The sequence below is a fragment of the Aulonocara stuartgranti genome (assembly GCF_965226115.1).
Source record: "Aulonocara stuartgranti genome assembly, chromosome: 6".
NCBI lineage: Eukaryota > Metazoa > Chordata > Actinopteri > Cichliformes > Cichlidae > Aulonocara > Aulonocara stuartgranti.
The window spans coordinates 8,540,446-8,594,713 of record NC_138944.1 but is presented as its reverse complement, the minus strand read 5'-3'; the positions used below and the strand labels follow the sequence as shown (position 1 = coordinate 8,594,713).

Sequence of the window (54,268 nt, the reverse complement as noted above, 5' to 3'; positions counted from 1 at the left end):
ATGTAGTTTTAGTTTGCATTATTCTCCTGAATTAGAAGAAGCTGATAACTATTGCATTAGTTAAACTGATTTGCATTACATTAGACTGCTGATTTATTGTGGATGAATGATATTGTTTTATGATGTTATAAGAAATACTGTTTGCAGAGAGTCATCGCCTTATTTGTCTGATTAGAAGAGAACAGAGCATGCTGGAGTTTTCTGCCCCATCTCAGCAGGAGCAGATAAAACGGGGAGCCAAGGTCGTAACTTAGGCGCCGTGTGAGAGAAAAGCATGTGAATGTTTAGGCTTTTATGATAAGGTGGGGGCACCAGAGGCTATAAGAGTTTGAGTAATCCTCCACCATTTTGAGATCAGAGGCTGTCTGCATTCAGTTTCCATCTCCCACGTGTGTGATCATTAAAATCATCGTTTGACCTGACCCGGCCGGACCAGTGTTGTTATTGTGGTTTTTTCTCTTGTCTCCATCCCCAATATTTTGAACCATAACACTATATTGTGTGAGGTGGGGCACCCTGAACAGGTTGCCAGTCTGTCGCCAATTTAGAATCACCAGTTAAACCCTATGCATGTCTTTGGACTGTAGGAGGAAGGAGGAGTACCCAAAGTGAATCCACACAAACTCAGGGAGAACATGCAAACACACAGCGTTGAAGTAAAGGTGCGCTGCACTGTTGTGCCACTCTCCAAATTTAGCTTTCCCTTTAATATCACAATATCATATTAATAACTAAGCTCCCTTCAGCTGAGAAGTTCCATCGTCAACTATGGTCAAGTTCAGCTAAAAAAGAAAAAAAGGCCTTTTTTGAATCTACAGAAGGACATAGCTACCATCTATCTGCATATGGACTATTGTTTTTGGTTGCTTGTTTATTTTCTTTAAAAAAGTTTGCTAGAATTTTCTTTGTGGCCTCTTAATACAAGTTTTATATTAATATGGCAACAAGACGTTACTATCTCTTGCCTGCTGGTCAATGCAAGTCAGATATTTAACTCATTTTTGCTCTATTTTTTGGTATCTTACAAATTCTGAAGCTATATTTATCTTATAGGCTCCTAAATGCACAGCACTAAAACAGCTGCCTGCTATAGTCGAAACCAACACACTACACATAGCAATCAGAGTAATCTAAAACAGCATAGCTGTGGGCCAGAGAGGTAAACAGAAGAAGTTCTTTTCATATTGCCACGTTGTTCTCACATCATGAAAATGATTTGATCCTTTATTATGAACACTGTTTCTTATAATTTATTATACTTATTATTACATCTTGTTAAAAAGCTCTTTGGTGGAGAGTAGTACTGAAGTGCTGCAGACACTGAATACCATAATTATTTTAGTCTAACTTTTCTGACATCTTGCACACACCTAAGAAAACTGGTTTCAATCAAAGTTATACATAAAACTATATACATCAGCTAAACTGTATTTCATTGTTATTAAAGCATGTAAGTAATATTTGTATTCTGGTTTTCTGGGCTAGAAAACCCAAATGTTTGCCTGGGTCAATGTAACAGAGGTGTGAGGCATCACACGATAAATCAAGTGTTATGATCTTTTAGATCATCTTTAAGCAAATGTCTGACAGATGTACATTAATTATGAAGGCATAAACATTTTGTTTCACATAACAGTGCATATATGAACTAATTAACTTTCAGTTCAAAACTTCAGCAGCACAAAAGAAAATATAGACCAACAGAAAGTGTTCTAGTCCTCAGGTGTGACCAATGAGGGGACTGAAAAACAAACCACAGAGCAGCAGAAGAGTAAAACTGTCTTTTATGTGCACCTGTATGTATGTGTGTCTCTTTGCGTAGTGTTTACATGCATTCAAGGATGTGTGTGAGTCTGCACACCCTTGCTTCAAGGCTCTGGTCAGACGGTGCATAACTGTGGTTGGACGCAGGCTAAGCGCCTCTAGACTACAGTGAGTCAACAATGTCTGCTCTCAGCGAGAGGAGACATGATAGGTCTTGTCTCATTTGGTCCCTCACTCTTGCGGTGGGACTCCCAAAATGTGAGTGTGTGTGTGTGCGCATGACTTTAAAGTAAAATTAGCTATTTACTCAGATGTAGAATAAAAGCAGAATGCGTCAGTGTCTGTGTTTACATAAGTTATGTTGTACATGATGCCCCCTTAAAAAAAATATGAATTTGGACAAAGGTTTTTAGAGAAGGGCCAAGTTAAGGAAAATTCTGAAGCCTAAGCATTAACTGTTCCCTTTCCTTTATGAACCTTCTCCTCTGTAGGTAGTATAATACCTTAAACCTTCTTTCTTATGCTTTTTCCTGGTTGGTAGCCCATTTTAAGCACAGCTTCTGCCCAATTCTCAATGTCTCAATCTCAGTGTGACACCCTATGACCCATAACTGGGCAACTATAAGAAAATGGACAAATGGATGGATAGATGGAATTCATTAATTAACTTCACCTAACCCTAACCTTAATTGTCGCCTAAATTAAAGAGCAAGTTTATCTGAAAGTTGGGGCATATATTGTGTATTGTAAAAGATGCTGCTTAATTTGATATGATATGTGTCAAGGGGCTCCATCGTATACCAATTTAAAATAAGGCAGACACAGATTAAAAACTGTGACTGTGACCAATAAAAGGTTGCTGGTTTGATTCCAGCTGGAGACATAAACTCCTTTGGGGGTTGCATCAGGAAGGGCATCTGATGTACCTGTTGTGGTGATCTCTTGTGACAAGGGAGCAGCCAAGCGTAGCTTTTTTAGATTTGTGTGATATACCTCCAAAAACATATTGAATTATTTTATCAAATATATGAAAAGTAAAAGAAAAACATTTGTACATCTGTAAAGTTCATGTTCCTACACTGCAAAATCTCCAGTGTTAAATTGACACTAGAAAGTGGAAAATAACTAAAAATGCTAGTAATATTTCAGTGTTAGAAAAACAACACTGCTAATGTTAGTCATTGTTAATCTTTAACACTGACTAGGCTACTGTTAGAAATATAACGCTGTCAAAAGTGTTAATTTAACACTCAAAGGAGTGGACACATATAGACACTTTCTAGTGTCAGCACTGGAGATTTTGCAGTATAAGTATCTGATCTGTGAGGATTAGTTTACTAAAATCAATTAATTCTTTTAATTCAGTTTTACTCATTGGATTTTTTGTTCAAAACAACATGTAACTTATGGTGGTTTATAGTGTAAGGTAATGTGCTTAATGTATTAGAGCAAGAACCCCAAAGATTGGACAATTATTTCTTACTTATGTCTAAGTACTTGGGGACAGTGGGGAAGAAGAACTGCCTTTCAACAGCAAGAGATCACCTGCAGATTCAAGGTCAGGGAGATACAGCAATCTGCTATGAACAGCTGAGGGATGAGATGCCTTGTCTGGTTGCCCAGCCTGCATTACACAGATACACACACAAGTGAATTTCCAAGAAATCCAGGGTGACATAACATAGCTGATGTAATGCAGGGGTTATACATTGTTATTTACGGCCATAACTCTTATGTCACAAAAAAAAATCACTGGAAAGTTTGACTATCTGCTGACTACACAAAGGACTACATATCATTCAAAATAAACACACTGCTTTCATGCAGCTTTTAATTTAGAAATCATCGGAGGCCTATCTTCCACACACTACAGTCTGTATTTGTCTTGCGGTATTGGCGTTAAAACCGTAAAATGTGAATAACGCTCTAATCTCACTGTCTTCCGTACTTTCTGAGCAATGGATGTTTAAAATATGATAGATGAAAATGCAAAATAGAAAGTCCAAATATAGTTTCTAGACAGTGATGCAGGATTCATTATGTGGTGTAGAAGCATACACACAATGCTCCACTTCTCCACATGGGTTACGCGTATTGCATAACATTGTTTGTAAAGCATCATTTCTTCTCCTACTCAAACAGAACAGATTCATCAAAATAGCTGAAAATGCAATAAACACAGTCCCAGTGACGTGAAATTGAAAGAAAGCACATACAGTTTCAGGTAAGTTGTTCATTTCTATGCATGAACTAATACTTGTACAAGAAGATCATGCTGTAGGCTTTTTAAAACTGGACATTTAAAAAGAAAATCCTGACACTAGAAGCCCTGTAGTGGGTTTTCTCAACATACTGGGCAAATTTCCTCAATATTATAAATTCTGAATTTTCATAATCTAATATAAAATCACAATTTGCGATGGGCTTTTTTTGCATATATATTCGATTTATTTATTACAAATTTATTACATACTTTCCATTTTCTTCTTTCCTTTTAATGTAGTAATTCCACTCATAGATAGATTGATAGAGTAACTCAAAATTGTTGTTAGTAGTCATATGTTGGTCTTGTTGTTTTATTTATTTATTGTTGATGTCAAAGCAGCCTGCAAGGTAAGGTGTAGTCTTCTACAACACTTAACCTTAAACCTTAAAAACCAAGGCTACGTCCACACTGATGCGTTTTCGTTTAAAAGCACATCGTTTTCTCTCAGTTTTGGCCTCCCATCCACACTGAGACGGCATTTTCTCTCAAGGAAAATGCAGCGTTTTGAAAATGCTCTCGAAAACACGTACATTTGAAAACGGTGCTTTCGCGTCGCAGTGTGGACAGCGAAAACAGAGACTTTTTGAAAACGATAACACATTTTAGTCATGTGATGCAGTCAAGTGACCAATTAAACTAAGATAGCAGATGGCATGATACAGCAGTTGTTTTGTTTGCTCTCAATTTTGACAGCCCTATTAAAGGTTGATATCAGTTTTTACACGCTTCAGATAGCTTTTCTTCAAATTCTTTAATTCTCCCCTGCTTTTGCAACTTCGTACTTTTGTGTTTTACTCGCAGCAACAACTCCACCTCATTGTCGGACTCTGTAGTTTTCTCTGGTCCCCTCCCCAGTCAGAACAGGAGTGACATGTTTAGCCGCATGTTCTCCTTAAATTGCTGGCTGTCGGAGTGGTGTCCCAGAAACGATGTGGGCTTCATAGATAATTGGCAAACCTTCTGGAGGAAACCTGGTCTTGTTAGGAGAGACGGCATCCATCCCACTTTAGATGAAGCAGCTCTCATTTCTAGAAATATGGACAAATTTATTAACTATCCAGAGTTGGGACCAGGAAGCAGAGTTGCAGTCTTACACGCCTCTCTGCAGCTTCTCTCCTCCTGCTACCCCCCCAAAAACCCATCTCTATAGAGACTGTGTCAGCTCCCAAAAAGACAAAAAACAAACTAAAAACCAGCAATAAACAACTTAAACTTAAAAAATCACAAAGAAAGAGTAAAATCTGAACCAAAGAGTAAAACAGTGAAATGTGGATTATTAAATATTAGGTCTCTCTCCTCCAAGTCTCTGTTAGTACATGACTTAATAATTGATCAACAAATCGATTTACTCTGCCTTACAGAAACCTGGTTGCAGCAGGATGATTATGTTAGTTTAAATGAATCAACACCCCCGAGTCATTTTTCAGCAATTTTTCACACCAGTCTGTCAATCAAACAAAGACCAAGACAGACTTTTAATTCATTTGAAAGCCTGATGCTTAGCCTTGTCCACCCCAGCTGTAAAACTCAGAAACCAGTCTTACTTGTTATCATCTATCGTCCACCTGGGCCTTACACAGAGTTTCTGTCTGATTTCTCAGACTTTTTTCTGATTTAGTTCTGAGCTCAGATAAAATAATTATTGTGGGTGATTTTAACATCCATGTAGATGCTAAAATTGACAGCCTCAACATGGCATTTAGTCTGTTATTAGACTCAATTGGCTTCTCTCAAAATGAAAAAGAACCCACCCACCACTTTAATCACACTCTAGATCTTGTTTTAACATATGGCATAAAAACTGAACATTTAACAGTGTTTCCTGAAAACCCTCTCCTGTCTGATCATTTCCTGATAACATTTACATTTACAATAATTGATTACACAGCAGTGGGGAGTAGACTTTATCACAGTAGATGTCTCTCTGAAAGCGCTGTAACTAAGTTTAAGAATATAATCCACCCACTGTTATCATCTTCAATGCCCTGTGCCAACATAGAGCAGAGCAGCTATCTGAACGCTACCCCAACAGAGGTCGATTATCTTGTTAATAATTTTACCTCCTCACTACGTACGACTCTGGATACTGTAGCTCCTGTGAAAACTACTGAAATCTTCTTGCGTTTCACGCATGCACAGTACTGGAATGTAAGCGTTTTCGGCCATTTCAATGTGGACGCACAACTCTGAAAACAACTGAAAACGATAGTGTGGACGTGGAGCGTTTTCAGACGAAAACGCTGTTTTCAAATCTATCCGGGCTAGTGTGGACGTAGCCTAAGGTGAAAGGTCAAAGTGCAAAATCAACAACTGTAAACTCCCCTTAGATGGCCTTTAGAGTTGTGGTTTTAACGCCTACTGTTGTGCATGTCACATTGGTTTTATTTATGATCTTTGAGAAGAGTTGTTAATGGTCACAAATATAGTCTGGTCTGTCCTTAACATTGTAAATTCTTTAAAAGTACGGTATTCTCCCTGAAAACAACACTTAGTCATCCCAGATTGTTGCAAAAGTAGGTTGAGAAATAAATTAAAGTTATGCAACTTTGTTTTAAAAAGCCAACCCTTTTAGGGTTTGGTGGTATTCCTCTGGAAAAGGCAAGATGTCTCATAAAAACAAAAAGAGATTTATTTTCTGATTCAAATTCACCAAGTCTCCTAAAATCCCTTCTAATCCTTTTTATAGATGTACAAAATTAAAACCAGAGGAAAGGGATTTCTCTTCTATTATTGAATTGTTTACACTTGAAAAACTATCTTGTGCACCATGCAGACCTAAATCACACTCTAAACCGCCTGTTTTCATGGACACTAGAGTGTATTTAGCGTCGTCTGGTACAAGTTAAATGGCCCTTGTCTGTCTGGCAGTATTCCTTCTGCAATTTTTTTTATACGCTGAAGGGATAAGAGAAAATATTTAAATGTGTTTTTCACCGTCGGAAAATCGAAAATATATGCATGTTCAGGCAGTCCTCATCAAACCAGAGATCTCTGAATGAATCAGTCACATAATAACCACTGTTTATGATAAGAAGCCAATGGAGACACATTCATCTGCTACCCGACACAAGACTATTTCAAGAAGGCACATAAACAAACCCAGGAGTCAAAAATACACCCTTTAACAAATTAGATTTTAGATTTACCTCAAGAGCAAGCTCAGACACAGAGGCTAGTTTATATAAAGAAGGTGTGTTCAGTTTGAGAATTACCCGGGAAAGGTGATGCATTTGAGAAAGAAGATCCACCAGAGACTTCAGATAGAGCCATAACAGTTTTCCAGTTTTCACACATTGTGGACGAAAGGCTAAAGAATTCAGGGAAACAATCCCATTAATAAAGGGTGTGGCGAGAAGCCTCTGTTTATGAAACCTGTCATTTTACTAGAATTTCTAGTTAACCACAGGATGTGGCTCACATTGCTTTGCCATCCCAAGAGTTGCCGTCCTATATGGCTTTCCGGAAGCCTGTTATGTTTGTACTTACTGATTTACAGAGTGCAAACTGCAGGTTACCAGTGCATGAGTTTATAATAGAACAAATAGTCCTGCAACAGGAAGCTGTATAATGAGAACCGCTGTTGAAATTTGGATATATCGTGTGAGCGGATATATGATTGACTGCTCTTTTTCCCAGAACTGAAGACAAACTTGAAAAAGTGCTAGCGGAAAGTATTAATACGTGGATTTAATACTATTGCTCATAAATACTTTGGCATGTTTTGATGTGGCTGATTGTTACAGCAGAAAAACATAAAGATAAACTTTCAGTGTTTTGGGGTCATTTTTACCACTTACGTGCTCACGCTGGGATGATGAGCAGCAAACACATGTTAACAATCTTTTTTTACTGTTATTATGAAGTACCTATGACTCAAACGAGTGTTAAACAGTTGGCGGGAATCCAAAAGACATAAAGGTAGCAGAAAATCAGATCAGAGAAGTGGCTGCGGCTGTGGTATTTTCTGTGTTCTGTTAACAGATATGATATTACAGTATGACAATAAGTGGTAAAAAAATTCTGCCGGTCATCACTTCATCATTTTACCACACTGCATTCATCCCATTTGTTTTCCACCCTGAAAAAGAAGTGTGTTTTTACAGCCTGCAGGGAGTGTATGGTTCCCTAATAAATGTCACAACGTTCCAGGCCACCCCCTCAGTTTTTCTTGGTGATATTTTTAGACAGGCTCTGTCCACAATCCTGAAGTGAAAAGCGAGGGAATTGTTTTTGTTGATGATCGTCTTACCACTTCAGTGTGATGACTCGTGATGAGCTGGTGCCTCCATACGTCACAAGAGGCCAGAGTGAGTGGGAGTCGGGCTCTGGGTTCCATTAAGTGGGGAGCCAGTCACTGAGATAATTAAAGAACTAGTGACGCGGGACTGTCCGTGGATCTCCACTCGCTACTATTTTTGGATAGCTGCAGGTCTGTTTTGAGTTTAGAGAGAAGCCACAATATCCTATTAAGCATTGTTAAAGCAATGTTTACTCAGTGACTCTGCTTAGTTAAACTGCGGCCTCTTTGTCTCTGAATGAAACGCATCACAAATGGTTAGATGGTGGATGGATGGAGGAGTAGTGTGAGGTCAAAAAGTCACCAGATTTGACGCTGTATCAAAGTTAAGCTCTTATTTTTTGCCTGTCGCTGAAGGAATTCAGCCATGTTGTGACCTCTTAGCTCACAGCCAGGGTCTCCGGTTTGTTTAGACTATCTAAACCATATTGGACCGTGGTCCAAACTGTGAGGCAGAGACAAGTCGCATAGCTGGGTAGCTGACGCATAAAGCTCAGCTACCTAACAACATGTGTGTGGCTTATATTTAGTCGTAAAAAAAAATTGGCTTTGCAAATTACCCTAAAGAAGTGTGCGCAGTTGGTGCGTCATCAAATTTAATTTCAAATAAATGTTGATGGCTGAGATTACAAAACAATGCATATGAATTGTTGCTATTTTAGATCCTCCAAGAACAAAACAGGAACATCAAGATTACATTCCCACAGAAAGGAACATGTTGATTCCGTGAGAGATGTGTCTGACGTTTTAATAAACTGCAATTTGGTTCTCCGCTGGAAACTATGTAAGCACAAACTAACACACACATTCAAAAACTGACTTTTTGGTATAAGAGAGCAAATAAATAGAACCTTTAGAAAAGCAACTACTAAATAACTATACTCTACCAAATTCAAATTCAGAGAAAATTGTCATCATTGTATTCTAAGTGGCTCATGCACTGCCAAACACCATTGCCAATTTAAAAATCAAGTCATGAAGAAGTGAAAAAACACACTTCTGTTTTTGAATAAACATTAATAATTTGAGTGATGACTGCTTTGTCACATTTCTTCTTTCCAGATTTTTTTATAATGAGACGTATATATATTAGGGGTGCAACGATATTCGTATCGATATTGAACCGTTCGATACAGTGCTTTCGGTTCAGTACGCATATGTATCGAACAATACAATTTTTTTCAATTTTTTTTTTTCAATTTTTTTTTTTTTTTTTTTGTGTCCCGTTTGGATCTATAGCCATCAGAATTGTTGTCTTGAGGCCAAGAAAGATGCCAAGAGGATTTATTTTAAGTGGATCATCATATTGGTCCATTTGATTGACCTTTATTATAATTATGAATTTATTTTATTTTCAGTTGCAAACGGGACAGACATGACTGTGGGATAGGACAGGGGGAAAGAATGAAAGAAAGAGGGGGAGAGAAAGAAAGAAAACCAAAGGGGAGAAAAAAAAAGAACAATACAAAATTTGTAATTTATTTTATCAACTTTCCTTCTGACGATGCTGTCTGTGTTGAGCGCTCAGTGAATCTGCATTTGACTACTCCGCCTAGGCTCGAGAGTGCAGCCTAGGCGGAGTAGTCAAATGCAGATTCACTGAGCGCTCAACACAGACAGCATGGTCAGAAGGAAGAGCGCAGGGCAAGCTAGCGAGACAGAAGTGGACCTCCCCCACCCTCATTCAGATCTGGCGTTTGGAATTATTTTGGTTTTCATGTGACATATGACCCTGAAGGTAAGCGAGTCATGGACTAAAGTAAAACAGTATGTTGGATGTGCCATGCAATGCTTAATTACATTGGTGTGAACTAGTGTGTTAGCGCAGTTAGCTCGTTAACGTGTTGGCCGTCTAGCCCCTCTGTGTAGGGTAGCTCGTTAACGGAGATTTGCCTGTTGTGGCGTTAAGGTTATTTCAACGAGATTAACCTGAAAGCACTAGTGGGAACACAACGAATATGACTGCACATTTACACTGACATCATCCTAGTGCAAAGACAAAAACAACAAGCATGCATGCTACAAACTTTAGCCGAGTCATTTAGACAGCTGTTAGCACAGGATTCTCCTTATGGAGACCTGATATGTTTAATATGCTGCTGAGAATATAGCCCAGAAGAAGCGGATAGTATAGCTTTTATTTTGGAAAGAGACATTTCTCTGTAATAAACTCTCTTTTCCAAAGATGAGTGATTCCTCAATCAGATACAGGGCTCGCAATATCGCTAGCCCGACGTCCCGGGGCTATCTCTGCCCTGCCTGTCGGGCTATTGTAGGAAGGAAAAATACATGTCAATGCTTTTGCATTCTTTCAGAAATGTAGCTGGGTAATTATGTCATTGGGTGAGCCACTGTCAATATGTGACATATTGAAATCGTGTTTGAATTTGCGCTTGTTTTTTTGCTTTCACTTTGCAATCGTGCGAACTGTGTATAGAGAGCGACAGCACTGATCTGTGAGTGATGATAATTTGTGCACCAATTCCTCTGACATAGTCTTATTAATCATTAGCTTACTATGCAAACATGACAAGTGAAATCTCCCGCAGCTTAAACATGTGAGAGGTTGATCGCGCAGAGAATCGCTGAGCTTATGTGAGTGCGTGTGTAAAAGCAGCAGGATTTATATTTGACTACGATGACCTGGATGATTGAGAACCTTCACAGACAGATATATATTTCAGTTCTGCTGAGCCAAATAAGACAGGTCAGGGTGAAGAAGTGACAGCCAAAGAAAAGCTTACCACAAAACGGAGAAGTTATGACAAATCAGACTATAAGGCAAAAAGAAAGTGCAGCTTTATGGTTTCATGGACAAAAGAATTTCTGTGGCTGCAATATGACGAGCTAAAAAAACAACACGCACAAGGGTTAGGGTTAAATTTAAAAACTGTACTTTTGTGTTAAAATATATATTTCTAATTTTAATAAATGACAAATTAAAAAGGCATGAACATTTTTTTTTGTATCGAAAAAATATCGAACCGTGACACCAAAGTATCGAACCGAACCGAACCGTGAATTTTGTGTATCGTTGCACCCCTAATATATATATATATATATATATGTGTGTGTGTGTGTGTGTGTGTGTGTGTGTGTGTGTGTGTGTGTGTGTGTGCGTGCGTGCGTGTGTCAAGCTAAGTCAATGTAAAAGCTAAAAAAACAAACACTACGCATCCAAACCATCTCTGCCATTACTCTGGTTGGCCGTCATCCAGCGAGGTTTTCCTCTGAAGAGTAAACACAGCACAGTCTCATTCAGACACCTTCAGGTTCCAGCGCAGTTGAGAAAATGATGGCAAGCCATCTGTTGTCTGAGCAGGAAAAGATCATCCTGTGTCTGAGGTTTGGAGATGTCAGGTTGTGATTGGAGTCACTAAAAGAAAAAAAAAAATGCAGCCCAGCAATTACCTTGCTAATTCTAGATTGGTTATGCAATCACAGTGTCTCCTAATGTTGTGCAGCACAACTAAAATGCAGAGTAAATAACATCTGGCCATGAGCAGGAAAGTGTTGGAGCTTTTCTTGTAAGTTTGAGTGTATAGTAAACAAGAGATGTTGTACAGTTACATTAGAGGACTGCTGTCAATTTTCCAATCCTACAGTTGCACAGCTTCGGCCTCTATATTTTAGCCTTAGATATAAGAATCCAGACATATTTCACCTCCAAACAAAATATAGACCACTTTTTTTTAATTACCTTACTATAGTGTAAAAGATCTGAAATATAACATGTATTTTACATTTGGCACTTATTGATAATGACTTATTTTTGGAAAGTAACAAGAATGCAGATTTGCCTTTTTATTTGAATCTCCATAACAAATACCAAAGATCTATCTTTGGTGGTTAATTGTAAGAACAAATAATTTTTTACAGTACAAAAATGCACAAAGCAAAAATAACTGGGATGGCATTTTTACTAAAGGTCCTAAACAAGCTCAATTTAAAAAAAAACAAAAACAAACTGTGAATAAAATGTAAAATTGCAATCATGATCTGAAATTGGTTACATGGTGTGCTGTCGGTAACCAATTTCAGATCATGATTGCAATTTTACATTTTATTCACAGTTTGTTTATTTTTTTTTTAAAAATTGAGCTTGTTTAGGACCTTTAGTAGTACTTTAGTAGAAAGTACTACTAAAGGACCTTTAGTAGAAATTGGTTACATGGTGTGCTGTCGGGGCAGCACGGTGGCACGGTGGTTAGCACTGTTGCCTCACAGCAAGAAGGTTCTGAGTTCAATTCCACCATCAGGCCGGGGTCTTTCTGTGTGGAGTTTGCATGTTCTCCCCGTGTTTGCGTGGGTTTCCTCTGGGTACTCTGGCTTCCTCCCACCGTCCAAAGACATGCAGCTTGTGGGGATAGGTTAATTGGATAATCCAAATTGCCACTAGGTGTGAATGGTTGTCTGTCTCTGTGTGTTAGCCCTGTGACAGACTGGCGACCTGTCCAGGGTGTACCCCGCCTCTCGCCCTATGACAGCTGGGATAGGCTCCAGCGCCCCCCGCGACCCTGAAAAGGAGAAGCGAATGGATGGATGGTGTGCTGTCGGCCACCATCCGAGACCTTATTTCATTTTCCTAGTATAAACAATTTCAGGGAATTTGGCACAGCTCATTGCTCAGACAGAGTACGGTCACTCTATTGTTAACATTGCTCTTACTGTTAACAATTAACGGCACTTAATTGTACAATTCATGAGTAAATTTGTCTGTTTGACACAGATTTGTTTGCTGGGCTGACCTTTATAAAATACCATGAAATGAAAAACCATTTCACTTGTTATTTGTACAAAAAATACATAAAATCTCACTGAAATATGACTAACAGGAGACAGAACTATATTGTTTTTGTTTATTAACCATCAAAAGTGTTTCAATTAAAGCGAGGTGCATTTCAAGGTTAATAAAAAAAAGGGTTTATTATTAATGAATTAAGAAACACAATAATTTTGGGTGTGCTCTGGTCAACAACTGTTTTGTCCATCGCTGTAGGTGTAATATGATAAAAGCCATAATGCATTACAACTGTGAAACCAGAAAACAAGCATAAAAGAAATAGCTAAAGCTGATTGACTGGTCAGTCAGTCAGCTGACTGGTCATTTGGAAATGATGTTCTGTCACAAATTTGCAGTGTCACATGGCTGTTGTTCCCTACATGTCAACGAGTAACTTTAAAAGTGAAATATAAAGCTGCATAAGAAACTTTCCTGAACATGTCAGTGTTTTGGAAACGTGTGTCTAACCTGTGATTTCTTACCATGAGAGCTTAGGAACTGAAAAGCAAACTGAAACAGCTAGCCAGCTCTGGTGCAGTTAAAATGAAGTTGATGACTGATGTTTTTATGAGAGAGTCGATGAGAAGACTTTACCAAAAGCATGACAATTCTTCCCTCGTATCATTCTGTAGATGTGTTGGGACATGTGAAATATATGTAATTAAACTTGGAGTTTGACTACATGTTAGCATGCAAGTGGCTCACCAACATTCAGAGATGTAGTTTTTCTGCCAATGCTGTATATGTTTGGGTTTTGTTTTGTTTTTTGGGGTAGTGTCCCGAAGAGTCTGGTCAAACAATGATTTTATTGAACACACGCGCGGGGAGATGGATACTGCACGCAATCAGCATAGATCTCCACCCAAAAATACACAAGCAATTGCTTTTATAATGTCAGGGTTTGACGCCCCTTCTCGCGTTTTCCAAGAACATTATTTGCATCTTAAGAACATTATTTACATTTCTTACAGACAATGATCAATTTTAAGAGATAAATGCAGACACCAAAGTTCCCCTCCCTAGCATCTTTGTCCAAATATGGCGATGAATTCAGGCGCCTGAAGATCCTCCGGGACTTGTCTTCTTTTTGACACATCTTCTGTCACCTGTTACTAAGCAAACTCAAATGCAACAAGAAGCTGAATACATTCAGGCCTTCACTCAAGCCTGTTTCTAGATTATATGTATTATATGTGTTTTGTAGGCATGTATGCAGTTTTAACCTTCCATAGCTCCAAGTCACTTACACAATAGATCGCCCGGACATCGCACCGAACGAGGCTTATGACTTTTCCTTAATTGACTGAGCTTTAACAATTTAATAAGCACAAAATGCAATGTGTGTATACAATTATTATGGCTGCCCCTGTAATAAAAGGTTAATGTAAAGCCAGCAGGTTTAATAACCATCTTAATGTAGATTATATTGTTAATGCAATGTTAATGCTGCAGGATATATTGTAGCTATAAAATAATTTCTTTAATTCTACAGTAGTTAACTGTTACAGCAACAAATTTAGGCCATAAAGAGCTCTTTTATTTTTATTTTGCTATCGTGTCTGTACTATAATTGTCCTTTGAAAAGTCCTTTCTCCTTTTCTTTCGTGACCCCGACCACTGTGAAGCAAAAGTGTTCATGAGGCGGCAACCACCACTGTATAAGCATGTGCAACAGGACCTGAGTGTTCACACAGACATCACATGTTCCCACAACCTCATCATGGAAAAACTGTATTTTCTGGCAATTGCTATTTATTAACAAATGTTCTGCTGCCGCACGCCCTTAAGTTAACTGGTGTACATAATAATCCTGCCTGCTGCAGTACTTCCACCTGGGCTCTAACTGGCATTTCTTCTGATTTCACTCTAATAAAATAATTAATAATTTTGTATCAACTGTTTTTTCAAAGTAGCTTCTTTCAATGTGAAATCCTTTGTAGTTTTTCTCATCAACACTTTCTGTGCTATTGAGCAGATCTGGTACGTCCAGAAATATGAGATGCTGGTCTGATACTGCTGGACCAACTTCTATGGCATCATCTCTCTATGTTACCATACTTCCCGAACTGCTTATTTCACAGTGTGTGAATAATCAGTCCTTTTTGTGAATGAGCAACTCGGCAGGTGCCTGGGCAGCAGGGTGATAAATACTTGTCGGCTTGTATCACTCGCAGGGTCATGTGAGAAAGGTCTAGACTCTGCAGACTGAGAAAATGGATCTGACACTCTAAGATCATACGAGCAGTGTCTTCTTCATCCCACCAGTTTAAACAATACAGCAGTCGTGCTGACAGACAGGAAGCAGAAGTCAAAGCTCAAGCAAAGAGCAAAGCTTTAAGCACGGATTACGATGGCACTGTGGGTTAAAGCAGGAGGGAGAAAAGCGGAAGGCAGAGCCCAGGTCTAATTGCTTGCGTAGGTTGACACATCTGAATTTACGGCCTGCAGTGGAGCAGTGCCACTCATTTAAGACTCTTTATTTAAGAGCTAAGAAAAAAAACACACACATAACAGATATTTTGTTCACTTGTTTCATAATCTGTTTAAGTCTCCTCTTTTCACTTTGCTGTTGCTAAATTTGTCTTGCCTTGCTCAAACGTAAAAAGCCAAAATGACACCATTATTTTGACTAGACTGTTTTCCTCCCAGAGAGAGAGGCCAGAGGAAGTGTAGGTGACCTAGACTGGTTAACCACCACACAACCACGAGTTGGCTGGGGCACTGCCACCTCCGCAGCCACCCTCTGCATCCAGCGCCTGCCAGGTCCACATTACTACTACTACATGCCATGACCACAAGTGGCAATGTTCCAGTTCTAGCGTCCCATTGGGTCCACGCTGGGTGCTTTCTCTCTCCTCATCGGTATAAACAGTCTGCAGTCTGGCCATCGACTGACACGAAGCTCATTTGGGTCGCATTTACAGGCCAGACGTGCATATGTTTGCATTTGGGTCTGTAACAACAGTTTGCACAGCGCTTGCTCTTCACTGCATGTGCACAGTTCTGCATGTGTGTGTTGTTTTTGTGCTCCTTTTTCTCCACGAATTGCAAAACCCAACCTCAAGCTCCTGTCTGGGAATGATCAGCTGAGATCTCGGTTGAGAGGCTGCAGTGAAGGTTATTCTTGACCCAAGAAAGGATATTAAAGTGTATCTGTGGCCAATCTGCAAACCCATAGAATATATAAGCACGTTTACTAACAAGCTTTTTTAGGACCCATTTAGAGGAGCATAACACAGAAACTTCAGGCTAGATCAAGTAAACATAAACAGCATAATGCAGAGCCACCTTTTGGGAAGATTTCTCACACGCTTCTGAAGCCATTTACTCGATGTTGTCATCTTTCTACTGCTGATTAGAAAACACAAACACACTCGGCCACAGAGAATCAAGCCTCAGTTATGTGAGTTAAAACAAAAAGGGAGCACATGCCAAATCTCTTTTTTTCTCAATGTTTGGACCTGAGGTATTATTTGGGACAAAAGGTGCACTTTCAGCAGCTACAGTCACATACACACACCACCCACTTCATTGGCTGTGATACACTGCCTGTGGTGTTTCGGACCATTTCTTGGTAGCAGCAACTCTCCACTCATGCTTTAGGACTGAGACATAACACAACACTCGGTTAGACCGTGAAAGTTTAGATCTGACAGTCAGCTACATTAAGTTAACAATTACACTAATTCATTTTCTCTTAATGCTTATTGGTTACTGTTGAAGTCAGCAGGGTAAGCTTTAGGGAAAATCTGAACTTTCTAACCCTCTGACCACACCTAAAAAAAAAAACCTAACACAAAATATTTATTGCTAACCAGTATTTTTAACCATAATTACAGTTCCAGACTCCCTCTTGGTGTCTTCTCTATTTGCTCCATGAAACAGCTTTGAAACCAAAAAGCGTCACTTACAAATGAATTTGCATGTCATGTTGCATAACATTTTGCAGTAGAGGCTAACTGAAGTGCTGAATAAAAAGCTCTTGATTGCATGGAGGAGAAGCATAAAGTGATGAGTCACTTTTAAAAGAATAATAATCTCATATTTGCACATGGCGAGACACAGGGCCTGGTGGTGGTCTGCCTCTCTGCCGAACTTTCCATGTTTCTTCTTTGTGGTGATGATGCCGGTGTTGTTAGTCCCAGTCAAGACAGTGTCATACTTTCCTGCGCAGCTGCTGTGCTGAAGTTTTCCCTTGTGTATTACCCGGACTAACCAGCATCACGCCATTTCGTGATGCTTTTCAGCAGACTACAAACAGCTTTGAGACCATTCGCTCTTGTTTTTGCACTTTTCAATTATATAAAAGCTTTTTTAAGTCAGATTTTGCCCCAGTTTCACATTACAGATGTGCTGCATTTAAGTATTTGCACATATTCCTTAACAAACTAGTGACAGTAACACAAGCAACCAAGTCCCCCTCTCGTCTTTCAGTTTTTTCACAGACGAAAGGGACACAGATTTACTAACCCCCATCTTATTCAGCATGATGATGTCACATTTTCCACTAACAGTGCATGTTTTAGCTCAGGAAGATGACTAATTAACCAAATATATTATATTCTTGCCATATCAGCAATTTGTCCAATACTTGGAAATGCATGTGATGCTTTGTGCTACCAAGATAGTTCCACAAAAACAGTGTTTAGACTAAAAAATAGAACATTTCAAATACACAGCAGCTCAAATATTATGACATATGCTATAAGTTGGTGCTACCTAGGCTTGGTGAACTTAGGTAAGAAAATATTCACTGCTAATATCTTGGATTTGTGCTAAGTGGAGATCTTATAAGCATGGTATTTATCTGAGTGTGGCTAGTTTCAGTTTACAAGGTATGTCTATGCACAAACAGACACTTTGTGGTCAGACAACTGGCTGTTTGGGATGTGGGGAAAGAGGGGAAAAGAGGGAGCAAGGCAGGAGATGAGGGGCACTGAGTGAAGATGGGAGGAGTGTGTCTGGGTGTGGAGCTGTCATCCCACTGAGGGAGTAGCTGTGGTGTTTTGATCAAAATCCAGAAGATGTGGGAGAGAAAAGAGGGGTGTGAGTAAATGAGGGAGAGAAAGAGGGAGAGTGTGAGAGAGCGAGAGAGAGCGAGAGAGAGAGAGAGAGAGAGAGAGAAATATTTCCACCCACCCAACAAGGAGACACACTCATAAACAGCAGGCAGACTGAGTGAGACTCAGAAAGACACAGAATCTCAGGGCAGCACCAGTTCAAACAGCGAGGCAGACAGAAACAGCGTTTGATTGAGAGAAGCTGTTTTATTAAAGAGCAGGAAAGGTCACACACTCAAACAGACACACACACTAATAAACACAGCGTACCACACAGACAGACAAGCGAGGACTGGCTAAACCCAAGAAACACAACCATTAGTCTTTTAGGACTCAGTGTCTCTCCCCCCGTCACACATACATACACCCACCGGTGCTGTTGCAGAGAGTCTGTGCTACCCATTGTGAGGAGCAGTGCTGATCGAGCCCAACAAGTGGAGCAACAGGGAGGAAGGAGCCAACGAGTGGATGGATGCCTTTTGCAGACTCAGTGGCCTGGACCCTCTGTGGGTGAGTTTATGATGTGTTCACTGACCCTGGAATCACATCGCATTACTGAGTGTGTGGCTTTTTCAGCCAAGGTCACTTTTAAACAGCATTCATTTAAAAAATGAGGTATGTCTTTATAATTCCTGCTTATTCCTGCAAAGATGTCTGTTAATTTCAGCTCGTAGTTGTCTATGAATTGCTAAATATGAAATCAAAGATATTTTTGTTATTTTGGCAGATTATATTATGAGTATTAGCATTTGTTTACAGAAGTGTTGGTGTATAAACACACTGGTATAATTCTTGATGAAACTCTCCTAAACTTGTTTTAATCTTATTATTTAAATGATCAGTGCCATTAGCATTAGCCAGATTAGCATTTTGTCCTTGGATACCTGTTGTTTATTGGGATTAGAAGGATTACTGGCACTAATAAATAAATCAAATGAGTAATACTAATTTTGTGTGTTTAGGGAGAAAACCCCCATACACTGACCTTCTCAGTATTCGCAGCCAGTATTACTAATTGTAATCTAAAGCTTCTCTGAACGCCAGCCTTTACCTTTGATGAATACCACAGTTGTGTGTTTATTGTCATCCTGCGGCATAATTCATACCAACGAGATGCTGATTGGATGAAATGCACCACAGTGAGTCTGCTGCTCTAATTGGAAAAGGTTTTTAGTCTTGCATGTTTGCAAGACTCCACACTCTAAATCCCGGCTCTAAAATAAAAGGAACGGCTGTGATCCAACTGGAATGCCAGGATTATTAAATGCACTCATTCCCAACTTGACTTTTTCAACCCTCGTCCTTCCTCTTTCACTCGGTTTCTGGTTCTCGTTACTTCTTGTTCTCTGTTTCTGCTCCTGCAAAACCTCAAAACAACTGCCATCAAACACTGTTGGGAAAGTGAAAGCGTGTTACTGTATTTTGTGCAGCCCTCGCTGCCATGAAACTTCAAAACACAGATGTGCTGTTCTTACGGGATGTTTTAACAGATGTTTCTGTCTTCTGCTGGCCACAAATATCTATTGCTATTAACTACACTGACCTTTTTACATGTTTTGGAAATGACATCATTGCTGACTCACTGGTCACAGCCTTGGGGCAGCAATGCAGATTTATATGGATCTAAAACTGAAATTGTAAAGTCCAGCTCAGCAATCTGTTCCAGCAACACCTGACCTGAAAGGTTTTAGGAAAAATTTGAAAGGGGCCAATTTAGGAGCTAGGATTGTGTTTAGCGTCTTTCTTTTTAGATCAACCTAATCTATAATTTGAACAACAGGCCAAAGTGAGACAGACAGGGGAGTGATCAACGCTCCCTTAAATTACAGTCTCTATAGTTTATACACGTCACATACTCACAATAGGTAATCCTCTAACAGTTCCTCAAAACTCAACGGGATTGCAACACGCTGAATTGGTTTCTGAAATAAAGGGGATGTAAAAAGCAACAATGAGCAGATTCAGAGGACAATAAGTGTCTCTGTTCTCCACTCTCAAATCACTTTGTCAGGTAAAAATAGACACTATTGGCATCTACCAGACACCATTTCAGCCAAGGGTCAGAAACAAGCAAAAAGCACAAGAAAGAGCGCAGAGAGGCTTTGACGGGTTGGATGTCATCATAAAAGTGCTCATCTGCCTGCCACTGACCACAGAACTCAGACAGGTCTGTGAAAGTAGCCACCCACTCGCTCCTTCTCAAGCAGTTTTTCACTTAAATGGATTTTGATATGCCAAACCTCACAGAAGCTGCTGTTATACCATAGGTGCAAAATCATGCACTCGTTGCATAACCTTAACCAGATATGTAGTGAAGCTGTATGTGAGAATCAGACTTTTAAGGCGAGGCAGCCAAAGAAGTGTATCATCATAATTGCTAGCAACTGAAACAAGAGCCTGACAGTCCGATCATGATTCAGACCCATGTGGCAGTAAACAGTATTGACTGATGGTAAACTTGAATTAATCACAGTTACCAGAAATGACGGCGTCAGTCTGCCCAATATCTCACCTGCCGGGCTTCACTCAAAAGCCTGTGTGTGGACAGACGGTTGTTACATAATAATCTCGCAGCTGCCACCAATTTTGGCCACTTTACCTTATCCCAGTTGGAATTCTACCAGCAGAGCCAGACGTATGTGCCATGCTAGAAGCTTTAAAACCACTTCCTGTGGTGACTCCCCAGGGCAATGTTGTTAGCACAGCCAGACACCCTGCCCCTCATTAGGGCAGCGAGGTGATAAACAAGGGAAGCTTGACAACAACAAGCCATTTAGCCCCAAGTATCTTTTTTTAACGATAGACAGACTATCTTGGTTGCGCTACTGTTACGTAATCGCAACATTTTGGCAGCATTTGCTCAACACACCTCGTCTGCACAAACTTTTATAGTTTATGGGCTTCATTATTACTGTAGTTCTTGACCTCATCGTTTGATTTGTTGACAGTTATATTGTCCTACTCAAATTGGGAAACAAGCCAGAGACGTGGTGAGGGGGAAAAAAATAAAACATTCAAATACTGACTCAGCTTTTTTGGCAAAGGAGGCCTTTTCCAGCTCGCACTCTCTCAGGACTGAGCACAGATACGTTTTCTGTTGACCTGCTGTGGTTTCGCTCTCAGTGGATTGATGGATGAAATGTAGGACCTGCACCAAGTCGGGATTTTTGCCACTTTGTCCCGCCTGCTTAGTCTGTCAGATGATGAATATAATCGCACAGTTTGACCTCGGTTTCTGGCTTTTAAGTATATTCTTTCAAGCTGAACTTTTGAACTTCTTGTTTTCTCTCTGATGCAGGACTGGAACCGTACATGGTACACAGCCAACCCAGACCTAACCCAGTGTTTCCAGAACACAGTGCTGGTGTGGGTCCCCTGTATCTATCTGTGGTTGCTGGCCCCTTTCTACTGTCTTCATCTCTACTGCCATGACCGCGGACACATTCAAATGTCCTGTCTCTGCTCTGCCAAGATGGTGAGACATCATTTTAAATGCTGGCCAGTCTTCAGTTTATTGTTTAAGTTTTTCCCATGACAGAAAAAGAAAAAAAGTCGAAACATTTGCTAAGTTTGTGTTGGTTTTTTTTGTTTTGTTTATTTTTGTTTTTAGCTTCTCGACTCATTCTCCTCATACTCTCTGCTCTGTTCAGGTGTTGGGTTTCCTGCTGGCTTCATTTGGCTTTGTGGAGTTCTTCTACATCCTGTTGGAGAGGAGCCAGGATATCCAACACCACATGGTCTTTCTGCTCAGCCCTATTATTCGCAGCATGACTGTGGTAAATACTGTGGCTCTTTTTTCTCACACATGTACACATCTATCCAAATCAAACTCCAGTTGTTTTAATTTAATGTTTTATTGACCTGGAAAAGGTTACGCACACTTTAGATCTTGCATGACATTTGGAACATCAAGGATAGGAGCAAGGCGCGTTTATCAATTCCTTATTTAGCCAAAGCACTGCACTGTGTTCTTAGTGTTTGTACTAAGGGGGGAAACTACATGTCGTCAGAATGGGAGTGATAACATTAAGGCACAGTGTTGAAAACAAATCCTTTAAGAATAAAAAAGCAAGAACTACAACGCAAGTTTTTAAACACAGTTATTAAACACAGACAACAACTTTAATATTACTGCGAAGCAATCATCTAATTGTGCATCAGGTGTCCATAATTTCTATATATAGATGCACTGTTGATTTGTAGATCTGACATTTGTTCTTCATTCAGAGTAGCTTTAGCTAACAGAGATGTTTGGGAAATATTTCGACTTGTGTCCTGCTGGCTCACATGTCACTGTGCAAATATACAGTATGCTAGTCAAACACTGAGGTGCAAAGATGCAGAACTATAGCTAGATTTATGGTGTAGCAGGCAATGCAAATATCACAGTAACCTGCTTGTATTTGACAATCGCTCATCGGACTGCAAAGCACTTATATAATGACATCACTTACTGTTTCATGTGGAGTCAATGTAACTGCATATGTATGTGCAAAGTTCCAATGCAATGAAAGTGTGACTGTTAGGTACTTTGGCAGTGGCCAAATAAACCAAATATAATGAATCAGATATTTTGCAGCCTGGATCCCTCTTTTACAAAATATATACAACTGACACTGAAAAAAATGGGAATTGCTTCATGTTTCCATCTGTGATTTAGGCTTTTTAACACAAACTCCTCTCAGCTGAGCTCATGAGACACCAGAGGAAGTCCATTCCCTCTGACTTCCCCTTTCCCAGTTTGGACCCTTCCTCTTTAATTTTCTTGCTTCTGTGAGTCTACATGCGTTGTTTTTTACATTATGGATATAAAATCTGCAAGAATATGACTGAATATAATGTGTCAGAGTATATACCTTGGAAACAGTATACACTACATAATGAATAAACACTGCATAAACCATAATATTTCTTATAGGTGATGATCTAGTGTATACTGTTTCCAAGGTATGTACTGTTTGTATCTGACACATCATCATGCATCATGATGATTGGTCAATTATGTATTAGAATTCAAATGAGCTGCTTAGTGGCGAAGAACATTGACAATGGCATGGCTTCAATCCCAATTAAGTCCATATGACTGTCTTCCAACTATGTGGTCTGTCTTTAAAACAAAAACACACAAATCCACACACACAATTGTAGTCTGTGTTAACCCTAATTACACAGGAAGATTCGGTCTTTATATAGCCTACAGGTGTACTGTTGGATTGGAAGTTTAGATGCCAGATGCTTCTCTGAGCACAATTCTTCTGACCACAACTGTACAGTTCAGTGGGTTCAACTGCAACGCCTTAGCAAAGAAGAAGAAAAGATAAAAGACAAAATAGCCCTCCGGATACCCTAGCAACAAGAATCCTCGGTTGGGTATAAACCAAACCCAAAATCCAAAAAACCCCAAAACAAAAAGCTCTGACTCAAATGTTTAGATCTGAATCAGTGCAAGACATATGCAGATGTACGTAGTCTGGAAGAGATCTTTAATCTTTACAAATGTTGTTTGTATCTTCCCTCAAAACATCTTGAAGCAAACCATACTGGCCTCCACGACCCAGATCACAGTGGTGTCTAGGGTGAGCGGTAGAAGGTTATTTATAGAAAATAAGGCCCAGCGTGCAATCAGAGAAATGTTTTAGCCTTTGTTGATAGAAAAGTCCCTGAATGTTTCTGAGAACATCGATCCCACTCATTTTCAGTACATCTTAAATGATACTTAACTTGGATGAGAAGGCAAAGGAGAAGAGGAGTACAGCTCAGCATGGGTGGCATGGCAAGTTTAAAATGCTGTTTATCCTGAGCAAGAGTGATAGAAAGTACAATGCTATGCAAGGGTGCAGAGCCCAGATGGGAAGGGTCCTGTGAGCTTATAAAGTTGTCGTATACGACCCACACAGTTGTATAAGTTTACGTACAAAGCTCTCTCTCTCTCTGTAGCCTCATACAGGTTCTGCTCAGTCTCACTCTCCAAGTCAGACAGCTTTACCCACCTGTGGTCTTTTCAGACTCTTGAGTAAATACCAGCACGTGTTTGTGTTAAAAATACACTGAGACGTCTCTTGTATCAAAAGGATACATCTCAAAAAAGGTCCCTTATTTGGAATATCTAATTTCTCACACCGGGGAGGAGGGTTGGGGGGGCAGAGAACAAACTCCTAAATCACATTAAGAACATGTCTCCAATCTTTTAATCTATGTGCCAGACTTATCTTTATTAAAGGATATAATTTTCTAGATGTTGATTCTAGCCACATACCACCAACCAGTCCCTGGGTGCGGGAACGGAACACTGTGCTCTTGTTGCTCTGACCAGTTTGTTTTGTTGCCCTTCAACTCAAGTTAGTGTATGGGAACGCTTTCGCCCAAGTCAGTCAGCCCACGAATGAATCGTGGTCAGTACGGATGTAAAGTACACACATGACACCGGCTATAATCAGTAATGCCATGACGTAAAGCTCCTATTCCATCCCCAGCACTGCACACTTCCCATGTAATTATAAGGTCGGGGTTTGATTCAGGCCTAGTGATGAAGTTAGTTCCACCCACTGACTCCTACAAACAGATGGGCTTATGGTTTGCAGCAATATGGTGGCAAGACGGAGCGGAAAGCTAGGAATAAGATCAACCTTCCTCTTGTACGCTGACCTAAGGCCAGTTTGGTGTTAAGGTTTGGACTGGGGCTGATGTGATCTTATGTGTTTAGGAGCAAAAGAATTAAAAAAAAAGAAGGTTTATCCCATGGGCTTGGTACAGCACACTAACATAGAGTGTGCCTAATAGATATGGTGTTAAGTAGTCCCATAGTCTTACTTAACTCCTCCAGCAGTCAATAAGATGAACTGACTAATGGGTCAAATTAACCTATGAAATACATTCATTTATATTGATTCATCCCCAGTGTTAATCAACTAATTATCGCTAAACTGTAGCATTTTAGCATCTTTTAGCTAACTATTTTATCTTTATGATCACAAGCAATATCTAGTTTAACATAGTTAAGAATATTGTTCCCATATGCAGCAGAGGAAAATACTTCTAAAAGTGTATTAAATAACAGTTGAAGTTATTGACTTTTGCATTTGTTCAATCTTTATATCATGCTGGGCTGTCCCACAAATCCATTTTTACCATTCACTGGCACTTTAATCTATTGTTATGTAACTGGAAGATTAACTGTGGCATAAAAATGTCCTCTTTTTCTCAAACTTCATTTGACGATAATCTTAAATCTCCAGTAGTTGCTACACAGGTAGTATTAAAGCATTTCGTGTTTAGTTGGCTAAGACCACAAAATTGAGTTAAGAGAGGGCTGGACTGGCACTGCTCAGGCGCGTGCAACCACAAGCACTAATAGGCTCAAAATCTTTTGCTAACAGCGCTGCTATGCTATGTATATAAAGCAGTGAATGAATAAATCAGGCCAGTGTTGCTGATTTTATGTTCAGAAAACAAATATGCATTTAAAGCAGAATAAAATTCCATTGAAAACTATTAAAGAAGCTACTCAGTTAACTAAAGTATTGCTAATTAGAATAGCTTCGGTCCTAAAGCACACAAGATTCTTTGACATTTGTGTGTTTTGGGTTGGCATGTTGTTCACATCCCCTCTTTACTGTATCTATGGCTTTCCCTCCAACTTCCCAAACACATTCAAGTCAGGTAGACCAGAGACTCTAAATTCCCCATATGTGTGACTGTAAGTGCGTGTCTATTTATATTCTCTCTCCCTGATGGGCTGGTGAGCATCAAATGTGTTGGGGAAAATGAATGAACAAATCAAATCAAATCAAATCAAATGTTTCATCATCACTGCAGCAAGAATATTGTTTATATTAGCACAAAGACATTCACTGGATTTACACAAAGTGCTTCAGGTTGTTGATGCAAAAAGAAAAGTTATATAACTGACAGACCAGCAGTTTATAACAGGACAGCACTGCGGCTCGTCCCGGGGTAACCAATGTGGGTGCTCATTATGAAACCTAAATCCGCTTTCTCCCCACTTGGTGATGAGCTGGCACGGTGAAGTGACGTCTCACTTGGCCAACCACTCGGTGAGGGACCAATTACAGAGGTTCACAAGCCGATGCGTGCCTCCTCTGAGCACAGACAGATAGCCAGCATGTCTAAACCAAATTAGTCTTTTTTTGCTTGTTTGTTTGTTTGTTTGTTTTTTGGAGAAAACAGGAAAGTATATAGGACAGTGTGGCATGCGGCGTATATGTGTCATTTTTATAAAGAGAAAAGAGCCAAGTCATATTCGTGTCTGCAGCCAGGGAATTCCCAGAATCAGAGCTATTTTTGGAGGTTTTTATAAAACCATTGACCGCATTACATTAGATCACATGAAATCTGTGCTCTGTGGAAAACACTCGCACTGACAGTTGCAGCTAATAGAAGAGAATGAGGTTCTGTGGTTCCACGAGTGGCATCCGGTGACACACGCAGCCATTAAAAGATCGTCTGTCAGCATCCTCGGGTCATGCATTTGTTTTAGTAAGCAAGATAGCATTTGTTAATATTAACCAGAAAAAAAACAGCTTGTTGGCAGTTTTATTCCCCTGCATCAAGTGAAGGTTTTTCCATGAATTAAATGTTGTGTAAAATGTTAACCGTAGTTAACTTCAACGTTTGTCAGCATTTTTTGCAATTTATTTTGTTGCTATATTAAGTTTGCACTGCATTTGTTATTGGATTGTGAAGTTATTGTACTGATTTCCAAGCTAGTTTGGCTCATTGTTGGTTAGGTGAGAAACGATGAGCATAAAAATATCACTTTCTTTGGATTTCTGCAGAATATCAGAATATTCAAATAACCTGAAGTCTTCATATAGACATAAATCCAGAGGCATTTAGAGTCAAAGGAAAGCCTTTTGGAAGGTCTCTGTTTTTAAATTTATAATGCAATCTATAGACGCAATGCCAATTAGAAAGCAGTTGACATGACTGTACACAGACTATGAAATCTGAGTTTCCCAGAGACTGAAAAACATTGTTGTGCTCTACAAAAGTTGATTCCTCCTGGTCCTTTTGTCCGTGAAATCATTTCAGGCAGTATCAACGTGGCATCACAGACTGGAGTTTGGCTCTCTTCTCTATGGTGCTCTCAGGGACAGAGTTGTTTCCTGTCCTGTGTTGCAAGAACCACACATGTTAACTGTTAAATTAAAGTCTTTCTGTCTCTCTTTCTAGATCCTGGCCATGTGCATCATCCAGTTGGAAAGAATAAGAGGCTGTCGTTCCTCTATATTCCTCTTCCTGTTCTGGGTCTTGGCAGTTGTTTGTGCTCTGGTGCCTCTAAGAGCAAAGATCCAGCTAGCCATGGATGAGGTATGTTCTTAGCCTATTAATGAATATAAAAATAAATGTACCCTTTAATATAAACGATATCATCTTGCATCCAAAAAGACTGAAATCAAAAATAGGCTCATGCCAAAGTGAATTTGTTAGCATGCCCAGTCTGAACTTAGTGAACCTGCCATGTCTAAACACCGTGAAGAGGTATCTAATCAGCTGTGCTCCTACCCATAGTCTAGACGCGAGACTCCAGCAGCACAGCTTGAGCTGTACCCTGTGTCAGAAAAGAATTTCTATCTCTATCCCCCAATTTTAACCAAGGTAGCCCAAAGTTAACACAATGTGTTGGAGGATGACACTGCCAATTCTGGTCAAGCCTGTGTGTGTTTAGGGTTTCCTTTTCTTCCTGTGTCTCCCGTCGAACACAGCAATCATTGTTGTATGGGGGTAGGTTTGTATTTTTGTTCACGCAGCCGTGGGGCAGTCGCATTTGCATTTCCATAAAAACACACACACATCCATATTTCTGTTTTATCGTTTCTCAGTGTGACATTCCCATACTGTTTGGGGGAGAGTAATGATGGGCCTGGGATAAATGCTGGTGAGACATGGCAGCCCAGGGTCAGACCAGAGGAACGTCAGCGCTGTGTTTATGGACCTACACTGCTGTAACCACGGCCAGATGGAAATCTATGCATTCACACATAATGTAAAGCCATATATGATTTACACGCAGATGTTTTCATTTCACACATGCGGACACATGAACGGTGCACACATGTAACCACTCATAAATTCTTACTATATCCTCCATACCATATTTCTAGTTTATGATGAACCGTATCTACGTATTAAATTTGGTTAATCACTTTAGGCTTTTTACCACATCCTCTCCTCCAAAAACTGTTGTTGCTGCCAGCTAGAAGGTATTATACGTCAAGACTGGCATTTAAAGTTTCAGATTTGCAGGCAACTCCCCTAAAACTCATAAAACAAAGGAAGTTATAATTCCTGGTAGACTAATTGGCTTAGTCTACCACAAAGACAGTAAACTGATTACAAAAATTAAATGTAATGTGTCAGCTACTGAGACAGATTTTGTTTTTATGCTAAATAGTGGAGCTAGGTATCAAGCATACAGCCACAAGCAATATCACTCCTCTCAACCAACTTGGGAAGGAAACTGAATGTGCTTTTTCCTAGAATGTACAAATATGAATTTAATATTCATACAGTTGCAACAGAAGTAGTGAGGAATTTCCAGGATCCCATCGGTAAATAAAAATTGGACTAGATCTCAGAAGTAAAACCAAAGAAAGGAAAGATTTAGGCAATGAATAGTGACGTTATAGATCTGTTTAACAGTTTCAAAATTGCAAACAAAATATTTTTAGTGTTTTTTTGACTGGTATATTTCAATGTCTGTAATTTTCATTATTTAAAAATGCCATTTTGTTCTCAGTTATCCTGGCCAGTATTTGTTTTCTGAGGGTTTTACTATAGCGGTCATCACTAACATCAGTACTGTTGCATGACAAAATACAAACAGTAAGACGTTTTCTTTTGCTGTGATGAGCTATAAAAAAAGCGGAGGCTGCACAGCTCAGCAGTTTTATTCCGTGTGGACTGTATATAGCGCTGAGATGTATTCTAAATGTTTACGAAGAATGTGTCCATTTCAAATTGCAGCGTTGACAGCTCAAGTTGACGGAGTACATGTTTGCGGACCCTTGGTCATTCTTAGCTGCTTGACCTACATTTTTCCCACCCACTCTCCGACCATCCTGACCCTGCTTTTCACAGTGTGGCCGGATCCGTTTGGCTTCTTCGTATCGCCTTTCTGGGCACGGCACCACACTTTTCACAGAAAATCATTTTACTGTTTACCATGGCTCCAACTCTTATGCATAGCCATACTGCTGCACATACACAGCACACAGCCTGTGGCAGTGGCTCTGTCCCAGTTGTAAACAAAGCCTGTGCCAGAGCCCAAAGTTTCTGTATGTCAAGAATAACATGCGAGTCCTACAATTCACAAAAGTCTCTGAGTGGTTAATATTGCAGCTGCTCCCTTGATTGAAAGTAAGGGTGCTGGTTTGTGAAACCACAATTTCCCTGTTTACAGATACGGGCTCTTAGCGTGACTGCGAGACAAATTTAACTGTTGTTTCATTTATAAAAAGCACACCATTAAAGACTCTGGGTTTTCACCCTGATTTGGCTTAAAGGTCCAAAATACTCTTTATTGTGTCTGTGATCCCGGTGCAGAAACCATCCTCCGCTATACGGCTTGCGCTCAAAGGAAAAGCTATATAAAAGCTATATAATGAATTTTGTGCTGTTGTGAAACTGCACACAAAGCCACAGTGGTGACAAATGATCCGTTGTACCACAGTCAGGATGTTGTGTGATTTGTTAAGTAATGTTGAAAGAGATGAAACAACCAAAATACATTTTGATCCAAATGAAAACCCTCGTCATGTCGGCCGCAAAGCCAATTAATTGTGTCCCTAGTTTAAAATAAATGTCTAAATTGCAAAACTTGCTTGAAACCAGTAGACTCAAAGAACTTTAACTGCAGCATTCTGACATTATCAGCTGCCTTTTCATTGCTTTTCCTATTTATTTATTCCACAGGGCATTGCCTCTGATATTGTACGATACCTCGCCTTCTTCTCCTACTTCACAATCCAGTTGGCCCAGCTATTCCTGTGCTGTTTTGCTGACCAGCCTCCAGAGGGAAAAACCATCTCAGAAAAGGTAGGCAGAGGAGAATGTAAACCGCTTCCGTCAAGAACATCCTCTATGATTACCTAGGAACGAAAAATGCCGGAGTGGCTGTCCTGTGGTTTTCCGCTTTTGTTGTGAAGACACTTTTCACTTTTGGAGGAAATGATGTGATTCACATCCTCCTTCCTTTCACTCTCACATGTCCACTTTGGCTTCCTGTGAGAGGAGTGTGAATGACTGTGTGTGTGTGCCTGTGTGTCTGCATACCTTCAGTACTGCTCACTCACTTTGTGAGATAACATCGAGACCACTGCTAAGAGTCTGTGACCACACAACAGAAAAGCAATTACTTAATACAGATCTCACTACCCCATCAAACATGAGCTTGGTAAAACGTTGTTGAGCTCAGAATAATACGCTGATTAGGGGCAACTCACAGGTGAATGAAAATGAGCCTCTAACTTATCAAACAGACATATGATGTAATATTTCCGCAGTGGTAAACAATTGAAATAGCTGGAAAAGTCCCTTAAGAAATTGCTGGCAAGTAGCAAGGAGGTTGAGGGTGCAGAAGCCACAGTCTGGCGTGGTGGACACACCCATTTTCCTCCACCTCCTCCGCTGCTCTGCCCCACGCTCTGGTTAGAGTTACTCACAGGAAGAGAGGAAGAGGGGAGACAGAGAGTAAGAGCACTGGTAATGATGAGAGCAAACACCCCAGTGAGGGGGTGGCAGGGTGGAGGAGATGCCAAAAAGTTTGCGTGACGGGACAAACTCTGTTTTTCTGCGTGTGTATCCACTTGTTATAGTTTGTGATGACACATTTCCACTCTGTCTGCAGCAGACCTCAAAACGTCATATTCACCCTGCGCTAACACTGAGCACTATTTGTGCTGTTCTGTGGGAGTTCATGGCCTTTGGTCGTCAGACTGGACCACCTGAGTGTGCAGTGTTGTTTGCGCACATTAGCATTCTTAAACACAGCCCGCACAAGTGCACCATTCAACCATCAACCGACGGACTCTGTTAGGATGTGTATTTCTCAAAAACCCTCAAGTGGTGAGAGATTTACTGCGAAAACAACAGTGAGTCTGGTCTTTAATCTGTTGCAGAATCCCTGTCCTGTGAAAGATGCCTCTTTCCTGTCAAAGATCCTCTTCTGGTGGTTCACTGGGTAAGATGGTTCTTTAAAACCCTTTCATTTTTAGGCATCGGCTGACTCACTGCAACAACAGTTTGTGCTTGTTTACAATAATATGTTTATTCTGTTTGAATCACTTCCCGTGTTTCTTCCTCAGACTTGTCGTAAAAGGATATCGCAACCCACTGGAAGCAGGGGATCTGTGGACCCTAAGGGAGGAAGACAGATCACAAAAGATCATCTCAGATCTGGAACAGGACTGGACAGCTGAATGTGCCAAACTTCAAAAGTGAGAATTATTTAAATTTGATAAATTTTATTTGGTACTTTGGGTATTTACAGTAGTACTGCAATGCACTTTGCATATGCATCTGTATACCTCTCTAGTATGGCTGGGATTACGCTCCTTTAAGACACGTACACAAACATCTGCAGACACCACAAACACATAATTGTTCTCATTATACTACTTTCTAGTCCACTTGGAGTCTGCTCGGGGGAAGCATGTGCAGTTGGTGGACAAGTCTGTGGGGTCACCGCAAATTGGAGGGTACAATAACAGCCGTGCTGAGCCTCACATGCAGCTGCTGCTGATGAAACTTACATCATTCGTACCCTAGTGGACTCTGTGTACTAGTGGGTGCAAAATCTATAACAAAATCTGTTACAGTACTGGAACCAATAACATTATTTTAACATTAACCTGATAAACAGTCATCTTTCAAGTCCTCAAACTGCCATTCTGACTTTCTGTTGAAAATTCTTATTTAAATCCTAACCTTAGGTAACCACGTCTTTACTGGGATCATCAGCTTTATTTGTTAGATTTTAGAAGGCATCTGCTTTTACATAGTTCTCCACATCAGAAGCATGTCAAATGTCAGCATACTCCTTTAAAGAACCACATCTTCAGCTGTTTAATGTTTGATATGTATCAGGCAGCAGTTGGTGCATGAATCTGCAGCACAAAAGACAGGACACGACATGTGCAGGAAATGCACGTGTCTTGCTATTTTGACATAGGCCTGTGATCCCCTGTACTCCTCTCCTTATTGTCATAGCCAAAAATCAGTTCCATTTTATTGCAATGTGGTCAAACTTCAACATGGGGCTGGTCGAATTAATGACCCGAGCAGAGCAGAGCTGTAACTGTGGTAAATTAAAACTTGGGATGTCTCATCACCACAGGCATTTAGGGCTAAAAATAGGCCCAAAGAGAGTCATTTGAGGACAATACAATACCATAATGTCAAGACTAGAGACTCTGTGCCATTTCCAAGGCTTGTTAACACAATCCAGTGCTTTGAAAGCAGTTGTTAAGTCTAATAATTATTTCAGCAAATAATGCTTTTCTAAGCTGCCAACAAATTCAGCGGTGGCACGAAAAACAAGTGCTTTTTTAGAGTTTTACATTGGAGACTTAAAAGACAGCAGCATGTTGGTGCATCTCTAACATAGATGTCTGTAACTGTGACAATGTCTTTGCTCTTTTAGGCAGGAGAAAGCCTTAGCATCAGGTGTGGCGCTGGGAAGCCGACTGCCAGAGCAGGCTCAGCTCCTCAGGAAGTTGCAAAAGGAACAAAGCTCTGGCTTCTTCCTCCTCAGAACACTGGCACGCAAATTCGGCCCGTACTTCCTGACTGGTACTCTGTGTATCATATTCCACGATGCCTTCATGTTCGCCATCCCTCAGGTGCTAAGGTAAGAGTGCACCAGAACCTCAAATTCTGCTTTTATGAAAGACATGTGGCTTTAAGTAGATGTAGTATGATTTGCCAATATTTGCAAATATTAAGTGTATCTCAGCCAGTACCATGAGGCCCATGAGTATTTTTTTCCATTGCTGAAAATCCCCTAGATAGCAGTTCTCTCATTTATATAATCCATAAATGTTGTGACGATTTAGCATAAAGATAGAAATGAAGTAGTCTAATCTGATAGAAAGAGGTTTACTTAGTGCAAGAAACTGTGCCATTATATTTGGAATGAGATACTGTTGTTGAGTTCCCAAATATAGCTTTTTCACTGCTCAGTGTCCCACAAACCAAATGGCATTGAGTGTACTGTATTGAGGAAAGCTCCAGCCAGACCTTTCCAAACCTCAGCTCTGACTGAAATTACCTGGATGCACTGCAGACCAGGCTAGGGTAAAATAAAGTTTTATTGTTTTACTGCTGGGAAAATTCAAGAAACAGCAGACAAAAATACAACCGTCTAAAATATCTCTTTAAATATAGAGATAGACAGATAAATAGCGTTAAGGGATTTGGTGATTTATGACAACTGCCAAACAACAACAGAAGCTGGCAGCAGTGAAAACAGGTCATGGCCGACCCGCCACCCGCCTCACCATCCCACCAGTCAGACTGGAATGTTGTTGTTGATGCAAAGCACAGAAGCAGTGGAAGTGTTAATTACGGTCATAGAGCTGTGAGCAAGAAAAGTAGACGAGACCACAGCCCTCTTTGCTCCAGTAAGGAGGACATGAAGAGAGAGAGAGGAGGCTCTAAATGTCAGAAATGCAGTTGGACCACAATAAGGGAGCCGCTGGCCAAGTGTGAGGGCAGCCTGGCCACAAGCTGAGCTCTGTTGTGCAACCTAGGCTACTTTGTGATGGCCAGTTAGCCAGCAGCCACAGCAGCGCTCAAGGACATTGGCAAAAGCACACGAAAAGAGTCAGATAATACCAGATTGAATCTGTAAAAAGAGTAAAAAACCTGTCTGTGCCTGTTTTGCTTTGCATCATTCGCAACTTTCCAGGAAAGATATAGAAACAGAGCCTCAATACAGAGGTTGAAGACAAAATTGAACATGTGCAACCATCTGAAACATTGCGATTAAGTATCTCTTTGTCCTCCTCCGTAGTCTTCTGCTGGATTTCATGAGAGATGAAGATGCACCACTGTGGAAGGGCTATTTCTACGCCACGCTAATGTTCCTCCTCTCTTGCCTTCAGTCCCTCTTCAACCATCAGTACATGTATACTTGCTTCACAGTGGGAATGAGGGTGAAGACAGCTGTCATGGGCTTGGTTTACAGGAAGGTGAGTCACTCTATATCTACGGACATGAAGCCACTAACCGACACAGACACACAACATAAATTATGTCTCAAGTGGCACAAACAAAAACCTTATCTTCTTCCAGAATGGAGTATGTGATTAGCAGTTTTACCTAAGATGAATGATTTTGTGAAATCTTTACGAGGATATTAAATTACACTGTAAACAATGCTGTCTCTTTTGTTGGCAATCCAGTCTTTGGTGATAAACAGCTCTGCCAGAAGGACTTGCACTGTGGGCGAGATTGTGAATCTGGTTTCAGCAGACACTCAGAAGCTCATGGACTTTGTGGTGTACTTTAATGCTGTGTGGCTGGCTCCGATTGAGATTGCGCTTTGTCTCTTCTTCCTCTGGCAGGTATGTTGAAATGCAGTGTTTTTACAAAGCATCCAATTCATGCACAAATGAGGCCTAACAGAGTAAGAGAAAAAAAAACAAACCTTGAAACAATCATATCCTTTCTCCTTTTTTCAGCAACTTGGCCCGTCAGCTCTGGCAGGAATTGCCACTGTCATTCTCATTTTTCCACTCAACGGATTCATTGCAAAGAAAAGAAGCAAGCTGCAGGTAAAAGCTGTTACAGGAATCCTTCACACTTTCGTTCCAGTAGCCCAGACATCTGGCACGTCAGGTCAGGGATACCACAGCTGGTTTAGATAGTGACTGAAGAGCTGTGTGGGTGTTTGGCCTGGATGGTGCATTCTCCCTTGTCCTTTTGATGTCTGGTCCATATAACATGCTTGAAAAACAATGACAGGAAAGGGTGGGCAGTAGAAAGGCATAATTTTTCATTTCTTTGGAAAAACAACAGAGGCTTCTGTAAATTTGGATGCCAGTTTAATCGAACTTAGTCTTGAATGCAGTGACCACATTCCTGGCTCTTTGTTGTTTCCTTGTTATAAAATTCACTAAAATGTAACAAGCAATAAATTCTTACTGAATTAAACAAGTTCTGTGATGTTCAAGAAAACTACTACAGCTGTAATAAGGGGAGTCAAACCCATGTTCACAAATGCATGAATCCTGTGGTCTGCTAATTGTCTATCCACTGTGCCTCAGTTCCAGCTTTGCATGCGGTCTTTTTCAAACAATACTGAGTAAAAACCCCTGTGTCTGGTCAACAGGAGATTCAAATGAAATTCATGGATGGCCGTATCAGACTGATGAATGAGATCTTGAATGGGATAAAAATCTTGAAGTTTTATGCCTGGGAGAAGGCCTTCCTGGAGCAGGTTTTGGGCTACAGAGAAAAGGAGCTCAAGGCTCTGAAGAAGTCTCAAATTCTCTACTCCATCTCCATCGCATCTTTTAACTCCTCTTCTTTCTTGGTGAGAACAATCATTTGATAGACATTCCAATACAGAGGCTAACTCCACGATACTAACAAGCAGTCCTGCATGTCTAAAGTCTGAATAAGCCCACTGTGCTAAAGAGCTATATAGTCTGCAGTCTTGATAGTGAGGCGGTCTTGAATAAATAGACATGTAGACAAAAAAAATCTTGTAGTTTCTCAAGTACAGTAGCAATATATTAGATTTGATTGATTTGTTAGGAATTCACTTCATGACCGTCCCATGATAGCACCAAATGCTAACTATAGGCTAGGAGTGTAGCTTAAACAGTAGAGAAATGTATATGCGTGTATAACAAGCAGTCAGCTGTGACTGAAGGTGATTGCTCTCAGGGGGCTAATGCTACAATGTCTCTGCTGCAGCTCATTTAATGCTTAAAATCTAAATAACAGATGCCGTGAAGAACTTAGTGGTGCTGTGAATTTCCTCATCTTTACAGAAAGGAATCAGTCAAAGCCAGTAGTATCTATTGTCTCAGCCTTTTCTATCGAAAAAATACAAGAAGAATAAAGCGTACCTCATGAAATTACATTTAGGCCACAGCTCCACAGGTTCCCATTCATTCACGGCTCTTGCACCATACCTTTAAATAGTAGCATTCTACTAGTAACTAGTATTTTCTCAGTCATGCTAACGTGTTGGCAACCACCAGGTATAACCATTATACCATCTTACCATGCCAGAAACACAAAGTAAGCTGAGACAATACAATAATTACAAGTGTTAAATCAATAAGGTTGTGTTAGATCATCAAATCATTAAGATTTATCCTCTGGAGATGTCTGAAGAGAATTTCATCTTATTCTATCAAACACCTTGCTGGAGACGCAAAAAATAAAATTATACATAAGTGGCCTTATTTTAAAGATTCAAGTCTACAGAACAATAAGACTTGGCTAGACTTAGGGTTACGTGCCACAGACAGGGCGGGGAAGTCAGAAAGTAGTATCAGACATTTAAAGCATTGCTGCTGATTTTCGTCTCGACGTGGGTTAAAGTATATTGACAATTTAGACCTGTGCAATCCTTGTTCTTAAAACTGTCTGTGCCTAAAGAGCATGCAGGGTTCTGCCCATAAAAGTAACATTTAGTGCCTTTTTTCCCCCCCAAGATTGCTTTCGCCATGTTTGGAGTCTATGTGATGCTTGATGACAAGAACGTCCTGGATGCACAGAAGGTCTTTGTCTCCATGGCGCTAATCAATATCCTGAAGACTCCACTCAGTCAGCTTCCATTTGCAATAAGCACAACCCTGCAGGTAGGTTGCATTTCTTCTCCATCCCTGATTGAGGAGATTATTTTCACAGTCCACAGTTTAACAGCACATATCGACCATGTCATTTCTGACTGTTTCAGGCTGTAGTCTCACTGAAACGTCTGGGGAAGTACCTGTGCTCAGAAGAACTGAAAATGGAGAATGTCTCAAAGGCACCACTGAGCTCTGGTAAGAACCCCACCCATATATACACTATTACACTGAATGAATACACTTCTATACTTTTCAGTTTCACAAATATCCACAGTTTGGTTCCCCATACTGCCTGAAATCACAGGCTGTCATAATCAATATAAGCATCCCACAAGATGTAGTTGTTTATAACTGTGGACTACCACAACCTTGTATGGATCATGTGCACTGTCACTTCCTGGGTCCCCAGGCTGACTGGTAGACAGGGTAATTATAGGATGTTCCCTTCAGCGGTTGAACGTAAATCACAGCATGAATTCAGACATATGATTCAGAAAGAAATAAAAAAATATACTGCACTCCTCTGTCTGTAAACTGTCAACACTTCCTAAGACAGCTTGTGAAAAAGCAGCGGCTCTGTAATTTGTATGATTAAGAAAATTCACTTGTAATTACGCCCCGGCTGCACCCTGCCGAGTAACTTCAAGGAGAAGCTTTGTTTTGAAAGTTTGTTTATCACTAAGGATGAAAGAATACATCTGTTTTCCAGTGCTCGCTGCAGGTTTTGTTCTTTTAAGTCAATCTTTTCTTTATTGTTTAGACGGAGAAGATGTGGTCATAGAAAACGGCACTTTCAGTTGGTCTGCAGAGGGTCCTCCATGTCTTAAACGGTATGTCTTAAGTATGTGTTTATATGTTTTGGAAAAAGAAGATTGAAAAAAGAAATCAACAACAGAATAAAAGATTTGAGGCTTACAGGAAAATTCACTTCTTTGTTGACAGGATCAGTGTCAGTGTACCTCGAGGCTCCCTTGTTGCTGTGGTAGGACATGTAGGCAGTGGAAAGTCCTCGTTGTTATCCGCTATGCTTGGGGAAACGGAGAAAAGAAGTGGCCAAGTTACTGTCAAGGTACTAAGCTTGCGTTCCATAACAAGGTCTATTCATAGTTTGTGGGCAACTTGTAATAAATATTGATATTCTCGCTTTTGACTGTCTCTTCACAGGGTTCTGTGGCGTATGTTCCCCAGCAAGCCTGGATTCAGAATGCCACAGTCCAAGACAACATCATATTTGGCCGGGAAAAGCTGAAAACATGGTACCACCGTGTGCTCGAGGCCTGTGCCCTGCTCCCTGACCTGGACATCCTACCTGCTGGAGATGCTACAGAGATTGGAGAGAAGGTATTGAATACTTTGTTTTAAAAAAAATGCTGCTTCATGCATATGTTGAGTCTCAGATATTTTAAACGTTTTTTCTCCATGCAGGGACTTAACCTCTCAGGCGGGCAGAAGCAGAGGGTCAGTTTGGCCAGAGCTGTCTACAGAAAGGCTGATGTATACTTGCTGGATGATCCGCTGTCTGCCGTTGATGCACATGTGGGTCAACACATCTTCGACAAAGTCATTGGACCAAAAGGAGTCCTTAGAGACAAGGTAATGCCATATAACGTCTGCAAAGTGCAGTTTATCCAGTTCAACGCAACCACAAAGACAATTGCGCCAGTTACAAGTTCTGTGCTATTGTTATCATAATATGGAAACAACCACTTTGCTGACACCTTTGTTTTCAAGAAAGCCTCAATTTAGTGTTGGATTGTGCTTACATGTCATTTTTCTGACTTGTGTGGCTTGCTATACAGACCCGCATCCTGGTGACCCATGGGATGAGCTTCCTGCCGCAGGCCGACCTCATCCTCGTCCTCGTAGATGGAGAAATCACAGAGAGTGGCTCTTACCAGGAGCTCCTCAGCCACCACGGCGCATTTGCAGACTTCATCCACACCTTTGCAAGCACAGAGAGAAAAGAGAGTGCCATACAACGAGGTGAAAAGACATTTCAGACATTAGTTTTGCTGTTTTACATTAAGACAATCTCTTAAATTCCCAGTAATAACTCAACACTATGCACACTTTTCATGTAGCTGGTTCCAGGAGGTCTAATGCTCGCCTCAGTATGGTCGACTTCATGCCATTCTCCAGAGATCTCTCACAGGAGCAGCTCATTGGGTACATTGACAAATGCATCACTCCTCATTCTCATATTTGGAATATAAACCATACTTTTTTATGAAACTGACCTCTGACCTCTCCTTAGGGGTGACACCACTAATACAAACCTGCAGAATATGGAGCCTGTTTCTGAAACAGACCAGGAACAAGTACCAGAGGACTTGGGAAAGCTCACTGAAGTTGACAAGGCACGCACTGGAAGAGTAAGTCTGAAAAAGGCCTAAAATTAGGTGTCAGTGCCACTCCCTACCATGCTCTGCAGTTTCCCTCAACTCTGCTTAGCTTGCCAATATATTTCAAATCATTGTTGTTATTTTAGATTGTGCAAGTCTAATGTTTTGGTAGACAGTCACTCCCCTTATGTTATTTTTGGCTAAAACAAGAAGCCATCTTCAATGAAAAGCAATTTTACATGACATGTGCCCAGCACCAAACGGCAAACAGATACACAGCAGTAAAGTTAAACACATGGTCATGGCAGACACATTGTTCTGGTTGTGTCTGCAAAAATAGTTATTGCTGGTTTAATAATAAAACAATTTTATTCATAATTATCTCTGATCTGGACTTGGATAAATGGAGGGAATGGATGTGAAGATAGTTCTCTTATTCCTGCTGCTTTTTATCTGTTTGTAACAGGTCAGGTTGGATATGTACAAGAAGTACTTCAAGACAATCGGTTTGGCCATCATCATTCCCATCGTCTTCCTGTACGCCTTCCAGCAGGGCGCTTCGTTGGCTTACAACTACTGGCTCAGCAAGTGGGCCGATGATCCTGTTGTTAACGGCACCCAAATTGATACAGACCTGAAACTGACTGTCTTTGGGGCCCTTGGGTTTGTGCAGGGTGAGTTAGTGGGTTTAATTCAAATGATGCTTCAAATGATTCAAACAATTTAACTTCGTTTGGACATAACAAACACTCATTCTCCCTTCCCTTCAGGTGTTGCTATCTTTGGTACGACTGTTGCCATCTCTATCTGCGGGATCATCGCCTCTCGCCACTTGCACATGGACCTCCTGAACAACGTGCTGCACTCTCCAATGTCTTTTTTTGAGTCCACGCCAAGTGGCAACCTCCTGAACCGCTTTGCTAAGGAGATTGACGCTATTGACTGTATGGTCCCTGAAGGCTTGAAGATGATGCTAAGCTACGTCTTCAAGCTCATGGAGGTCTGCATCATCGTGTTGATGGCTACACCCTTTGCAGCCGTGATCATCCTGCCTCTCGCTTTCCTCTATGCCTTTGTCCAGGTATATTTTCTCCCCAAAATATAAACTCTCCACTCTGATCTTTAGTTTCTTATTTGAGATGATGCTGTTGAATGTTGCTTAGCAAGAGCTGGGTTCCATTACTGTATGTTATTGGAAAGTTCTGGGCTCCAAAACCAAACCTGCTGATTTTGCCATCCACTTGAATTTTGTTCCCCACCTGCTGACATGGACTTTGAATGCATTCACTCTGAGTTATGGGAAAGCCCTGAGTGTTCCCACTTGTTTCATTCATTAAAGATGGTGTTTTACTTTTCCACTGTGGCCAACAGAGCTTCTACGTTGCCACATCCTGTCAGCTGCGCAGGCTGGAAGCTGTGAGCCGCTCGCCCATCTATACCCATTTCAATGAGACGGTGCAAGGCGCCAGCGTCATCCGAGCCTTCGGAGAGCAGTCCAGGTTCATTCTGCAGGCTAATGAGAGGGTTGACTTCAATCAGACCTCCTACTTCCCTCGATTTGTGGCCACCCGGTGAGAGGATATGCAATCATTATAAAGTGCCTTAGCTTTATTCATATTCCATTTGCTCACTTAGCAGTTGATGAGGGTTGGATAAGGTTTATAACATTAAGAATTGTGGTTGATTTATGAGATAACAATGTTATTAATGATATTAATGATAACACTGATATCTACAGGTGGCTGGCAGTCAATCTGGAGTTTGTTGGTAATGGTGTGGTCTTAGCTGCTGCCATTCTGTCTGTGATGGGGAAAAGCACCTTGAGCCCAGGCATTGTTGGTCTGGCTGTGTCACATTCTCTCCAGGTAATACAGTCTACCCACAGTCACGTTGTTATACTGTTATCCAAGTAGCCACCTTATTACCACCAGAAACACAGTATATATTCTTTGATCACACAGCTACAGAATGAGGCATTTGGGAGTTAAACTAGAAAAAGTGAAAATTGCATTGTTTTTATTTCTATCCGGAAATGCATCGCATTTCAGGAGAAGTAAAAGCCTTTTCACTAAATATTGCAGGTGACTGGAATCCTGAGCTGGATTGTGCGATCTTGGACTGATGTGGAAAACAACATTGTTTCCGTTGAGAGAGTGAACGAGTACGCTGACACTCCTAAAGAGGTCATTATTCCCACCGCACACACACGTACACCAATCACTGCTTAGGACAATAAACTGTACTAGAGGAGGGCTTTTGTTTCTCTACTTATCCTTCCTTATTGGCTCATACAGGCCAGTTGGAGTATAGAGAGCAGCTCACTACCCCAGGCCTGGCCCCAGAACGGTACTATAGAGTTCCAGGACTACGGACTGCAGTACCGTAAAGGCCTTGAGTTGGCTCTGAAAGGAATTACTTTGCATATTCATGAGCGAGAGAAGGTAATTCATTTTGTGTGATATTAAAAGTGTTCATCGCCTTGATTTAAACTGCATAATTATCTAAAACATCATTTCTAAAACCTAATTTTTTTCAGGTCGGAATTGTGGGTAGAACTGGAGCAGGAAAATCCTCACTTGCCCTGGGAATCTTTAGGATCTTAGAGGCAGCAAAGGGAAAGATCTTTATCGATGGAGTCGACATTGCTGACATTGGACTCCATGACCTCAGATCGCGCATTACTATCATTCCTCAGGTATAATAACTCTTATTGAGATCTGGCTTTCATCACAGTAAAAAAATGATTAGTGATTATATTACTAATTTAGACATTTCGGTGATGAATAAAATCTCTGTCCTCTCTCACAGGATCCTGTGCTGTTCTCAGGCTCCCTCCGGATGAACCTTGACCCTTTTGATACCTACACAGATGAGGAAGTGTGGAGTTCACTGGAACTTGCTCACCTCAAAAACTTTGTATCTAATCTGCCTGACAAACTTAACCATGAATGCACAGAGGGAGGAGAAAACCTCAGGTACACATAAGCTCACCAATATGACACGCAGTAGCGTACAGTAGCGTCTACTCCAGCACCACGTTTAGTATGATATTCTAATCTTCCCTTCTCTTCCTTTGTATACGTAGTCTGGGTCAGCGTCAGCTCGTATGCTTAGCCAGAGCCTTGTTGCGGAAAACCAAAATCTTGGTTTTGGATGAGGCAACAGCTGCTGTGGATCTGGAGACCGACACACTCATCCAGTCAACAATCCGCACACAGTTTGAGGACTGCACTGTGCTGACCATTGCTCACCGCCTTAATACCATCATGGACTACACCAGGTATATTAATGTTCATTGTCTATTTAGTGAATCGACAAAAAAGTAATGGTGACAATTTTAAGAATTCATTAAGTGACTGAGGCTAGGTAAAGATCCCACATTAGATGATCCCAGCTTCTGGAATATTGCTGCTTTTATCCATTTCTTGTCACAGTCCAAAAGTCTGTGAAAAGAGAGGACTCTGGACACTAACATGTAAAGGGCATTTGTTATTAGAAGAAAAAAAAACTGTTTTTATTTACCATTTCAAAGACAGTAAATTGTGGGAATGGTTCTAAAGAAATATATTCTTTCTTGTAGCCCTATAAACAAACTTGTTAATATTAACTTTTGCCTAAACCAGTAGTATCTATGCAGTTTGTGGAGTCAAAGAGTCAAATCCAGGTGTAACATGGTCACTAGTGACATGCATTGTTTTTGCATTATTTAACTGCACTAACTTAATCAATGAATTGTTAACTTATATTCTGTCATTTGTAGATACGAATTAACATACAGAGGAAAGATCTGTTTGTAAAAACTGCTTTAAAAATGGATCTGACTCTTGCTGCCTGTGGATCTGAATGAGAAACAGCTAGATTATTTGTTGGACTATGCAAAAGTGTTTGAGGTCAGACTCTCTATGTGATGCAGGCATGTTATATGCTAGTAGAGTGTTATGCTATATCCAGATACAGCAAAGGAAATGATGACATGTGAGATGACGAATACAGATGTGCTTTGCAATATTTGCTTGTACTGCACAGCTTTATTACACACCTATATGTTGCATATAAACAATATACTTTCTTTCTTGCTGCTTCGCAGAGTTATCGTCATGGACAGAGGCCACATTTCTGAGATGGACTCTCCAGCCAACCTCATCTCACAGAGGGGGCAGTTCTATCGAATGTGTCGGGAAGCTGGACTGGTCTAGGTCTCCGCTGGGCTTTGGCCATAGAACTGATGACCTGGTGTACAGATGTGGCACCTTATGCTTATGGCTCTCCAACACACATTAATCTGGGCCATTCCAAGCTTTGTGGCAGCTCCAAAGACCTCTCCGTGAGGGCATTGTCGATGAATCTCAAAAGCATTTGTTGGTTTTTAACAGACAGACACACTGTCCCAAGTCAGGAAAAGACATTGTTAACCTCAGAGGATGAAAACTATACAGGAATGCTATACTGGATATTTGAGTCTCACTACAAATGTTGTATTTCGATTAATGGAGTCAGTTTATTCCATAAACAGGATTAAGCCAAAGGCTGGAATGAAAGGGTAACACAAATCTTAAGGATTTTCATTCTCTTTAAGAATGGAAGCTATATTATTTTTGTAGTTTTATAAGTGTGTATTTTTTTATGTTTTCTCAGGCTTAAATATGGATGTTTACTCACTCTTTTTTTTAGCCTTGTATAGAAAGAAGAGGCAATTTTATAATTTTAAAATGATAGAAGTCTTATTTTGTCTTCTTGTCTCAGAAAGTGGGTCAGGAAATTCTCTGACACACTAACCTTCAAAATGTTCACTTTGGCAAAGGATGGGCAAATGAGGTTTGTACTGCATTCAAAATCTGAGCTTGGGGCAGCCAATTTGGAGTTTTTATATGTCAGGGAAAATGAGGAAAACATTGAAGTGAGCCAACACATTAGCAATCATCCAACTATGTTGTGGCCATTGTTTATTTCTGTCAAAGTAAACACATAAAACTGTCAATAGAGTCCTTTCTGGTCAGATTTAACCTGACACCGGTAGTGAAAACCACCATGAATGAAGAGAATGCCTCATGAAAACAATGGTGATAAATCTCTGTGATTGTCTCTCAGCGTCTACCACACAGACCAGGCCATACACACACGGAGAAGATAAAAATCAGTGTTTGTTTGTTTTATTTTTTATGGTGCTGACATGTTGATTTTACTCTCTATTCAAAGAATGAACCCTATGAACTTTTCAAGGAGAAGAAGCATTTACTGTTTTGTCTTACTGGTTTAGACAATATATTCTAAGAGAAACCCAAGTTTTTATTTATACCATTTGACAAAATGTATTAAGTGTCCTTAAAATTATGAGGATTATGTTATATTTATACTTTTTATAACAAGCTTGATCATTTTCACTGACCTTTTACTGTTAATGGCTTTTGTTCCATACATCATGCTGGAAAATAAAATTTATTTGACTCAATGGTTATGTCTGGCTTTGCATTCGTAAGTATATAATGGTGGGTGCTTTCACAACCAAGTGAACGCAGATTGAAGAAGTGCTACAGAGCAATTAAGGCAACTTAAAATAATCACAGGATGGTGTCGAATGAGATTATATCTATGTATTTATATCAAATAATATTATGCCCCACTGACTTCATCATTTTAAAAAAAAGACACATTTCAAGTAAAAACCAAGTATTTCCTAATAATTATATTTTGAAAGAGTGAGGCAAAAATGCCTGACTCTTTCATTTAGGACTGTTTCTTTAAACAAGACTTTTGCCTCCTCATGTGTCAAGTTCTGTATGTAGTTTAATCCACATCCACATTTTTGTGTCAGAGCCTGTGCACAGCTCATTCAATGTGAGATTTACTGTGGTTTGTTGCATGTAACCAGAGCTGAGTTTATAAAAACCAGGGAAAGGTGCATGTAAAATATAAATTCACACAAAACTTAATTTAAGTTACCAAACTCAATCACTGGGTGGCAGACAGCTATGAAGCTGTTATCCAAGCTATGAAGCACAATAGCTGTTCGTTTACACCAATGACTGCAGAATGACTGTTTTGTCCTTCCAGTTACTGTTTTCTGCAGTCATGATGGGTAACCACGGGACAACAAACCCAGGAACACACAGGACTTAAATACAAAGAGTGATAATGAGGGAATCAGACACAGGAGGGGAGCACTGCAGGGAGCAATCGTACATCACAAGGAGTGGAGGAAGCAAAACTGAAAACATTAACAAAGGACGCAAGACTATCAACGTGAAAGGCACGGAGATGCGGACTTGACAGGGACACACGTCTGATGGGAGACAGAGCAAACATGGAGAACAGGGAGACTTCACTGTCTATGGAGAGAAGAGGAGATGAATAAACACATAGACAAGGGTGACTCGACATGAAACGAGGAACACAGGAACGGCACAGAGAAAACACGGAGACAGACTATACACAGCCTAAGATAAACACTGAGGGAGGGAGAACTACAGTCAATAAGAGCCTAAGACATAAAAGAGAGTCAAAACTGTGAATAACACTCAAAGAATATTGTAACCCAACCAGTGCAACCAGTGCAGGGGCAGAGTCCCTACAGCCCGGACTCTGCGTTGTGTAATTTTGTGTTGGATTGGGGTGTACAGAGTAGGGGTGGGTTTTGATTATCGATTTATCGATTAAAATCGATTCTAGCTTGGATAACGTGATATCATTCATTAAAATCCTGAATTGATTTTTTAAATATAAAATTACTTTGCCCGAAACACCAGAATATCAGATTAAACCTCACAAAATTTCAACAACCACCAAACAGCTAAAACAGTAAACGAGAGCATCAAAACAAAACGCATGTTAGCTTGAAAAGTTAACAAATTGACAACAGCTTAAGGAAAACAAGTATTAACTGTAATAAAATGGTAAAACATAATAATAACCCTTTTTTGCACGCACGAGATCGGGGTCGGATCAAATAATAGGCGTGCACTATTAACACCGAAAACATGGTCGGTTTTGAGTTTTGCGCATGCGCAGTAACAACAAGTAGGACAGCTTGATAGGTAGGATGTTTTCTCAGAATACCTGCAATGTAGCATCATGATGCTAACGGAGTTCTGGCTAAAACCACTAACTCTGGATACGAGCGTGACACTGCAACTGCTGCGGGCGGACGGGACGAGAGAGGAAAACCAACACTAATAAGAGGAAGGGGGGGAGGGGATGACAGATGGTGTAACCCTGGACACATCACTGTGAAAGAAATACTGTGTAGCAGAAACATTGAGCTGTTAGCCATTAGCATGCCTCCGTACTACCTCCCCAGGGATGTTATCACTAGGGTTGCCAACTCCCTGAAAAATAAATAAGGGACACCTCGTGGCCAGGACCGGGCGACCCAGTTGTCTTCACCCTTCCCAGTGTGGTGAATTTTCTAGCTCTTTTTTTGTGTGTGAAATTATTTTTTTAACCATTTGACTTGAAGTTGATTTAAGTAGATGCATATTCTATTCTTTGTGATATCAACACATGTGAAACAAATGATCATTTAGCTATTTATTTTTAGCTCAAAATGACAACATTAACACAATAAAACAGGTCTCTTTCTTAAACAGAAGCCTGTCATGCTTAACTTTTGAGAATATAAGTAAATCTTTCTTTAAAAGAACTCTGTCCTGCTTAACTTAAAATAATAGAAAACAATAGAAAGAAAAATATTCTTGTAACAGTGCCAAGCTGGTCAAGAAGGCTCACCAGCGCCTCTTCTTCTTGAGGACTCTGAGGAAGAACCACCTGTCCTCAGACATCCTGGTGAACTTCTATCGCTGCACCATCGAGAGCATCCTGACCAACTGTATAACAGTCTGGTACGGGAACTGCTCTGCCTCGGACCGGAAGGCGTTGCAGAGGGTCGTGAAAACTGCCCAGCGCATCGCCGGAGCACCACTTCCTGCCATAAAAGACATCTACAGGAAGCGGTGTCTGAAAAGGGCTGGGAAAATCATCAAAGACCCCAGTCACCCATCACATGGACTCTTCACCCTCCTGCCCTCTGGGAGGCGCCACAGGAGCCTCCGGACTAAGACCACCAGGTACCGGAACAGCTTCTTCCCCACAGCTGTCAGACTCCTGAACTCTGCCTCCTGACATCTGACCCACGTTAAACTCATGGACTGAACATACACACACCCACAATGGACAACTGTACCCTCAAACACACAATAATAACATGGACTGAACCACCACTCACAACCACTAGCACTTTATATAGCCTCTGTAGAAACTATCTACACCCTCACTTATCTTAACTGCACTACTGTATAGCTCTGTGTAAATAATCATTCTGTACATTCGATAATCTTTAATCCTACAACTGTTTACAACTTGCATAGTTCCCATTTCTGTATAGCTGTATATCTCGGATTCTGTAAAGTTATTTATTTCATATTCTGTATAGTTTTTCATATTTATATCCTGTTCATAGCCTGTACATACTTATAGTTATAGAATATTCACAACATACTTCATACCGTGTACATTATAACATACCATAATAGACCCATTTCTGTAATATACTCACATATCTATATTATTGCTGTTAAAGATATTCTATTATCAAAGTACTCAGATGCAATGAAATATCACTCAGACACTTAGAGCAGTTTTAAACGTGCACGGGTGAGAGACTCAGGGAGAGACTCACACACCTCCTTGGTGCAGTCTGGCTTTATTTATACACATCATGAAGCATACAAAAAAGGAAATATCATCCTTATCTTGTCAAGAAAACAGGTGTGGTTTATCAAAAAACTTCGTGTTCTCTACAAGGTTGTTTCTTACTCGTGGGTGGCGGTTTCCTGCTAGTGTGAAGGCAAACAGTGACAATGTGAAGGCAAAGACTGATAATGTGAAGGCAAGCAGTTTCCGTTATAAAGTAGGGAGCCAGCAATTAAAATATGCAGCTGGTTGAGTACAGAACAGAAATATAAACACTCTTAGCTGATTATTATATGAATAATAAAATCTTTAAAAGCAAAAATACTCTGACAATTGCTAATATATATTGTAATATATCTATATCACTAAAGCACTTCTGGATGGATGCAAACTGCATTTCGTTGCCCTGTACCTGTGCATGTGCAATGACAATAAAGTTGAATTCTATTCTATTCTATTTAGTGCATTTAGTACAATTGGCTTCAGTTGAGGTATTATTTCAGCTTTTCTAATGCTAATCAGCTGCTCCTGTTTGTAAACCCACTTGTTCCCATGATTACGCATCATAACTCATCATCATTATTCACCTATATATTACTTTTATGTATTAGTCATCTATTTGTTGTAATCATCTATCCTTGCAGTTGTTTATTACACAAAATAAATTATATTATCACACTTCTGGCCACATAGTGCTGATATTCACTGCACATGCCCATATTAACTTTTTCCAGCCAGGTGTTTTCCTTTTCCCATTCTTCCCTTTGTCTGAGGGGAACAAACATTGCTGCTCTAATGCTGGGCTTACACTGTGCGGTTTTAGGCCCATTTTGAGCCGATTTTTGAGTGATCGGACCGATTTTGGCCTTCATCGTGCGTCATGTAGTATACGTTGGGTAACGAGAAGTGATTAACACCTCACGACCAGTTCCCGATCATCAATCGCTCGTGAGGGTGTCACTGCAGCTGCTCGCGCGCAAACACGTAAACGTCGGTGAAAAAGACGGAGCAGCACGGCAGTGCAGCGTGTGATCTGGACACAAGCGATGGAGGCACAACTTGTAGAACTTTGGAAAGCTCATCCGAGCCTTTTCGATGTGGCCTCACAAAATTATCACGACCACAACAACCGTGAAAATAGTTGGATTTACACTGCTGCTTAATCACAGCTGCCTGATCAATGTTTTTCATTAGCAATTTAGCAAAGTTGATGGTGGTGGTGTGTGTGTCTGTGTGAGTGAAAGACAGAGAGAGAGAGCGACAGATTTTCTGTTATAACCTTCATTTTATGGCGGGGGTAACTACTTTGGCACAACAGCGGCACAGTGTGAGCACTCAGGTCGCATCAGAGCATCGGGCGGTACAGTGTGAGAGTACATCGTGACCTATGAACTTCTAACCCCTGTGAGTCAATCGTGCAGTTTGAGCAGGAGCTGAATAACGTGACTGAAAAAATCGCACAGTGTCTGCCCAGCTTTAGGTGTACTGTCGTCCGAGACGTGCACCGCAGTGTCGGCGTTTGTTTCCCTGTTGGCCATGCTTCTTGTTGTGGTCACCTGTTGTCTTCCGGTATTTTCTCCGAAAGCGACCTTTCCTCGACCAATGAGATGAGCGGTAATCTGAATTGTCATACTCGAATTGTCATAAGTGTGCTGTCAGCTCATTGGTCACAAAGCAGGAGAGGGGCTGGGAATTATGTTTTCAAACAAGGCGTTAATTCCATAAACATTTATAGACTACTTTTGGTTCTCACTGTATTACGGGACAAAGTGCGTCCCTTATTAGCTCAATACGGGACGTGTACTTTTGTTTCGAAATACGGGACGATTCCGTATTTTAAGGGACGGTTGGCAACCCTAGTTATCACGATAACAGAGTATGTCCTCCCCTTGGCCAACGTGGATGCAGCCTGTGACTCTCTCCACTCTGTGGTCAGCAGACTGCAAATGCAATCTCTGAGAGCCCTTCTTCTAATATCAGGGGACTTTAATCATGTCTCACTGGACTTGGACATTGGACATGCCCAACCAGAGACAATAAAACACTAGACTTACTGTAGGCCAATGCAGAAGGGCATAAAGTTCATCTCTCCCTCCCCTGAGCTGCAGAGATGGTCAGAGGAGAGCGAGCAGGCTCTTAAGGACTGTTTTGAGTCTACTATGTGGGAGGTGATCTGTGACGACCACAGTGAGGACACTGACAGCCTTGTGACATGCATTACGGACTATATTAACTTCTGTGTGGATAACACTGCACCCACCAGGATTGTGCGGTGTTTCTCCAACAACAAGCCTTGGATTACCCCAGAAATTAAAGCCCTCCTCAAGCAGATGAGGAGATCCTTCAAATCTAGAGACAAGAAGGAGTTGAAAAGGGTGCAGAGAGAGCTGAGAGGACTGATAAGGAATGGGTAGGACAGCTACAGGCAGAAGACTGAGAACCAGCTTCAGCAAAACAACAAAGTCTAGAGAGGCCTTAGAACCATCTCAGGCCACAAAGATCAGAACCCTCTGCCCGTGGGGGATGTGAGGTGGGCAAATGAACTGAATCAGTTCTTTAATAACAGGTTTGATTCATCCATGAGGCAGTCTTCAACATCGGCTGCAGACTCACACACCCCCACTGCTGCTGTTCCACCCCTGACACCTCAGACACTTCACACCTCCTCTACTCACCCTGCTCACTACTCCCCACCCCCAACAACAGTTCCAATACACATTCAACACAAGGCTTCAGCCTGTCTCTCTCAAACACCCAGGTTAGGAGGGAAATGAGAATTAAAGCCAAGAAGGCAGCGGGTCCAGATGGCATCAGCTCAGGTCGTCAGGTCCTGCGGAGACAAACTGTGTGGGGTGATGGAGCACATCTTCAACCTGAGACTGGGGAGAGTCCCACAGCTCTGGAAAACCTCCTGTGTTGTACCAGTGCCAAAGACTCCACGTCCAAAAGACCTCAACAGCTACAGGCTGGTGGCTCTGACATCCGACCTGATGAAGACCCTGGAGCGGCTGGTCCTGAATCAGCTTCGGCCCCTGGTGAGCTCATCACTTCAGTTTGCCTACCAGCCTGGCATTGGAGTGTATGATGCCGTCATTCACCTCCTACATTGTTTCCTCTCTCACCTGGAGGGCGCTGGGAGCACTGTGAGAATCATGTTCTTAGATTTCTCTAATGCCTTTAATGCCATTCTTCCCACAGTTCTGAAGGACAAGCTGGAGAACACAGGAGTGGACCATCACCTCACTACATGGATACTGGACTACCTCACCGATTGACCACAGTATGTGAGAACTCAGGGCTGTGTGTCAGACAGGGTTGTCTGCAGTACAGGGGCCCCATGGGGAATGGTTCTGGCTCCGTTCCTCTTCACCATCTACCGTACACTGCAAACTTCTCCCAAAAATCCACCCAGTGCCTCCTTCAGCAGTTATCTGATGACTCTGCAATAGTCAGACTCATCACTGATAGGGATGACAAAGAGTACAGAGAACTGACCAATGACTTTGTGGACTGGTGCCAGCAGAACTGCCACCAGATCAACACTAATAAAACCAAGGAGCTGGTGTCAGACTTCCGCAGGCACAAACATCCTCCACTGCAACCACTAAGCATCCAAGGTATGGCCATTGAGGCTGTGGACAGCTACTGGTACCTTGGTGTTTATCTGAACAATAATTCAGACGCCCTCTACAGAAGAGGGCAGACAAATGGTCAAAATTAGGCGAATCTACAGTGCATTTCCAGCTCAACAGCGACACCCTGTGACGTATTCAAGTCACTACCTTACAATATTAAACCAAAAACACAAACTCTATGTCACCCAGTAAATATTCTGTTCTATTTACTGGGGACATTTCATTCTTGCATGTACCAACTTCCTGTTTGTCATTCATAGTAAAATAAAAATGCACAACTTAATGTCAGCACTTGTGTCATCACAGGTTCACACAGAACCCTCTGGCTCTGTATCCTGTCTTCACCAAATGGCCAAGGAATAAGCTCAACACAAACAAGATGGCCATATCCAGCTCAACAATTTTTAAAGTGCTAACAGGTGATTCTTTGAGACCACAGATTTTTCCCCCACAGTTTATTGTTTTACTACTAGAAGTGATGAGTATACTTTTAATAATCCTACAGCAGTAATTAATCACAGAGCTGGGAGATGAATTGAATTATGATTTAAATCACAACTCTGTCTTTTAACAACTAATTAAACAAGATCATCGCTCAACCCTGTGACCTGAGACATCAATCAGTGAAAACTGTGGGCCAATAAGGAGCGTCAGATGCCTTCTGAAGGTGGGTGTGATGTTTAAAAGGAAGTGTATCCTTGTCTTTGATGTCTACTTTAAAAATGCATTGATCTACATTTCAGAAAATCGCATTGTTCAAAACTGAGTAAATCCAAAATGTTTCACTTGATCACATGTCAAATGATAAAATTTCTTGTATGTAAAATTTCAAAATGTGGTATAGTTATATTCTTGTCTGGTAACAATAATAGACTGAGCTGGCTCTTTTTTTCTCCTTTAAAAATGCTACATTGTCTTCCTCCACACATGAATGAATGTGTGTTTTGAAATAAGTCAAGATATAAAACTATCACATTCTGCTTTATTAAACCTATTCTGCCATGTTCCGATTTTTTGAAAGGTTTCAAAGTAGGTTACACATTTAAATGAAACAGGAAGTTGGTGATGTTTTTTTTTTCAACTCACATACAATGAAAACAAACAGAAATCAGGGCATGAAACTGAAACATTTTGATTGATATTGTGGCATGCAGAGGAATAGTGATGTGCGAATCATGAACGAATCGCTCAGTACTCGAGAATCACTTTACTGACTCGTGCATAATGATTCACAAGCCCAACTGACTCACTGACTCATTCCTGTTGCTATTGGCAAACTAATTTCATTAGTCGAAATATATCTAGCTTATAATTAAAATTGTGGGGGGAAAAAACAACAGCCAGTTTCTTAACAAAAGCATTTCTGCTCTGAACTGGAAGAAAAAACCCTGAGTAGAAAGCTTCCCAGTTCACAGTACCATCGCTCTGCTAACATGCTAACAGCACATTTGAGTTACTCACCCCTTGCTCCTGTGCTGATTCATAGCCTAAGCGAATCACTCAGGACTCACTCACCCCCTCATTTAGATGAGAAAATATATATTTGACACATTTGAGGAAAATACTAATAAAATTAAATAAAATTAAAAATAAATGTTCCCTTTAGAAATCTTTTTTTTTTTGCTCTATAAAAATAGTTGTTTTTCTTTTTCAATCACTCATCTTAGCAGTAGGATTTACATGAAAATCCTTCTCGATTCAGTAAAAAGAATTGAATATACCATCACTACAGAGGAATCTTAGCCAAGACACTACATAAATTCAGAGCTTGCTGCTCAACCCCAAGCTGACAGGGGGAGCTTTTCATTAAACACTTGCTGGTGCTACAATGTGCTTCAAGGGTCAATAACAGCATAACAGAACTCACTTATGGTACTGCATTCTTTCTATAAAACAATAACTGTCAGTGACTTTGTACCATAGTATAAACACAAGATTGAAGATAACAGTTAACCTTACAGTAATTCCTGTATTACTGTAAGGTTCGGTACCTTACAGTATGAAAAAGAAAAGCCCAACAGACAAACCCCTCTGAGCAAGTACTTGGCGACAGTGGGGAGGAAAAACTTTCTTTTAAGAGAAAGAAACCTCAGACAGAACCAGTGTGTGTCTCACTGCTTTACACTCGCTGTCCTGGAGAAGCTCCCAGAAATTTTAAATACTTTCAGTTAGGAGAGTAGTGTAATAGGTGATCCAAGCACCAATGATACTGTTCGTCAGCAGTCCACTTTTATCAAACCCAATTCCGATATTGGGTCACATTGTGAGACGTTTTAGTAGGATCCTTAGCCCTCACAGGCCAGCTGTAAAATTTGCAATCTTAGTTCACTTGGGTCATTCACATCTTTGACCCATTCTGGGACTGCTTTTCTCTATTTAGAAGATACAGTATTTACCTAAATGTGTCAGGTATACCAGTACATTTGCTGCACATGTACACTCACTGGAGTCTTGTGGAAATACAAAATGCCCTCTGTTCCTGTCAAACAAAAGCTTTATTCTAAATGACTTGATCTCAACAAGTAACATAAACGTTGTCTTCTCAACATAGACAGTGGTCAGAAATGGTAATTTGAGTGTTTTTTCCAAGGAACGCCCCTTCGACT

At 40.6% G+C, this 54,268-nt stretch overlaps 2 protein-coding genes across 4 annotated transcripts; both read left to right on the top strand.

Annotated features, from left to right (window-relative positions):
• Positions 1 to 18,251: 18,251 nt before the first annotated feature.
• abcc6a (ATP-binding cassette, sub-family C (CFTR/MRP), member 6a) lies at positions 18,252 to 44,802 on the top strand. The gene is made up of 31 exons (XM_082535297.1): positions 18,252 to 18,680; positions 21,469 to 21,645; positions 21,821 to 21,946; positions 27,363 to 27,500; positions 30,105 to 30,227; positions 31,310 to 31,371; positions 31,496 to 31,627; positions 32,833 to 33,039; positions 34,204 to 34,381; positions 34,595 to 34,756; positions 34,874 to 34,966; positions 35,524 to 35,727; positions 36,863 to 37,009; positions 37,108 to 37,195; positions 37,761 to 37,830; positions 37,943 to 38,069; positions 38,165 to 38,341; positions 38,426 to 38,593; positions 38,800 to 38,983; positions 39,082 to 39,166; positions 39,255 to 39,372; positions 39,809 to 40,016; positions 40,113 to 40,423; positions 40,714 to 40,913; positions 41,081 to 41,207; positions 41,424 to 41,525; positions 41,637 to 41,783; positions 41,879 to 42,037; positions 42,151 to 42,317; positions 42,428 to 42,622; positions 43,430 to 44,802. Exons 1-31 carry the CDS (start codon positions 18,639 to 18,641, stop codon positions 43,536 to 43,538), a joined length of 4,533 nt encoding a protein of 1,510 aa, XP_082391423.1. The 5' UTR covers positions 18,252 to 18,638; the 3' UTR covers positions 43,539 to 44,802.
• A 5,357-nt stretch (positions 44,803 to 50,159) lies between these two features.
• LOC309707631 (uncharacterized protein) lies at positions 50,160 to 52,183 on the top strand. 3 transcript variants are annotated; one of them, XM_082535052.1, is made up of 3 exons: positions 50,160 to 51,062; positions 51,226 to 51,644; positions 51,969 to 52,183. In XM_082535052.1, exons 1-2 carry the CDS (start codon positions 50,798 to 50,800, stop codon positions 51,300 to 51,302), a joined length of 342 nt encoding a protein of 113 aa, XP_082391178.1. In that variant the 5' UTR covers positions 50,160 to 50,797; the 3' UTR covers positions 51,303 to 51,644; positions 51,969 to 52,183. The 3 variants fall into 3 exon arrangements, with proteins under 3 accessions (XP_082391178.1, XP_082391176.1, XP_082391177.1); XM_082535050.1 differs by having other exon boundaries at positions 50,160 to 51,644; XM_082535051.1 differs by having other exon boundaries at positions 50,160 to 51,307; positions 51,969 to 51,996.
• Positions 52,184 to 54,268: the final 2,085 nt, after the last annotated feature.

Bases quoted from the DNA above. Each gene is read 5' to 3' on its own strand.
- abcc6a (XM_082535297.1), top strand. From the start codon at position 18,639: ATGGATGCCTTTTGCAGACTCAGTGGCCTGGACCCTCTGTGG. The intron at 31,372-31,495 runs GTAAGATGGTTC...TTTCTTCCTCAG, and splicing joins CTCTTCTGGTGGTTCACTGG to ACTTGTCGTAAAAGGATATC. The intron at 37,831-37,942 runs GTATGTCTTAAG...CTTTGTTGACAG, and splicing joins GGTCCTCCATGTCTTAAACG to GATCAGTGTCAGTGTACCTC.
- LOC309707631 (XM_082535050.1), top strand. From the start codon at position 50,832: ATGGCATCAGCTCAGGTCGTCAGGTCCTGCGGAGACAAACTGTGTGGG.